The sequence below is a fragment of the Adiantum capillus-veneris genome, chromosome 15 (genome assembly GCF_014529385.1).
Source record: "Adiantum capillus-veneris isolate H3 chromosome 15, ASM1452938v2, whole genome shotgun sequence".
In the NCBI taxonomy this organism is placed as follows: Eukaryota; Viridiplantae; Streptophyta; class Polypodiopsida; order Polypodiales; family Pteridaceae; genus Adiantum; species Adiantum capillus-veneris.
Window position 1 is genome coordinate 111,895,842 of NC_140945.1, and position 72,089 is coordinate 111,967,930.

At 42.7% G+C, this 72,089-nt stretch overlaps 1 protein-coding gene across 1 annotated transcript; it reads right to left on the reverse strand.

Moving 5' to 3' along the window:
- Positions 1 to 9,106: 9,106 nt before the first annotated feature.
- On the reverse strand, positions 9,107 to 56,606 carry LOC147441288 (RNA cyclase family protein). The gene is made up of 6 exons (XM_086482968.1): positions 56,350 to 56,606; positions 55,772 to 55,921; positions 10,977 to 11,158; positions 10,450 to 10,625; positions 10,164 to 10,362; positions 9,107 to 9,795 (listed from the first exon to the last, which is right to left on the reverse strand). The coding sequence occupies exons 1-6, from the start codon at positions 56,546 to 56,548 to the stop codon at positions 9,586 to 9,588; spliced, it is 1,116 nt and encodes a 371-aa protein (XP_086339094.1). The 5' UTR covers positions 56,549 to 56,606; the 3' UTR covers positions 9,107 to 9,585.
- Between the last annotated feature and the right edge of the window lie 15,483 nt (positions 56,607 to 72,089).

Sequence of the window (72,089 nt, forward strand, 5' to 3'; positions counted from 1 at the left end):
CTATGTATGCCAGTCTCGATTCTTCCCCTAGTTTAGCTAGATCAATCCTCTTGGCATTCTCATGTCCATCATAAGATGTATCTAGTTTCTTGAGTTCCTTCATTAGCTGCTACATCATAATTTGTCTATATTGAATGGTGTACCTTGTTAGTGAGAGGGTACGTCAAATTTTTCTGTGTCGGAGTCCTCTCCACTTTCCATCTCTGTTCTCCAAACTTCTTTAGAGTCTATTTCACCTTTTGATATTCGTTTTTTCTTAATTTTGGACATTTTTGTTGATTTTTTTGTTGTGCCCTTGGGTTTCTTTTTCCTTTGCTTCTTTTGATTTGTTTTTAGAGAAATTGATTTCAATTGTCTTCTTGTGATTTTGTCTCTAGCATAGATATCTACTCCCACGAGCATAAGATACTGCATTTCACTCAATAAACAAGGCATTGGTTTCTCTTGTCTATTTCGTTATTTTCTCGCTCGTTTAGATTGATATCTTCATTGTCTTCTCGACTTCTAATTTGGAAAACATAGAACATTGCCTCGTTTTGTTTTGATTTACCTTTGCTTTTTGAGCTACTCGATTGCTCGTCCACCACATCATTCCCTAACTTGTCACTAAGCGAATCTTGGAACTTCTCATCGTCATCATCGCTAATGTCTCAAACAAAAACCTTGACCACTGTTTTCTTACAATCAATCGTTTCATGAGTTTTCATTGTCTATGTTTCCCACTTCTGGTTCCGAGATAACATTCATCATCTAGAAGGGCATTATGTCAAAATCGTCTTTATTGCAAAATTTTGTGGGTGTTAGTTCGTTCACACACACATCTAACGTTGCCAATATTTTCTCCCATCCAAAGGTCTCAAATAATTCCTTCAAAAATGGCTCTCGCATGCTTTTATCATCTACCAATTGCTCTAGGATACAGTCTTCCCTTTTTAGGCTTCCACATTCATATGCTCCACACATCCAAATATGTGTTTGTTTTGTCAACCAGGCATGTAGTTGTTGATTGGATTTTGTAGTTACATCAAAGTCTTCCACTGGGGCTTACATTAACATCTTTGTAACTATGGTCTTTTGTGTTGACCCTCGTTGTTACGCCTTTATGCCTCAAGTAGAGGTGTTCATAGCCCCAATTTTGAACCATGTTGAGTTGATGCATAAATGGTCACCCAAAATAACCTCAAAGTTGTTGCTTTTTCAAAGTCTACTATGGAAAAAGTATGATCATACTCAATTTCACAAGAGAAAATGATTATCTATTCAAGCATGCCCAAAGGTTTCTCTACAAACCCATATGCTAGTTGCAATTTTATATGCGTCTTCCTGAGAGTTGGTCTTTCCCACTTATCCCATATTTATTTTGTAGCCATGTCTACACCCGCCCCATTGTCAATTATGGCTATCGTTTTCACTCCTTTATATTTTAGTGGTAAGGTGGTGTTTCCTTCTTCCCCTTCACAATAATCACCCACCTTGTTCACAAGTATAGGTTTTGCTTTTGGTTTCTCAGGTTGAGTTTTATCCACATTTCATTTGCAAGAACATCACGAGGAGGGATTTTCAACCCTATCATTTCCAAGTTTTTGCTGTGGTATAATCTTCAGAAGTTATGCGAGAGTAATGGTGCATCTGATAAGAGATGACATCAATTCATGGAGGCTTTTTGTGTCCATCATCTGCTTTTTCAATGAGATTTATTAGATTGGCCATCTATAAGTGGGAGCTGGGATATTTCCAGAATCACAAAATAGAAGTTTGAAACTTCAATGGAAATTATTTTTACAATGATGCATGTTTCATGTAGCTATGTCAGACCAAAAATAGTAGAAAAAGTCTACAATGAAGCTCAAAACCAAGAAAGACCTAATTTTTTGCAAAAAGCTCTAAATCAGAAGCTCTCCAAAAAAAAAGCACTTGCTAGCTAGCATACACCCACTATGCTAGCTAGTATACATAGCATAATTGGCTATGCTAATTAGCATACAAAGTATGCTGACCACCATTGGCCTCTATGCTAATCACCATACACAATATGATAACTAGTATTCACAGTACGCTAACTAGCATACCAATATTTTCTTGTTATATTGGTTTACTAATTAGCATGTTTCCATTTATGATTATCTTACTAGAGATTGGTAATTAGCATAAAAAGTATGCTAACCACCATTGGCCACTATGCTAACCACCATACACAATATGCTAACTAGTATTCACAGTAAGCTAACTAACATACCAATATTTTCTTGCTATATTGGTTTACTAATTAGCATGTTTCCATTTATGATTATCTTACCAGAGATTGGTGTGATTGGATTTCCTTGCCCTATGATCTTGCAACACCATTCTGTTGGTATCCTCTGTTGGAAGGTGGAAGCTCTACATTATGTCACCAAGGAGCATGCAGCAGCAAAGCAGAGAAAGTGATAGCTCTGTGCTCACATGAAATCTTGACCATTGCAATGATTTCTTGTACTTCTAGTGGCAAACCACAGCTAGTAAAATATTTGATCACAGCCAGTACAATGGTTGATCATCATCCCATTGTGTACCCCTCCTATCCTTTTAGTAAAAGTGTCCATAGATAATTTACAGAGGGTAGTGGGGAAGAAGGAGCCTTGTAGCATTTTGCTTATATGCATGAGTAACTGAAATTGAGTTTCACAGGCATTCACAGCCAAATAAAATGGATGCATGGTAAGTACATAGGTAATTGTGCACATATTCCAAACATAAGGTGTAGCACAAAAATCATGGACACTTACACGATGACAAGTTATGTCAATTTCAACGTCAACGGGGTTGTCCACACTGTGAGGAAAGCCCAAACCATCCAGTGTCTCTATTTTCACTTTGAGCTCTATTTACCTCTTTAGTACATCCACATTGTGGCTCTGTAGGAAACGCTGCAATTCATTATCATCATCACAAAGCTTTTGTCTCATAGCGAGTACAACTAGTCTAACCATAGCATTGCTTGCTTTCAAAACCCTCGCATCTTCAAACTTCTACCTTGCATTCACGAGATGTTGTTGGAATCTTGCATTGGTTTTCTGAGATGATCATTGGAAACCTTTATGTGTTGCAAATCCTCAAGGTCAAAATATGACATGCTTTTTGCCCCTTGGTGAGTGTTGCAGTGAGAGAGGGGTGTCGCCTTGGTAGCTTTGCCAATATTTGTAGCTACTCGGCCCAAGTGTCCTTCCTCATTTCCACAAACCCCTCCTCGGTGTTTTGACATAAATGATGGGAACTACATATCCTCCACCTTTTGACATAGGACTCATAGTATTCTTTTTCTTGAAGGTCTTGCAAATGTTTGTGGATATTGAACTCAGCCCAATTGAGCTGCATGGCTGAAGAGTTTGCAATTTTCGCAGGATTGAATTATTTTACAAACCCCTTTGCAAATGAAAAGTTGATCTCCATGTTGGTTGGGGACTTTTGGTACACCCTATAGTGCAACTACATCGCTTGGTCATACATATCACTACATATGCAACTACATTTAATGCGATATTGGCCTGATATTGGTTGCGATCTTTTGACTCTCTGAATACACTGAACCACTCCACATTAATGATCTTGTCCCACTTCACTAGTTTGGGATCGGCATCATGGAGAGGACATGAACAACATTGAAATATTATGCTATAATACAAAAATTTTCCAGCATTGGGATGTTGAGCTTGGGAGCTTTTCATCGGCTTGCACACCCCCAATGTCACAAGATAATATGATGCAAGACTATCCATTGCAAAGGACAAATTTTCTATTTATTGTAAAATGATATGTATCTCACATTTCTTACATATAAGAGGATTGAAACACAGAGAAACGCTTAACACCTTACAAAGCTTCTTTAAGCAACCCCACTAGAAAAGAACTGTCAAGTAATTTTTGCATAGGCTTGAACTATATTTGCGATACAAGTCATGCAATTGCTTAGTTCACACACACACACACACAGGCCTAGTGTAATGTGAGAGGCGGTCGCTGTCATTCTGTGTGTGTGTGTGTGTGTGTGTGTGTGTGTGTGTCGGGGGGGGGGGGGGGGGGGGGGGGGGGAGAGAGAGAGAGAGAGAGAGAGAGAGAGAGAGAGAGAGAGAGAGAGAGAGAGAGTACCTTATTCATGCTTCCCCTTCCCTACATGCAAGCTTTTTAGCATTGGGAATCCATGGAAATCAAATAGTTTCACCTTTTTATGGGACAGAGGAGAAGTAGAAGAAGCTTTGGCCCTCGACTTCCTTTTTGGTGTAGTGTCAAGAGAGCCATCAAAGCTGGCTAGTTGGTGTGCCTATGCCGAGCTATTCTCCACCTAGGTAGATGCAACTAAGGGACTACTTGTAGCTTGTAGTCACCTTCCTCCCTCCCCCCCCACCCTATGGCCCCTGCATCCTGCTTCCCTATCAAAGTCGACGATGCGAAAGCATAGAGACCAACGCGCGAGAGAGAGAGAGAGAGAGAGAGAGAGAGAGAGAGAGAGAGAGAGAGATTCTCCTAAACCAATCAACCTTGGCAATGAGTAACTGAATTGTGTATACAATGGAGGCAAGGTGTTGCTTATACAGCAACCTCAGTAAATTGCCCTACCCAAAATTTGAAAAAAAGTAAAATAAATACCTAAAAGCCAAAACAAATAATGGAATCACATTGGGCAGTTCACTTGAGATACCAAAACGCTAACACCCTCTCCACAACTCATATTGGACATCAATAGTGAGACCAAGTCGATGAAGAAGCTACCATGGACACCCCAGAAGTGGCCACCGAGTGGATACACCTCAATTTTGTTACCCTCAACTTTGTTCGTGAGAATAATGCTATATTGAGCATCGGTTGCCTTTTATTAGAAAATTTGAACTATACGTCCCACATTATGTCCAAGAATTCCCATTCGTGAACTGTAAACATATCACGTCCAAAATATAATAATCCAAGATAATGAACTGTGGAACACATCCTGTCCATGATCCAACCCACAACAATGGATCGGTGCACTCATCCATAGTGAATTAGATACGTTTGATTGGTTCCCTACTAGATGCATATGCCTTGAACTTTAACCTATGAGTTCAAACATCGATAGCTTGAACTCCCACACAAGGGTCCATGTTGGGGGATACCATCATAGCATAGCTCCAATGACTAGCAACAATGATCAAAATGGAGTGATGATCTACTCGGCTAGGACATGGAAACACTCACACAATTAGTGAGCTGATCATGGCAACATGAATGGCAACTCTACGAGGTGAGCTTCTCGGCCTATGGAGGAGCTAAGCCACAAAGATTGACAATCTCTACAGCCACTTTTCTTCACCTCAAATCAATCTAATCACATACACTAACAATTGCAATGACACACACATCACTAATCCCATCATATAGTACACTATTCACAAGCGCACACACATAGATCTATTGAGCATTTTCCCTCCAATCAAACCTCCATGCACACACGAAGAATAGAGGGCAATCATACAAGATTAGAGCAATATTAACCTCTAATTAGTTACAATAAAGCTAATCAAGTATCATGAACAATCTCAAGAGAGTATGAGAGTGGCGTAGTGAAAGAGAATTAGGTATTGATTAGTGTTAATCAATTCACATGAGCAAAGAGTAGCTCAAGGGTTCTATAGCCACACACCTCATGAGCTCTCATTAAAGAGTGGTCTCAGCAAATGAGGCTGAGAACCCTAATTCCATTTACACACTACCTTATATACGTAGGGTAAAAATATGCGATGTCCGGGCGCCCAAGGTCTTTAGGGCTCCACAACTTACTGAATCTGCAACCTAGGCACACTAACTAGCGTATTCTTTATATCTTGGAACTCCCATTGTTCCCGTAACCCATTACAAATATTACAATGGCTTGAAATAAATTGGGAATTTACAATACGTGGCCATTTTGAAAAATGTGAAAAATGTGTAATTCCAATCGTCACTACTTCTTTATAGCTTTCTTTGATGTGCATTCATAAAGCTTGGACCTTTAGTAGCTTCTGTTAACTATCATCGGCTCAATTAACATTCCCCCTTTTCGATTTTAGTCCCCGACCTCGAGCACTATTGAGAAGTGTTTGTGGAGACTGGAACATTGTTAATTGGTTGTCGATGGGCTCTCTTCATATGTCACTGAATCTATTAATAAGTTTCATTTTGATATAGCTTCTTGATTGTTCAAGGTTATTTTTGGTGTGAGAGATGATATCGCATTTGTACATATTAGCAACATATGGTGAGGCTTCTGTTTATATAGTCACCTAAGAAAAATGTAACCTATCACATGAGTTCAATAGAAGGATATTTAAAGTGCTTGCTATATGATAGTATTTTCCAAAATGTGTATTTCTTCATTTAATAGAGTCCTCACTTTTCCAACATTGTGAGACCTATGCAACCCAAAATTTTAATCTTGTAATACTTAAGGACCTAAAATCAGGTTTTAGAGGTGGCTCTATAATCCCTTCTACTGACTCCCACTGTGTCACAAACTTCTTGTATTTGAAAAGGTTGGACCAATAAATCCATATCTTTCAAAAAAAATTAAAATGCTAATATTTTTTTTCAATTTTCAGGAAGTTTCAAAAATTTTAAAATGTCACTCTTGTTCATTACCTCATTCAAGAATCTCACCCTTTTCTGAGCATTAGACATATCAACTCCTAAGATGTTGGTCACATGTTCTTTAGTCATTTTTAACCTTTTTTTTTTTTCCAAATCCTTTTATCAAGTTTACTACATCTCTCATTCGTTTTACTCGTGCTCTTAATCCTATTGGAGTTTCTTTTAAGGTCTACAGCTGATGATTTTCTTGTTTTAGAGGCTTTTTTGTTTTCAAGCTCTAAAATTCTTGTTGCATTCAAAGACAAAGAAGTTTGGAGATACTACATATAATGTGTATGATTAATGTGTAACTGAGATAGCCTAGAACTATATCTTAGTAAGCCATCAACCCCATCTTCAACAAATCTCATCAAATCATGGGTGTGTGAAAAGATGGACACCTTCCAATGCGGTGGGTACAAGCTCCCATCTGTCCATAGGTCTCAATGTGCTTCTTCCCCTCATTGTTACGAAGTTGTTTGCATCATTTACATTTGTAACTAGTCTTTGATAGACACTTAACGTAGTTGCATATTCTTGATTGCGCTTAATGTTCAAGTGAAACTTGCGATTATCATTGATGGAAGATGTACTACTCATTGTAAGTAGTGAAGAGCACACAGAAGGTAAAATGGAGATAACGATAGTAGCAGAGTTGTTAGCATTAGAAGAGAAGAGAGAAATCTCGTGAAAGTGAGTAGAGCACTCTAGAAGGTCATATAAGAGAGTAAGAGAGAAAAACGAGGGATTGAGTCGTTCAAAAGTGGAAACTGCTACTTCCCGCCAAGTCAAGTGAATGAGAACAAAATTCGAGGTGAGCTGCAAAGGAATAGTTTGAAAATGATATCTTTTTTAATATTTAGAGATATGTACCTACATACGCTTTAAATAGCATAGATAAGCTTTAAATTACCAAAAACGGTCAAATTTGGGGCCGTTTTGATCGTCAAGGACTCTGCTAATTAGCAAGTTAACCAGTTTCTTACACAACCCTTTTTGAGTCGCTTTTAGCCCTAATGTTTCAATGGTTATATTTATAATGATGGTTGTCGATGTAGCTTCAACCATCTTGGCTCTTTGCTTCTTTGCAACTTCAATCCACTCTTCAACTTTAGCAACCTTCTTTCGTGTTTCGGTGAGGACATCCACCCATGAATTGGCTTTTCTCCAATTCTACACTTCCTCTTCTTGGAGAGTTTCACATGTTCTTTGATCCTCTTGATCTATTTACTCATTGAGGGCTGATTTTCTCCCTCCTTTCCAAGAATACTTTTACAAGTTTCCAGTTCTCTCTTAAGTTCTTCAATCATTATATCTTTTGCAGTTATGCCTTTTTCCATATCTGATTTCCACAACTTACTAGGAGAGATAGCATTATCTAACCTTTTTTACATCACAACTTCCATTACCTGCACCTTTGTCCTCACAATAGCTTGCATCTCCCCTTTCAGTGCCATGTACATCTCATCACGCTTACCAAGCATCTCTTTGTCCAACTCTTTCCTCATATATGCATACATAGCATTTCTATAATTCTCCACATTGGCACACATCTCTTTCTCAAAACCTCCTCTTCAACTCAACTATCTTAATAATTGGTTGTACCTTCTCAAATATTAGGTCAACCTTCGCCCTCGATAGTTTCACGACTATGAGAGAACCAAGCGATAATGTATTGTCCCAACTTTTCAACCTAAATGTAACCTTTGCTTTGGGCAGGTTTGAAACACATCTGGATCTTCGATATCGTCTGGTTGGTCCATCATTTGTGATATGCACCCATCATTTGGGGCTCGAGGTGGGGCGGAGGGAGGACATCCTTAGGCCTCTCTGGCGGTAACTGAGATGGTAATGAATCAAAAAAACAATCACTGACCTTTACCTAGATCGAGTATTACTCTTGCAAAAAAGCTGACCCTTACCCAGATTGAGTTTTACTCTCGCAAAAAAGCTGACCTTTACGTAGATTGAGTATTACTCTCTGAATCTTGATGATAACCTTATTTACCAGCCAATGTCAAAATTCCTCATAACAGGGATTATCTTTCAAAAAATAAAATTCTAATTTTTCTTGAGTGACAACAAGGGTACTCAACACTAAAGCCCATGCGCTTTGGGCAGGCCAAAAACGTATGTCAACCATCACTCAGTGGCCTACATAAGACAATGCTTAGTTAATGTCCCTCTTACAAGAAGTAGAAACAACGAAAGTTTGCTATCATTAAGTTGCCATGTGGTGCTAATCGACAAGCTTTATCTTTTCTTGAGTGGGTAGTCTCCCATGAGAGGTAAGCCTTGTATGCTGTCTTCAGAAAAATGCGGACGAAAGGGAAAACAGTCCATAACTGCTCCCAAAAATTCGATGCTTTACTATGGCCTGACGTAGGCCAAGAATGATTAAAAGGTCAGTTGAGTAGTCTAGAACAGCAACATACTTTAAAACCTTTTTTTTTGCATTTCACAACTTAAGTGTATTGCATTGAGCCAAGCATTTCAACCACTGGTTTGTTGAGCATAAATGTATCATGATCGACATTTTTTTGGACAACCCAGATGACATTCAAGTTCTCTAGGAAGACTACATAAAAATCATTACAGCCGAGCCACAGGGTTTCAGCATAACAATGAAACAAATTGTAGCCGAAAAGTTTTACAATTGTCTGTTTGTAGAGATTCTTCTGAAGAGAACAAACCTTCACATAAGCAAGAAAAGTACATTTCCCGACCAGTCGCTCCCCTTGGTAGCATGGTTACCAATCTTCCAAAAAAGCCTGTTGAAATACTCTCCTCTTGCGAGCACTTTCAAAGGATCATCCCACCGTGCCTAGCTTTGTAACTCTTCTCATAGCTGGTGGCATCTCATGAGACAAACTCTACTGTGAATGATTCTTGATTAGAAGTCCCTATATATCAGACTCTATATATGATCTTGATCCAAAATTGCCTGATAGCAGTTTAGTGCAAACAAAACTACGATATTTTTCTTGTTAAGTTACGATAGCCACTGCCCACACACACAAGTATAACAGTTTCCGTCGCTGGATCTGGCTTGATGCTGAACTGAACATTCAAAAACTCTTTAATTAACCTCAGCACTCGAATCGCACTGGGCGTAAGCTTCCCAACCCTGACTTTGCAAACATCCTCTGGACACAGGGCACAAAGCAGGAAAAGTAGGCCCTGCAAAAACAGCAGCGTGCAAAATTCCGCATAATTAGGCATAAAATTGCATCAAGAGATACCATCTAGCATATCACGGAGGCCCACTCAAACTCATCTCTAGAACAAGGTGAGCAAAATGTACAATATAAACTACCTCCCTGTCATCATCAGTGCTTGACACCGAGTATAGAACAAGGCTCAAAATATATGCTCACACATACATGCATGCACGCACTCCCACACATACAGGTTGTCATTCTGAGGTTCTGGCAGGGCTCCATGGATGCACCGAACTCAGTTTCACGCAAAAATGCACACTTAACAAATGTAGATGCCTAGGCACCACTCTCAAAAAGAAGAATAGCACATATGATTCTGCAAATTACCTGATGGGTCGAATCAACAACACCACCCTGCTTGATCTCTTCCAATAGCAGCCTTGATGCATGAGTTCCAAGGTCTTCGGGTAATAAGGGGCTTTGCTTTTCACTACCCACTTGCTTCACATCATAGGTAACTGCCTCAGCACTTATTAGGCATCCCGTCGTTGTCTCAGCAACCAATGTAATTCCATAACCTGGGGAACTAAGCCAAAAATGTAACAACTTTACCTTGTAAGCTGAAGTTACTTTTAAGCTCCATGTTACATGAAATTCCCATTTCTCAACTTACTTTCCAGATCCCTGGCCAGAGTAATGATCGGTAAATATGTAGACATCAGGTAGAAAATGATTCAACACTCCACGAGCCGAATCCACCATGCGATTAGACATTTGAGGTGAAACCCTCGTTGAATATGCAACTCCTCTAATTCTCTTCACCATTCCTTCATCAATCCAAGAGACTGCCTGCATTAACACCCAAAAATTGGAAACCAGGACCACAAGGTTCTATTGGTATACCGACAACTTAACATGTAAGCATTACACTAATTATAATCATCTCAGAAAAATGCACCACTGCAAAGGTCCATTGGTGTACAGACAGCCTTATGCATGAACAATAATGCACCATGACAATGTGCATGTGAATTATAGAACTCAAGTCAAATGCACCTTGCAAACCACAGGAACTGTCAATTTTCATGGATGTTGATGTTTAATATATAGAAGCGATCGACAAGTTTATGTCTATAATATGAACTGCATCAAAGAGCTCTGTTGAAATCAATCAGAACAGCAAAACCACAAAGATCTTACAGTTAAGCCATTCTGTACAATTGGGACTTTCAGATGCACTTCCCCACCAGCCTCAGGCGGGGCACCCCTAGTGGTTATCTTCAGCTCCACATCCTCAATTGAAATGCCGAAATGCTTGAGCATGGGCAAAGTTGTTATGCGAAATGTGTCTACAGAAGGATCCTTCGAGTCATTTGTTATGCCTGCTTTGGAAATATTGTTGAAAATATAAGAATATTAGCACAACTTGAATACATTGCTGGTTCAGTGGCATAAATTCTAAAGAACTTCAAATATTCTGTAGAAAAGTCAGAACTTTGAAAAATTGTGTGCACTCGTGGAAATTGACAAAGATCCCTGTTTTTTGCTTCAATTTAACCAACAGGCCTTACAACGCCTCCACTACATTTACACGAAGAGGAACTAGAACATCTAGTCAAACTGCACATCAAGAAGACACGGATTCCTGGGGGGACCTTACTAAACACCCGTTCCCAAATGGATAAAACTACAGCAGTGTATCAATCATTTTCCACAAGTAAACTTATTTCAATCTATAAACGGAGGCTTCCAATGACACTATCGCTAAAATGGTTATTTCTATACAATTCTAGTTAATGAATAAGCCTACATTGTTTTTTTTTTTTTTTCCGAAAAAGAAGATCTTTCTATTAAAATCACCTCAATGGCACAGACCCCAAGGTAGAATTACATCAGAATAATAAAGAGAACATAGATGGTATCACCAAAAGATAAAAATCCTAGGGCAATCTAAGATACAAAATTGCCTCAAATCAAGGCTAATTATGGGGATTAAGTCTAGAAGACCTCCTAGGCGTCTTCAGAGACTTCTCCTCAGCAGACTTCTTAGCAATTTCTACCAAAGAAGGGAAATGCCGCTCATAAGCTGAATTTATGCCTTCAGAACTGCTGCTGATATCCAAATCTGTGCCCTGAGAAATAGGTGGCGGATCATGAAGAGCTGGTGAAGAGGTATCCGAGGAGAGAGCCGAAGCATCTGCTCTGCGTCTATACACAAGCTTTGGAGCCTCTGTCCTCCTAGCTCGTCGTTTTCTTTTCTTCGCTTCCTTCCTTCTAGATTTCTCTGCTTCACTTCTTCTTCTTATCATATGAGCTTCCAATCCCCCATTCGCATGAAGTGCCTCTTGTTTTGAAGCTTGTTGCCTTTGATCAGGAGATATCCTGCGGCGGGTACAAGCTGCAGCAACATGGCCTTTTCTGCCACAAACAAAGCAGTGGCCAGGAAGACCAATGAAGAAAACCCTCTGTAGAATTTCGCCCCCATGGATGGTTGGGAGCGAAATAAATTGCGGAGGGTTCTTCGCCAAGGATGGGTAGAGCACCATCCTTACGGAGATTGTGCGATCCTTATCTTTAGGAATCACAGCATCTCCAACCACAAAGCCCAAACATCTCCCAATTTCATTAACATGCGGAGCAAATTCTGGAAGAAATCCTGGAAATCTAGCTGTAACTGTAGTTCCACCTTCAAGTCCATTTAAATCCCTTCCCTGTGTCCATCTGGCAAGAAAACCTATAGCAAAATGAAAGTCCACAAGGCTCTACACTAGGACCTCCATGGCTTGATTTGTAGACTTGAACTGCACCCTGAAGAAGCCTCTCCCGAGAGGGGAGACATTCACAATCTTAAAGTTGACGTGTAATAGCGAAGCTTGAAAGTAGTCCTTCAATAGCCTTGCTGAGCATAAACTTCCCACCACTTTACAGGCCAAGGAACAGGACTCCAAGCTCACAGTAGATTCGTGAATGGCGCATAAGGTGTCAAAAGAGAGATGAATACCTATTGCAGAAGCGGAAGGGGTGGGGGGGGGGGGGGGGGTCGGAGGGCCTACATTGTATTTAAATGTGTGCACATTTGAATAGTTAATTAGTAGTGGATCCACAAGAAGGGAATATTTTGGATGCGTCATTAGGGAAATGACATAGAGCATTACAAAGGAATATCCCTTAAGCCATCTTAGAACAAGGTAATTCTAGTGCATTATTCCAAGGAAATAACTAAAACATTGTGAAAGGAATATCTAATAGGCCACCTAGAACAAATACTTCAAATGCATCACAACCCACAACGGATGGGTGGCTATGAGCATCCACGAGTACCAGAATAGTCAGGGGAAGATGCGATGGCCTCCAATCCGGTAGACACCCCGACACAGATTGGATCCTCCGGCACACAAGGATACGTACAATGCAACATACGTATACAAGGTGTGGAGATGAAAGATCACTGAGGTAGAGAGAGAGAGAGAGAGAGAGAGGTCAAATATGACCTATGGGACCAAAGTTACATGTGATGTAGTATGTGTATGGCTGATGAGTGACTCTCGATGCTCCAAAATTGTGGTGATGAGAGTCGCAATGGAGAGCCCACACTATGGCTGGGAGAGGAAAATGTGTAGGTCTAAGTCATGGCTGAAAATGTGAGAGAAGCAAGTTCGGATGTGACCAAAAGCTGAGAACTCTAGTTGTGTGTGGTACTCGGACTCTTGAACTTGCAATGAGCATAATGTGCACAATCGATTTGACTCTTCTCCATTGCCCCCAACGCCCTGTCTCGCATTGAAGGGAATGGGAGCTAAGCCGAATGGCTACAATAGTGAGTATCGCCGACAAGGGGATATGCTCAAGCATGTAAGTGTGAATACGGTTTCCTCTTTTAGCGAAAAACACGGTTTTGTAGTTAGGGGCAATATGGGTGGTGTAATGTATGAAGCGTGACCATTGGATTTCTCCCAAGCTGTAATACATTGGCGTTGTAGAAAAGCTTCATTCACTTAGGAGTCAATTGAAGTATCATATAGCAAGTGTAATGCACCCCATCTCCCAAACCACTTATTTATGTCTTGCATACATTCCATGCTCAAGATATTGTTTTTATGCGTCTTTTGAACTTTTTTGCTTGCTTCCCATGCAATTGTAGGAAGTCGATGTGAGGGGTTTTGAAGCATCTTTATCATGTACTCCACAACCCTTTCAATGCCCATAACCTCAATTGAAAGAGATCCCGACTCAAGAAGTAGGAGCATATATGGTATTTGTGTCTTGACTTGGAGAAAGTTTGAAAGAAAACGCTTTTGGACATTTTCAAACTCTTTCCAAGTAGACTTTGAGATGCTCCCATCCCACACTTCAACTCCATAAAGAAGAACCGGTGTCACCAATGCATCAAAAAGGTACTTCTTGAGGACCAAACACTTGATTTTTCCCACATTACACATGTTTTCAAATGCATAATATGCTCTCTTTCCCGCTTCCAAACGACGCATATGCCACTTGTGATTGGATGGAACCTCAAGGCCAAGGTACTTAAAGCTCTCAAAAACTTGAAGTATCTCATTGTTGTACACAATGCATGGCTGCTCCTTATGATTGGTTTTCACAAGCATAACCTTTATTTTGGATTCATTCACAAATCAGTCCACTATGCATGCAAAAGAGGACAATCATAAGCTTTTGTGCATCTTCTAAAGTGTGTGCTAGAAGCACTACATCATCCGCATACAACAAAAGCATAATTACCGCATTGCAAATAGTGACCTCTTCAATGCCTTCTTCTTACATAAAGTCAAGTACCATTTGTTCCAATTGATCGATGCATAGACCAAAGAGAGTTGCAATGAAAAAAACCGCTTGTTCTTTTGCACGCTTGTCATTCTCTTCAGCCCAATCACTCAATTTCATCTCCATTATGCACCCAAACATCTTTGCCGTAAGAGACCCAATCATTATAGTCCGGTAGTTGTTTACATTCTTTACATCCCCTCCTTTATGCAAAGGTTTGACCCAATTAGTACTCCAATCATAAGGCATACCATTTTGAACCCGTCCATTTGATAATCTCCGGCTTGATACTTGTGAGTGGCCAACTTTTCAAGACCTCCTCATATATCCTCAATAGTAAAAGAAAAAGAGGGCATAAATGAGAGTGACCATAAAATGACATTTTTTCAACATTTGATTGCTCATATAACTGCCTACAACGTGTGTACATATCCACAAAACCCAAAATTCTCAACCTCCTTGCCTCTCAAGTTTCTCCAAAATCTTCAACATACACGTGTCTTTTCTTGGACTTGAAAAAGTTATTGCTTTACTTCCCATCTTCTTCTCTTCTTTTGAATCAATGCTTTCTATGTATACAAATGACTTTGATAGTTGTCTTTTGTCCATAGTTGCATCAAGCTTTATCAAGGACTTTCGAGCATCTTGACATTCTTTATCAAACCACCTTTTACGTGAATTATCTTTGTTGATACCATGGAGATGTTTTATGACAAAGCATTCTTCGGCACAAGAACAAATAACTTTCTTAAAAGCTTCCCATTTAGTTTCCAATGGTGCGTCATATTGAAGCTTTGTCATCCATAACTTTTGCTCAACCATTTCAATGTACATTAGTGCCCGTTTAAAATCCATACATAGTGATAACTTCTCTTCTCTTTGGCTCAAATTATCATGCTTAGTTGCTTCTCCACATGCAAGGTCAGTACATAAGTTCCAATGGTCTGATTCCGGGGTCCATTGGCTAAACATAAAACTCTTTATGCGATACATGATGGCTTCGGAAAGTAGCATATAGTCAATCACACTATCTCCATTATGTTTTCTACATGTAAATCCATTGGTTCCACTCCACAAAGATACACCATTGGCAATGAGCATACCCGTGCTATTACACATATATAAAAGTAACTTTCCATAGTTATCCGGCTCTTTTTCATCCACTGAAGTACGATTGTACAAGTCAACTTCCTCCAACTCCCTTGAAATATATGGCATATCAAATTGTTGAGTATCATGTTGCAATGTTTTTGTTCGAGCATTCATATCCCCAAATACAATAACATCACCTTCGTCTTTGGAATGAGCAATGTACTTTTCTAAATCAAAAAATGGCTGATCTCTATCCATGCAAGCATAAAGGAGAATCATGATGAAGAATGTAGCAACCGGCTACAAAAATGGGTGCTTTTTTTTAGTGTCATAATTTTCAGCCATACATAACGTTTGTACTTGTCATCTTTTACAATTGATACAAAATCTTCCAATCCTTTCTTAACCATGCATACTACCCCTCCTTGTCCTCTTTGTTGCTTGAGATTCTTTGACCACATCAATGAATGTACATTGTAATCCTCCAAGCCGTTAATCCTTTGTGTATCATGCTCCCAAGTTTCGACAAGAAGTACAACATCGGCTTTGCTTGTTAATTCATCAATGCCAACCCCCGCATTCCATGGGTATCCATTGCAATTCCAAAAGCATATTTTCAATTGTAGCTCGGCCTCATAGGTCATGCATTTCTATTTTCTCGAGGGACTTGCCTCCTCCTTAGGCACATTTTCTTTGTGAGAGATCTCCTTGTTTTTCTTATTCTTTTCCTTATATGCCTTGCAACGCATATTTTGTTGCTTAATAGTGCGATCTTCACATACAAACATTTGGTATCCCTCAAATAGATCCAACTATTATCAAAGATAATCTTTCGTTTGGTCTCATCTGGCATGGTGCATACAATTGGCCGTTCTCCCCAACGAGAAGCTCCTTGCTTACCCACTCTATGTGCTTCATAGACCGTAACTCCGGACATGTCAAAGAGGGTTTTGAAGAAATCTTCGATAACAATGGCAAGAGAAGGAGACGTCTCTAACTTCTCTTTGGGAATTTCACGAATAACAATGTTCTTGAAACGTCGCTCCGGTTCCTTCAACTCCTCCACATCAACATTCTTTGTTTGAGCCATAGCTTGCATGAGTGAGGAATTAGGAACCACATTGTTACCACATACATCAGCCTTAGACTTGTTTGTGTACGTTTTTCATGTCGCATACATCCCAGCTCATGGTGTCAAATTTCTCCTCGTTCAATACATGGTTATGCTCTACTTTGCTCATGTGCTCCTTCAAAGCATTCAAATCCACAAGAGAGTGTTTACATTCCTTGACTTCCTCTTCAAGTTGCATCAAACGTGTTGTTTGCATCTCAAGTGTCCTCTTGAAATCCTCATTCTCAACCACAAGTACCCTTAGCGTGCCATTCTCCATTGCAAGTGCCCGTAAGGCTTCGCCTTGTTTGTTTATGGTCTCTTGCAATGATACCAAGTATGCCATGATCATGGTTTCCGATGTCGTTGGTTGTGTTGTTATCTCCAGACTCAAGATTTTGGATCATTTTCCACGGTGGTCGTGGACCTTGTTGAAGAAGAAGAATCCTTGCGAGTGTTGGAAGACATTGTATGTAAAATAAGGAATGAGAGTCAACTTTCCTGAACCTCTTCACTTCAGAAATGCCTTCCATAACTCTGAAAATTTGTCTTTACATCAATGCGTAGAGGGCGTCGTGCTCTTCCATTGAGACTATAGATCACCCAAATTGGAGTTCAAATGAAGAAGTTATGATCAAAAGAGTGAACTGCTGTCTACTAGGTCAAAAAACGGCTGCACTAGAGAGAGAGAGAGAGAGAGGTCTACAAAAGGCTCTCCATGTTGATACAAAGCTGCATATACAAGTGATGTGGCATACCTTCCATGGATAGACCCCTAGTACATAGAATTGTTACTGCTATTGCCATCTGCTCCTGCACTAAAGACCCCAACTCAACCTCACCATAACTTAGAACAATTCTTCTTCTACGGAGGATCCGATCCTTTCAGCAGCACACATGGGTTCTCGTGGAGAATCCGACAAAGGACACCCCTTCAACTGTTGGTAGTCGGGGAGCTGAAGAAAAGCAGGGTCCCAACGTGGGAATAGAAGAAACCAATGGAGATTTTGGCAAATTTCCGACAGGGAATCTTGGCAGAGTGGAGTACAAATGTCAACTGCAGACGGTAAGGAAGCTGAAAGAAAAGATGAGTGCAGAAGAGCAGAAACTATACTCGCAAAAAAGAGTTTAACAAAGCTCTTAAACAGATTGATGAAAAGCTTGAAGCACTCTCGAAAGAAGAAGAAATCAACGGATTTCCCCAGTTATTGGGCCGGAAGTTGACTTTCAAGGTGGTAAGCAGATCCAAGAAGTGTGTTGGTTTCGAGGATGACCCAGATTTTTCTTCGTCTTCAGAGAGTTTCGATAGTTCGTCGTCGTCTTGTTCCAGAGAGGATGAGAAAAGGCGGAAGCAGAGAAAAAGCAAGAAAAATAATAAAAGCAAACTTTTGACAATTCTAGAAAGCACAGAGAGTCATCTAGCAGTTCAAAGGAGGAGACTTCACCCTCTACTGACAGTTCAGACAGTGAGTAAAAGGACAAGAAGCCCAAGGAGTTCAAGGATGGGAATCAAGCAATCAAATTTGACACGTTTTCAGGCTACCAAGACACCCATCAAGCACTTGAATTCATATAGCAGTTTGACGTAGTCTTCTCGGGAGGTCGTTTCTTGGCATGCTCCAAGGTGCAAAGGGCGACATCTTACTTGAAAGGAAATGCACAGACATGGTGGTCTACTCTGTTGTTGCGCAGAGAAGCACCTAAGAAGTGGGTAAACTTCAAGAGAGTTTTCACTTCTACTTGGATAGTAGAAGAATATGAAGATGTCATTATGGCTTGGCATCATTTGCGAATGACTAAGAAAGACACTTTGGATGCCTACTACCAAAGGTTTTGGGATACCTATTGGCCAGTGTCCTCATTTTAGAGGGTCACTTTGAAAGACCACATTGAGCGGTTTTGTTGTGGTTTCTCAAAAGATTTTCGACAGTATTGTTTGCAACTGAAGTGTGACCCTATTCAGAGACTTATGGAACATGCCAAGCAAGGTTTTGGTATGCATGACCACAAGGAAGTGGGAGTAGAGGAAGGCATGAGAGAAAAGCGCTCTGAGGAACTAGAGCCGAATCAACCCAAGGGTTTCGTACCAAGAAGTAAATCCATGGATCTCAGAGTGGTAGACTCTCGGTTTGGAATCAAGGACTAGAGATTTCCAAGGAAGGACTTCGTGTCCAAAAAAGCAAAGTTGTCACAAAGTGATGACGTGGCATGTTCGATCGGACCACCCCGGTGAAAATGATGGATTTAAAAGATAAAAGTTGTTCCAACTTATGGGGTCCCGTCCGATGGGACTGATGGGACACAAAGACATCTAAAAAAGGAGAAATCGCATGCCTTGCTGACGTCGCAGCTTTGTTCGGACAAGTCCACGATTTGTGTTGGCTGCTGATGTAGCACCTATATGGATTTCCGCAAATTAAGCTGGCAGCTTTTGGCGCTAGTTGAGGGACCAGATGCTTTTGGAACATGAAGCTTTTCATGGTACTTGTAACAAACTTGGACACTCCAAGTCAAGATTCTACCGCAACACAGCAGAGATTCACTTCAAAACAGTTCACAGTTTACAATTGATTCGACACCGACCCGGCGGAGTTCCGTGCCAAGAGATATTGGCCCCAAAGACTTGACGCCCCTTTCGGTATTTCTTTTTTTGTATTAAATCTATGCTCTGTCACTCTCAGACTTTGCGTCCAGATGCTCTGCAGAGTGGGAGCCCTGCCCACACTTATAAAGGTTACAAGGGATGCCAAAAGCAGAGCCTCAAAAGCTGCCATATTTTTAAAAGCTCTCAAATAAAGCAATTTTGACTCTCATAAGCTTCATAAAATAAAGCAACACTTCAAAAAGCTCTTCCCAACTTGGCATAGGCTTTTCAGCTAGCTTGTGTAGGAAAAAAAACAATGTCCGTACACTGTGGAATTCAGTACACCCAGCGCCACATCAACACTCTGTTTTCCACCGGGTTTTGTGGGCCTGTCACGTCAGCATTTCAACGTGACCTTTTTATTTTCCGGGACTGTCCACGCCAAGGGGAGGGTGTGTGTGTGTGTGTGTACGGCCTGCCACGTCACTGGTTTGTGACATATCCCCCTCTTGAAAGCATTGTAATCGCCCTCGATTACGCCTACAAAAGAGACAGAGGCCATAAACTGTCTTAGCAGACACTGAATGTTAGTACCGACACACTAGGAACAACACATCTAGCACATGGACCAATCGACAGTCACATCACACGACATCACATAACAAATCACCTTCAAAAATTCATTCGGATCTCAGAACATGATTAATCGGCAACGTATTTAGCAATCGCATCTAGATCCACTCAAGACCTCATAGATGTCCGATTGACTAATCCTTATTGCAACCATGTCTATCGAGATCTTTCAGACCGAAATGCCGCAGTCATTTTATCTATCAATTCCTGCACTTAAACAAGTCAAGAACAAGTCAGTAGCGGGAATCCCAGTTCATAAAGTCATACAACACAATACTGTCAGCTCATAGTATTCCTGAAACTCAAAAGAGACATCAATGACTTTAGTATCAAAATCGGGGCAATTTGTTGACAAAGGAGTGGAGCGACTCCCCTCTTGTGCATACCCACTGCACCAAATTCCGCCCAGCTGAGTTCGGGGTTCAATTTTGGAATAGACTATGCTATATACCTTCATAAGTTCAGAAAAGTCTGAACTCACGAGTTATAAGAGGGAATAAAGTACTCATAGAACTATAAAAGCAAAGAACACAAGAAAAGAAAAGAAAAACAAAAACAAACAAACAAACTAACTAAATCACTTTGTTTGCTACGAAACAAAACTAAATAAAACAAAACATTATTAACTTAAAAATGTTTTTAGAAAAGGTATGTGTAAAATAAGTTGACGCAACTTACTTGGCTTAAAACAAGTACTCAACTTTAAGTAAAAAAGAATAGGACATCTTAAAAACTTAATCCTAGAAATCAAACTTCACACAACAACTTCTAACGGGACACATTCTTAAGTTCTCAGGTAAGCTATATACGAAATCGAAAAATGAATACTACTACAAACCTACGAAGAGCAAAGAACCAAACTCGACAATATGTGATCTCAACTTCGCTGCTTGTCCAAACACGAAGAATAAGATTATCACCTTTATCGTGCATAGCTTGGACAACAACTATGACATCCCTACTCACGTCGTCAGTGCCCAAGAGTAGGTGCAGGTTTATATAGAGGTCATTCATGCTTTGAACGTACTCTACAAAACCAACGAGCTGAGTTTCTATCACCCTCCGGAGGTGATGGGCATACTCAGCCATGATAAAGGCTAGCATTTGTCAAGATATAGTAAAAATACTAGAAGTGCTAAAGATCAAAACATCAACATAAGGTGTTATCAAGTCAAACAATATGTGGGCTTTTTAGCTCCCCACTTCTATTGAATTTACTACTGATTATCTTGAACATTCCAAAGGAAGAAACATTAAAAATAAACTTACTACGATGCAAAAATGAACGAACGTTTTTCATGATTCTTTTCAATGAATATCCTTTTTCACAACTAGTAAGGAAATAAGATGGCAAGATTGAACAACAAAAGCAGATTTACTAGAACAAAGACGAGAAAATCTAAATAGTTGAGAGCACATGACACCATACTTAGCTAAAAGAGAAATGTTCGAAGAAATGTGAGGCATACGAATGATATTTAGATTGGCATATTCTGGTTCAAGGCGCTTATCATAGATATCTACTTCTAAACCTAAGGGAGTCTGAAAAATCTTAAGGTCTAAAAAGGCACAACAATCACTATTTGTGATACAGTTGAGTTCACAGAACTCCTTGGGATAAATTCCTCTGCCTACAGAACTCGAATTCAAGTACATAAAATCTTGAAAAGAAGGAACGTCAAGGACAAAAAGATCATCTACAAAGCATCTTACGTTGCATAACTTGTGCAAAAATATTGGGCAAGTGTTAGCAAGGACAAGACTATGCTAAACCAAATGCTTCAAGGTAAAGGTTCACAATCTGAGGAGTATCTGCCAGGTCCTCCTGCTCCATTCACTTCGTATCCAATGCGGAGTAGGTCTTGAATTTAACCAAGAACCGTCTTATCACTTTACATTCTATCTTTTTGTGCCAATATCTCTTTTGCAACAAGTATCTGCTCGTTTTTCTCCACTTCAGGTTGCTCATCTAACTCCCCATCATCGGGCACATCGCCTTTTAAAAGGCTTCAAGAGACTCGCATGAAAACATTGTGAAGTCTCCAAGTGTCAGGCAGCTTCAATCTAAAAGAGACATCATTTATCTTTTCGGAAATCTGGAAAGGTCCATAGTATCTCATGCTAAGCTTTTGAGAAAGCCGCTCCTTTCCCTTTTTCTTTCTCAGGCCTGCCTTCTCAAAATGTAAGAGCACCCAATCGTTCTCCTTCAATTTCAAACCGCGACGATGTCGATCTGCTGCCTTTTTCTGAGATTTCTACAAAGCCTTCCGGACCAAGTCCAAGTCCCTCGTGAACTCGTCGGCTTCAAAGAAAAATCTTATCTTTCGTGCAAGGAAGGGTGGAACCTTCGTAGCAAATTCATTAATCTCAAATGGCACCTTCCCCATCAAAGAGTTAATCGTGTTTCTGTACGCATATTCCACCAGAGAAAAAAACCCTTTTCCAATAAAGTCTTCAGAAGAAGACTTCAACAAATCTAGTACCACTGAATTAGCAATCTTTGATTGCCCGTCAATCTACGGGTGGAACCATGACGAGAATTGCAATGGCATGCCAATGTTCTCCCATCTCCGTAGGAAGTCCCAAGGTAAACCGCTCAATCTATTCTTTAAACGAGATCTTCTTAAATGAAGAAGCGGGTAGAAAAGAGCTCCAAAATCTCTCGCAATATGCGTCCAAGGTATCTTTCTTGGTCATCCGAAGATGGTTCCAAGCAGTTCGTATGTCGCGTTCGTGCTCCCGAGTCAACCAAGAAGAAATAAAAAGCCCCTTAAATTTCAGCCATTTAACTCGCGCTTTCTTGTTCAATAGAAGAGTGGACCACCATGTTCGAGCATTGCCCTTGAAGTAAGAGGTAGCCCTCCAAATCTTGGAGTACTATGAGTAATTGAAACCGGCCCATCGGGCGGTAGGCTTTGGCTTTCACTCGAAATTCTTTACTTTAGACATACACAGAGAGAACGTACAAAGGAAACCTGCGACAGGAATTAACACTTAAGCACACACGGCTCGGTAGCTAGAATGCTTCGAGCAGACACCGACAACCTGTAGGCCCCAAAATTGGCGCCCCTTTCGGTATTTCTTTATTCTTTGAGAGGGTAAATTTAAAATTACAAAGTAGAGTCCTCGGAATCCTTTACATGTATCCCTCTAGATCCTACCTGATTTGGCCAAATTTCGGCAACATAACAGCCCCAAAACTTGCACGAAATCAATTCCCCTGCTAGAACTCACTTCCACTGGCGTTTACCCTCTGATTCCAGCCCAAAAACAGTAAATTCAGCTCGATGTATTTACTGGTTTTTGCCTTGTTTTCAGCCCCAAACAGTCCCCTAGCTGTCCTCTACTAGCGGGGCACGATTCCCAAGGGTTCTGGTGTCCGTATGGCTGAAAAAACAGTCAATTTTCTGCATATACACAGCGCTGAATTTGCACCTGTACGGTGAGGTTATGACACTCACCGGTGCCTGCTTTGGAGTAGCAGCTAGCTACCCCTGTTCCTGCTCAAGGAGGCTCTTGCCTCAGCACAAAAGCATGAACCCACACAGCTGTACATCAGTCAAATGAAGAGCCCTCTTGTGGGGAATCACATAACTGCACGTAGGGGAGCGAGAGAGTAGTGTGTAGTGTGCAGGGCATCACTCCTAGCACCACCTTGTACATGAGAGGGAAAGAAAGCACTCCATAGCTCCTAACCTGTGACAAAAACCAAATTGAGGCTCCTCTCAGCTTAAAATTCAGCGCCTAACTTTTCTGTGAGAGACAAGTTCATGAAAATTTGCCACTTGGCGCATTTACAAGCATTTGCCTGTTTCGGGGTTGCCACCTAAAAATCTCCCGATTGGTTGCTCAGTTGACTTCGCGGCAGAGTTGTAAAATGTTCCCCTAGTCATACCGGAGGTAATGACGCGAACATATTTCACGGCCCAAAATAGCAGTTCCCTAAATTTTAGGAAATGATTTTGTTGGGCTCCCACTGGTCATTTGACCATCTATCCTCATTGGGATCGCATCCAAAAGTGCAATGTGGCCAACTGTCGGATACTTTCTGTTAGTAGTCCCACCTTGACTTTGTGCCTTTATTGAGTTCACTTCCTAGTATCCACCAACTTGCTAAGTGCAACGGGGGGACCTATATGATCTTGCTCTGAGCCTAGACATCCTCTTACTATACGAATTCCAATGCCAACCACTTCTCGTCTGCGGGTGAAACTACCGTTCACATTGGCCATACAATGTCCGATCGTTTGCTACTTCAAAAAGAGAGTCTCAAAAATAAAACAAAAATCATTAGAAAGAAACTGTTGCTAAATTTGCTTTATCTGACAGAAAAATAATTCTAAATGAATTATTGGATTTATAAGTGAGAGGGTTTTCTCGCTTGAATAATTCTAAATGAATTATTAAAATTTTAAGTGAGAGGGTTTTTCTCACTGGAGACATCCGAGTACAGAGTATTCCTAGTGCGCCATTCAGAGTAATGACGGGAGCACTGTGAACGGGAATATCTGTAAGGCCACCAAGAACGGGTACTTCTGATGCGTCACATCGAATGGGTGACAGGGAGCATCGGGAAGAAGTATCCGACCATCCGGGAACGGACATCTCTGATGTGTCATAGGATGGGTGACATAGAGCAACGTGAAGGAGATTGTACCGTAAGTTCGGTAGGAAAGGACTAGGTGATGGGTATTCTTGATGCGTCACAAGGTGGGTGACGGGTGCATCGGAAAGGGAATATCCATAGTCAGGAGGTCCGAACTGTGTTAGAATTGTGCACAAGGAAAAGCAAGCACTTAAATGATATGGGTTCAGAGGAAACTTTGAGGAAAAACAGATGCTTTCTGAGAAAGCGGGATTGCTTTTTGGGAAAGCGAGGAAGTCTATGTCTGCATTGCAACTGTGTACGTGATTGCATCCACGGACACCTGGGAAGTGCTGAGAAAGCATTGTTTTTAGCTTATAAGGTTTTGTTGAGTTTTTGGGCAAATTTAGATTATTTTTAAAAACGTCGGCCGCCCACTTAATAAGTAGGCAACCATCTAATAAATAAGGCAACAGATCAACCAGCGTTTTCTCTCTCTCTTTTTTTGGCAGAACAGCAACAAAAAAAAAAAAAACAGCCACAATCTCTACGCAAGCAGCTATTCGCGCCTGTGGCCAGGAGCTATAAAAGCATCACATGCCCTCACTCAGAGGGGAGGATCAGTTTTTGCAAGAAGGAGATGCTGCTGCAGAGTTCACCCGCAAAGAAGACGTTTGCCGGTGATGCCCATGACTGTCCCAAGTGTACCTGATGTCGCCAAGACCAAGTGCGCGAGTTCCCTCGCGAAGAAGCGCCTACGGAGCGTGTTTCCATCGCGACAAGTTACTGTTTTTCTCTATTTTCAGCCCATAAACATCGTAGACGGGGCTGATTTACGAGAAGGAACCCGAGAACACACCTCTTTTGTGTGTAAGATTGGAAGAGAGGATTTTCTATGTAGAGATCTCTTCCGGGGAATTGCTTTTTGAGAACCGAGTTGCGTTTTGAGCGTCGAGACTTTGAAGGTAACGATTTTCATGTTATGATCTCTAAGTATTTGTTTGTAGGTGTACTTCCTCTTAGTGAGGGAGTAGGAGCAAAGGAAAGGAGAAAGCGCTCTGAGGAACTAGAGCCAGATCAGCCCAAGGGTTTCGCACCCGAGTTTGGGAAGTAGATCCACGGATCCGAGAGTGATACTCTCTCGAGTTGTGATCCGGAAGTTGGGATTCCCAAGTAAGGACTTCGTGTCCGAGAAAGCAGAGTTGTTATGCGGGAAGAGGACTCTGGAAACAGAGTTGGAAAAGAGAGTTGCAGGGATGTCATGCCCTGAGTCTGGAAGGTGAGATCCAGAGGCGAGAACCTGGGTTCTCGAGGATTTGGAATAAGGAACGGAAGTTCCTTGGAATAGGGTTTTGCCCTAGGAATCGGAAGCTGAGACTTGCGGGAACCATCAAGTCTTATTCTAGAACAAACGTGGTAATACGTTCGGTTCAAGTGCTTGTATAGACTTCTCCTCAGTAATAAAGATACTATTACGGGGGGGGGGGACCAGCCCATCTTCTGGTCCTCAGTACTGTGTCGATCTTCTCACTCTCTCTCTCTCTCTCTCTCTCTATCTATTTCTCTCTATATCCTCTGGTTTCAGTAATAAGTGATAAATCCTATTTATCCGAATGTAGTTTATATTGTTATGCGCTCCCGTTTGTGACAGAAACCAACAACTAAAGTTAGCAGTTCCCACGTCCTCGTGACATAGTTAACAGCTGCCACATCCCCGTGACATACCCCCCTCTTGAATTTGCAAATGTCCTCGATTGCATACCATAAATACACGCCACCGATGATCTTGTGCCGTTAACACTCTTTTATCATCGCATGTATCTGCAAGAAAGGTCGTAACGCATAGATACAAATGACTTAATGAGACCTTGATACTTTTGTCATTGCCATCTATTACACTGAATTCATATGTACATTTGATGTACTAGCTCTATCATTACCCCTCCTTTGCACACGTTGGGTTGGGGCATAGGTAGGTTGTAACCCAAGGGCTTCAAGGTAAAGCTGCAATACATTTGGTGACTCTGACAATTCATGCTCTTCCATCCACTTTGCATCCATAGGCGGATAGTTCTTGAACTTCACCAAATGACGTCTTGCAACCTGTCCTTTAACTTTTCTGTCCTTATGTGCCAAAACTTGCTCACGTACTAGGATCTCATCAAGTTCCTCAACTTCTGGTTGATCCTCATCCGGCATATCTTCTTGCACATCACCCACGAAGGGTCATAGAAGACTCACGTGAAACGCATTATGAATCTTCAATTTCAGCCTGTAAGCCACATCGTTGATCTTGTCAAGCACTTGAAAAGGCCCATAGTAACGCATACTGAGCTTAGGAAACAACCGTTCCTTGCCCTTCATCTTCTTTAACCTTGCCTTTTTGAACCTTAACAAGACCCAATCACCAGGTGATAACAACAATTCACGACCGTGACGATCAGCAGCCTTTTTCTGTTTTGTCTGAGTCTTCTCCAAGGCAACTTTGATTTTCTTGTACATTTCATCCATGTTCTCAACATATCGATCTGCCTCAAAGATCTTGTCCTTTGTATGCAAAATGGGAGGAACCTTTTTGCCGCCTTCAACAATTTCAAAAGGTGCTTTGCCAGTAGATGAATGCACCGTATTATTGTACGCATACTCAAGCATAGGCAAATACTGTTCCCACTTGCCTTTATTATCTGACAAATAGCATTTCAACAGATCTAAGATAGTAGAATTAGCCTCTTCTAACTGTCCATCAGTTTGTGGATGAAACGAAGACGATAACTTGAGCGTAGTGCCCATGTTCTCAAACAATCCTCTCCACAACAAACTGGTCATGCGAGGATCACGATCACTGATAATCGATTGTGGCATACCATGGTACTTAAACACATTGTACATAAACAAGCGTGCCATCTCATCAAATTTTATCTTCTTCCTGACACGGATAAAATGGGCCTGCTTGCTGAACCTGCAAATAATGGTCCATATATTATCATTCCCTGTTGGCGTTCTTGGAAGATCAAAGATAAAGTCTATAGCAATGCTTTCCCATGGCTTATCCGGAATCGGCAGTGGTTGTAACAACCCTGGTGGCTTTTGTCTGTCAAACTTGACCTTTTGGCAAACTATGTATCCTCGCACAAAGGCATCCACATCTCTCCTCAAGGTAGGCCAATAGAAGAATGTCTCTACCGATTTAACTGTCGCATCAATGCCACGATGCCCTGCATACGGTGGGACATGACTCTCTTCCATGACCTTATGTCGCAGTGGCCTAGTGACACAAAGTCTACCATGCATCATCATAAAACCATCTCTGAGGAGGTAGTGCTCGTGATGTTGCCCCTCTTGTAACTGTTCAAAGATCCTTGCAAAATCTTCATCAACAGTATATTGCTCCTTCATGTCATCTAGCTCATGATGATAAGGAATTGACACAGCTGAAATTTGTGGCTTTCTTGATAGCGCATCAGCTACAACATTCTTCTTGCCTCCCTCATGCATAATCTGAAAGTGGAACATGGAAAGAATGTTTGCCCATTGCATATGCTTTTCGGATAACTTTGACTGTGTCAAGAAGTATCGCAAGGTCTGAAAATCTGTTTGGACAACAAAATCAGCACCTAAGAGGTAGTGCTTCCAGCTAGAAAGAGCATGAATCACGGCCAAGAGCTCTTTCTCATAGACTTGCATAGTCTTCTCTGGACCTTCAAAATTCGGCTTTCATAAGCTACTACCCGTCCATCTTGCATTAGCACTGCTCCGATGCTACTACCATGATTCTTTATTACAGAAGTGATAGCAGAAGCAGATACAATAGGGACTGACTCTCCTTTTAGCTTTACATCCAAGAAGTGAGTTTTGCCCCTATGCTTGTTAGGTGCAGCGGAATGATTGTTTGCGCTTTGCTCAAGATGAGTGCTCCGAACGGTGCTCAAGGTTCCTTTTAGTTCTTATGGAAGGGAGAGCCTTCCGTTCTTGATGGAAAGTGCTATGATCACAAACAAAGTGAATGGACACTGTGCGTGCAAGTGTATGAGACTGAGAGATAGAGAGAGAAGAGAGATCCGACACCAGAGACGACGTAAAACCCTCCTCCGAAGGCCCCACTCTCGGTCGGCGAGAGTGGTCTACTTATTGATTGCACAAAGTGGTACAATGACGATGCAATGGACTGATGCAACCTGGGACTATGCCGATGACGACGACGGTGATGACGATGACAACTTTAGGGCTGAAATCTATGGTCTTCTATCTGCTGAATTTCAGGACTGTTTTGGTGGCTGAAAATGACTGTTTTGGCTGCGTTTTTATGACTGAAAATGGGGGTCCTTCTTCAACCAATTAGGGCTGAATTGTCTGCTGTCCATGAAGGCTGAAAACGCTGTTGTTCTGGTGCGGAATGGGCTGAAAACCTAAAACGCTGGTCTGCCTACTGAGCGTTAGTAAAAACGTTGGCTATCTGGGGAAAGCTGGCGATCATGGGAGAAAACGCCAGGATCTGGAGTCGCTGAAGGTGTGCAAAAATGCCAGGGTTGATGGGAAACCCAAAGCGCTAGGGCTGGTATCTGCTGAGGATGCGGGAACTGCTAGGAACAAAAAACGCTAGGGTGCTTGAGGGTGTGGCAAGCATGGGGGAATCAAAAACGCCAATGGTTCCTACTGGGGTCCTGCTAAGAAGGTGCCTGTTGAGCATGTGCTCCTGCTGCCTCTTCTCCCAGAAAGTGCTAACTTGGGTTTGCTTATATACTAACTTAGCAAAATTGCCCTACCTACTTTTGTTGGGAAGTCACTTAAAAATAATAAGTGAAAAATACCAAAAATAGGAAAAATAGGCTAAATGCACTGGAAAATTCCCTTGACTGAATCTGATGGATTCTGAAGGGAATACTGATGATCATGCTATGTGCAACCAGAGGATATGCATCTATGCTAAGTGACTGGGCATGCACGGTCTACGATAGACTCACAAAAGTGCCAGATCACTGCTAATCTAGACTTGACTGGACTGACTGAACCCTGATCATGTTGTAGCTTGTCCACGGAGACATAGGATTGGATGTGTCACGTGACATCCCCTCTTTTTCAAAGTGAGGTATTGGTACCAAACTATATGGCGTCGAGGGAGATCGCCAATAGCATCCGGAATCCTGGAAGGGACTCTTCGCCGGCCCACTCTGATGTGTGGGTCGTGCGTACTTGAACTTTAGAAAGGAGGTCTGCAACACTTGCTTCTTTGGGCCGCGCCGAAAGCGACACAAAGGCTTCTGTGGCTCCTTCAATGCTTCAACTTCGTCTAGAGTCATGCTTCTTTCTTCTTCAAGAATCTCCATGGCTGAAAATTCCTGAAACCATTTCCAACACAAAACCATGAACATACCCATTCCATGTAAAGTGAAGGGAAAAAATCTTGTCTTCTCTAAAGACTGTGTATGCAATGTAGATGAACATAGAGACGGAGTGACAACCCGTTCATCAAACACATGCAAACAATGAGATCGAATCTTTCTCTGTTGATCTAGAGCAATCAACTTTGGCAATTCACAACGGAAATGCCCATGCTTGGTGCTCATACTTTCATGTGCTCGTTCGAAAACTGTGTCATGCCAAGGAAGAGACATGGAATGTGACTTCCTTACATACATACTTTTCAGCTTTTCATGAAAAATCCGCATACATTCGTGCTCATCCATGAGAGAAACGTGCTCAACATACAATATGTCATGCCTAGGAAAAGGGATCACATAAAGATGCGGACTAAAATACAGGAAACGATCACGAATGAAACATTCGAACAATGCGTGCGTATCAATCATGCGAACCAGAGTTACCCGGAACGCGGAACGGGAACGGCGACGAGGACCGTCGCGGAACGGGGGAACGGCCAGGGGTCCAGAACGGGAACGGCGCGGAACGGGAGGCATAAAAAACACCCAAATAATGCTTGAGAAGGGAATGGGTGTGAAGGGGTGCATTTTAATTTTTGAGTCCTTGCACACTAAAAAAACACCTAATGTTCATTGCAAATTTGCAAAGAACAGCCTATTTCTTCCCATTTTTGAGAGTTGGCCGTTCCGAGGCCGTTCCGGAGCCGTTCCGGCCGGCCGTTCCGGTATCAGGTGGTCACCCAGAACGGCAAAACGTTCCGGGGCGTTCCAGCTTGGCAGAGGGGGAGGGAACGGCGTTCCGGCCTTCTAGGGCCTGCAGAACGCGTTCCCCGGTAACTATGATGCGAACACATAATACTTCCTGTGAGGGTTCTTTGGACCTAAGCTCGAGAGCCAAGATCGGTGCTTCCTGAATGATTGAATCGTCCTGCGGGGATTCTTTGGACCTCGACTCGAAAGCCAAGATCGGTTCTTCGTGATTGATCGAATCTGCAACGAGGTTAGCTTCGCTAGAAAAAGCATCAACTAACACATCATCCTTGTGAACAATCACATCTTCTTCATGCAACTCATCATGCTTGTGAGAAATCACATCTTGATAATGCAAATCATCATGCTTGTCTTCATCATCCAAATCATCATGCTGATCATTATCAATCAAATCATCATCATGCTTCTCATAATCATGCAAATCCTGTGTGTCATGCTTGGGAGAAGAAGAGACTGAGAGAGTCTCCTTTTCCCGAATCCTTTCAATCTTGTCTTGCATATTAGCAATGAGAGATGGAGAATGAACAATGTCCTCTCCATGAATGACAATGGGAGAATCACTTTTGGCATTGAGAGTTAAAGTGTTAGCCTCAAAATCAATGAGAACGTTATTATCACGAAACCATCGAATGCCCAAAATTATATCACATCCTGAGAGAGGAGAAACAACAAATCTTCTAGTGAAGGCAGTCTGTTGAATTGCAAACAACACATCAAGGCACTCCTCCGTGATGAGATGTATCCTTCTACAATTCCTTGTGCTACCTTTTCATCTGGAGTAAGCTTAGGTTTAGCAATTGTGTTAGCCTTACCCTTAGATTCATTAGAAGAATTCTTTGCTGAGAGACTGTTGGAAGATTGGTTAGAAGAGTTATCATTCTTACCATTCTTACCGTACTGAGGGTTTTGAGACGTCTGCGAGGTACTTGTGGAAATCTTGTTCTCCTTAGGCTTTCCCTTGTTGTGCTTCATCTCCTTTGCGAGAGCAATCGCTACTGCCTTGTTGAGATCGATTGGATCAAGAACCTCGACATCGTACTTGATATACTCGTCCAAACCAAAGAGAAAAGCCTCTTTGCGCTCATCATCCGATTTTGAGTTCCTAGCTACAAAACACGATTAGAAAAAGACATGACTGGCATACCATTTTGCTTGAGAGAGCGTCAATCGTCCTTCAATCGTGCGAGGTACTGAGGTGGCATAAACCGCGCCTTGAGCTTGTCTTGGAAATCAGCCCAATCGAAGGAAAGGGGAGTGAGTCCGTCGGCTTCCTCTAGGTGCGCGGCTAGCTGTGCCTCTTGCCATGCGTGGTACCAATTGATGGCATCATCGGCAAGGTACATAGCTGCTGTCAAAACTTTGCTATTTCCTGTCTTCTTAGTTGTCGCAAAATAAGCATTAAATTGATGCAACCAAGAATGAATAACCGTAGCATCCATCTTACCGTCATACTTACTAAAAGTCAACTTCTCTGTGACTGGATGATTGGAATCCGAATCGTGGCTTGCGCCACTTGATGAACTCCCACGATCTTTGGGTGGTTCGGTCTTCAAGGCAAGTACCTGTCGAACCAATTCTTGAGTTCGTAGTTCTCTTTGAGCATCACGCTCGGTCTCCAAGGCCGCGCTTCGTGCTGCCGCTTCCTCCTTTCTTAGTTCTTTTCTTTCTTTTCGAGCGTCGCGTTCGCGTTCTAAAGCAATGCGATTTTCTTCTTGTTGTGCGGCAAATCTTGCGTTTCTTTCGTCGCGCTCGCAGTCCTTAGCTACTTGCTCACGGTCCTTAGTTGCTTGTTCTTCGGCAAGTCTTGAAATTCTTTCGTCGCGTTCACGGTCCCTAGCTTCTTGTTGTTCTGTTTTGGTTGCGAGTTGTGCCAATGCAAATCGATTCGTTTCTTGTTGTTGTGCCATCATGTCCAACATCGACTTGACCATCATCTCCAAAGGAGTGAGTACAACTCGTGGCGTAGATGGCGAAGGGGGAGGGTCGAAAAAGTCTCCTGGTGGGGAAAAATCTTCGCCGCCTCTCTCATGCTCATCACCTGTATGCGAAGTATCCATTCCGCTTCGGGTGATGACCATGCACTATGATCTTTGGTTCTTAAGTTCACTAGGAACTTGGGTTCTTGAGGGTCTTGGGTTCTTGGGTTCTTGGGTTCTTGAGGATCTCGAGGTTCTTGAGGTTTTCTTTCGCTTGCAAATCGCGTTTGAGAAGGATCTTCTCTTCACCCGAGTTCTACTCCTTTTTGCGGGCGCACCCCTTGGCGGCCTTGCGCTCACAAAAAGGTTGCTTTTTCCCACCTTACGTCGATTGGCCGGCCACTAAGTGCACGGTCCGCTCTCGATGAGTGAAAAGAGGCACAAGGGGAGGCTGGACAAGCCCTTCTTTCTTGGGATTCCTGTCACTCTTCAACAAACACGATTAGGAATCGACACACCCAAGCGAACTTGGGTTCGTGCGACCTCAACAAGTAAAAAAAATTCTTGTGGTTCTTGTGGTTCTTTCCTTGAGTGATACAGAACACTGCCAAAGCTCTGATACCAATGTTAGGTGCAGCGGAATGATTGTTTGCGCTTTGCTCAAGATGAGTGCTCCGAACTGTGCTCAAGGTTCCTTTTAGTTCTTATGGAAGAAGGAGCCTTCCGTTCTTAATGGAAAGTGCTATGATCACAAACAACGTGAATGGACACTGTGCGTGCGAGTGTATGAGACTGAGAGGTAGAGAGATAAGAGAGATACGACACCAGAGACGTTGTAAAACCCTCCTCCGAAGGCCCCGCTATGGTCGGCAAGAGTGGTCTACTTATTGATTGCACAAAGTGGTACAATGACGATGCAATGGACTGATGCAACCTGGGACTATGCCGATGACGACGACAACTTTAGGGCTGAAATCTGTGGTCTTCTATCTGCTGAATTTCGGGACTGTTTCGGTGGCTGAAAATGACTGTTTTGGCTGCGTTTTTATGACTGAAAATGGGGGTTCTTCTGCAACCAACTAGGGTTGAATTGTCTGCTGTCCACGAAGGCTGAAAACGCTGCTGTTCTGCTGCGGAATGGGCTGAAAACCTAAAATGCTGATCTGCCTGCTGAGAGTTAGTAAAAACGCTGGCTATCTGGGGAAAGCTGGCGATCATGGGAAAAAACGCCAGGATCTGGAGTCGCTGAAGGTGTGCAAAAACGCCAGGGTTGATGGGAAACCCAAAGCGCTAGGGCTGGTATCTGCTGAGGATGCGAGAACTGCTAGGAACAAAAAACGCTAGGGTGCTTGAGGGTGTGGCAAGGATGGGGGAATCAAAAACGCCAATGGTTCCTACTGGGGTTCTGCTGAGAAGGTGCCTGTTGAGCATGTGCTCCTGCTGCCTCTTCTCCCAGAAAGTGCTAACTTGGGTTTGCTTATATATTAACTTAGCAAAATTGCCCTACCTACTTTTGTTGGGAAGTCACTTAAAAATAATAAGTGAAAAATACCAAAAATAGGGAAAATAGGCTAAATGCACTGGAAAATTCGCCTGACTGAATCAAATGGATTCTAAAGGGAATACTGATGATCATGTTGTGTGCAACCAGAGGATATGCATCTATGCTAAGTGACGGTCTACGAATAGACTCACAAAAGTGCCAGATCACTGCTAATCTAGACTTGACTAGACTGACTGAACCCTGATCATGCTGTAGCTTGTCCACGGACACATAGGGTTGGATGTGTCACGTGACAATGCTGTACAGTGATCTTTTTGTTGTAGGCATCCAAGACTCCATGCACTCGGAACATCCATGGGATCCCCAACAAGGCGTCACATCCTTCCAGCGGCATGATGTAGAACTCTTCTGTGTCCACATACGACTGAATATGCAGACGCAACTTTCCAATAATGGGAGTAACACAGTCTGAGTGGCCAGGACATGCCAACCCTGCCTTTGCTGTGTACCCCATCTCTTCAGCTCTGATGCCCAACTTCATAGCTAGCTCTGGTGAGATAAAGTTTGCTTTGGCACCTGGATCAAAGAAGATGAGTGCCGTCTGATCCCTAACTTTACCCCATGCCTTGCATAACTCACTGGCATCTGTACTGGGCCTATCACCCACCATGTCTGGCACCAAACCTGCCGTGGGTTTAGGCTTCTTGCCTTTCCGGTCTTCTTTATCATTTGAGTCAGCAGGTCTTTTCCTTTGTGGACAATTGGTAGCAAAGTGACCAAGCTGCTCGCATATAAAGCATTTATTTTCAGCCATTAGGTGTCACAAAGTGATGACGTGTCTACTCGAGAGCATGCGAGAAACCCTAACCCTAACTGCTGTTGAAAACCCTAATTCTGGAAACCCTAACCCTAAAACCTGCAAACCCCAAAATCTGTCAGAAACCCTAAAAACAGCAGAAATCCTAACCCTAACTCTAACCCTAAAAGGACAGCAAGCTGAATCACGGAAAAAGCGCTCACATGATGACGCGGCACCGTACGGAAGCTTTCCGGATTTTGCGCTTGGAAAAGCATGTTTTTGCTCTACGCAAATGGAGATAGAAAGAGAGAGAATCCCTTGCTTTATTTTCTAAAGCTCAAGAGAGCTTGAGAGAGGAAAGAGCCTTTGCTTTTATTTTTAGGCTTTTGGGGCTCTGCTGTTGGCATCCCTTGTAAAACATTAAATATGTGGATTGGGCTCCCACTCTGCAGAGTATCTGGACGCAGAGTCTGAGAGTGAGACCCGATCCCCTCTTATCCCCTCTTGTACTTTGAACACTGATTAATACAAAAAGAAATACCGAAAGGGGCGCCAGTCTTTGGAGCCAATATCTCTAGGCATGAAACTCCGTCGAGCCAATGCAAATCTATTGTGAACTGTGAACTGTTTTAAAGTGGTTACTTGGTGCTGTCGTGATTGATTCTTGACCTTGGGAGTGTCCAAGTCTGTTACAGTGGTATTAGAGCACGACCGATTTCTCTTCTACAGGAAATCCGATCCCAATATTTTTTTTTCCGCAACACCTATGGCTTCACGCAAGGATCAGTCAATTCCCTCTGCATCCGAAGATGCTGGCAGGGATCACAACGAAGATTCCGACAGAGAGTATGGCCCGCCTCGGCCTACTCAGGCGGACAACGAGAGATGAAGCGTCGTCAATTGATCGGCGATGCAACAAAGATGATGCTTAGTTTTACAAAGGACCCAAAATTGGCAAAATATTTGAGCGATACTTCTTTTCAGGAAGTGCACGAACAGTGGCAAAAAACCACACCACCACCCCCGAAACCCGCTCTCAAGAAACCTTCTGCTCACAAGACATATTCAGAGAAGGAATTAGAAAAGGTGGTTGATGCACGGATTGCTCAGCTTTTTGACGCGCAAAACAAAGCTAAAAAGCATGGCAAAAAGCAGAAGAAAGGCACTGACTTCCCGGGCTATTTGGGCCGTCAGTCGACATTTGATAAGGCAAAGAAACAAAAGAAGCGTGTTCGATTTGAAGGAGTACCCAATTCTTCTTCTTCTTCTTCTTACAGTTCTTCTAGCTCTTCAGATTCGAGTGAAGAAGACAGAAAAGGCAAAAAGAGAAGCAAGAAACAACGCTTCGGAAAGGGCAAGAAAAAGGCAAAGAAGTCTAAATCTCGCCCAGTGAGTGACAATTCTACAGAGGACTCGTCTATAGACAGTTCAGACTCTGATGACAGCAACTTCTATGCGAACAAGAAGAATTTTTATAAAGCCAACCAGTATGACTTTCTGGAAGATAAAAGCAAGAAAGTCCGAAAGTTTAAGGAAGGTGGACAGTCGATCAAATTTGACACTTTTTTAGGATATAAAGATGCTTTGAAGGCTTTGTTTTTTATAGAGCAGTTTGACATCACTTTCGCAAGAGGACGCTACTCAAAGCACTCCAAGATTCGGAGAGCTGCCTCTCATTTTAAGGGGAATGCTCGAACTTGGTGGTCCACGCTTCTTTTAAACAAGACTGCGCCAGTTAAATGGCTAAAATTTAAGAAGCTTTTTATTTCTTCTTGGTTGACTCAAGAGTATGAACGCGATATACGAGCTGCTTGGAACCATCTTCGGATGACCAAGAGAGATACAGTGGATGCTTATTGCGAGAGATTCTAGAGCTCTTTTCTACCCGCCTCTTCATTCAAGAAGATCTCGTTCAGAGAACAGATTAAGCGGTTTACCTTGGGTCTACCTACAGAGATACGAGATCACTGCTTGGAATAGAAGTCAGCTTCTATTCAGGAGTTGATGAGTCATGCGAAGCGGGGTTTTGCCATTCACTCTGGCAGACTGACCTACCCCACCGATGAGGTCATCACACAACAAGCCGAACAGACTTCAGCGAATGAACGTAGAAAGAGAAAGAGCAACCCAAAAAAGAAGGATGCACGACCCAAGCTTACTCCTGAGGAGAGAGCTCGCTTCATCAGGATGGGGAAGTGCTTTGGATGCGGGGAACATGGACATATCTCCGCGAAGTGCCCTAACAAGGCACCGAATGAACAAGATAAAGAAAGGCCAGAAAGTTCTAAAGCAGCTGAGAGATGCGGCAGAAAAGGCAAATAACAAACAGAACTGGTACCACATGGCGTGGGACCTGAACCGAATCAGATGAATGAAAGTACAAACTTTGCCACTTTTGGGGCAAAGTGAAGGATCAGGAAGCTCTTTTGAAGGAGCCAAGGTCAACTTCTTTTCACTTGGAAATTGGCGGCTCGATTTGGAACTACGTCCGATAGGCTGAGACCACAAGCGGAGGTAGTTCGAGTGGCACCCAGACGGGATGTTGCCATTACACCGAGCATTGGCAAACTTCGTTTGCAATGACAGGGGTGTTTAGGGCACCCGAGTGACGTTCTACTCGAAATCCCTTGGTACCACAAGAACTACGCCGTGGTTGACTACCGAGCCGAGAAAGCGACTCTGACAAGTGAAGGGCTCAGAGATTGTACTTGATGAACTTCAATTTCTTTACTCATTCTTTTGGGAGAGAACTGAACCATGGATAAAGGTTGAATATGTTTTGACCTGAACAAAAGAACGCCAAGATTTTTCTCCACACTCATGCCGATTGCTTTTTAGAGGGCCTGAAGATCATACCATTGATCTGATACCTGGAAGCACACCACCGAACCGGACACCTTACCGTGTGAGCCGAGCACAGAATGAAGAGATTATGAACCAAGTGAAAGACCTCTTGGAAAAGGGTCTTGTCCAGCCTAGTACTTCACCATATTGCTCTCTAGTGTTGTTGGTTTTGAAGAAAGACGGATCTTGGAGAATGTGCATCGATTATAGAGCTCTCAACAAAATCACCATCAAGAACGGATTTCCGATTCCTAGGATTGATGATATACTCGACAGATTCCAGGGATCCTCATGCTTTAGCAGGATTGATTTGAAGAGTGGGTATCATTAGATCAGAATCGCGCAGGAAACGTCTACAAGACAGCTTTTCGGATGACTTTTGGATTATTTGAGTTTTTGGTGATGCCTTTTGGCTTAACCAATGCTCCTGCGACATTTAATCGGATGATGGACAGGATTGTTCGAGAGTACAGGCTATTTGTTGGCACTTTCTTTGACGATATCATTGTTTTCTCCAAGAATGAGACAGAACACAGAGATCATTTGCTTCAGGTCTTTCAGGCATTACGAGATCACAAGTTAGTGATTAATGCAAAGAAAAGCGAATTTTTCCTACCAGAGATACACTTTTTGGGACACATTGTCTCAGCAACAGGAGTGAAAATGGATACGGCCAAGATCGAGACTATCCGTGATTGGCCCGATTTGAAGAATGTCCATGAAGTTAGAAGCTGCTTGGGACTGTGTTCGTACTACATGCGGTTCATTCAAAAGTTTTGCAGAGGTAGCTTCCCCTTTGCATATCTTGACACAAAAAGGAGTCCCTTTCTCGTGGGGACCCACAGAGGTGACTGCCTTTCAGACATTGAAAGAGAAATTGACTACGGGATCAGTTTTGACTTTGCCGGACTTGCAAAAGTCATTTGAAGTATATTGTGATGCTTGTGGTTGTAGTCTGGGTGCGGTCTTAATGCAAGAAGGCCATGTCATTGCTTACGAGAGCCGATTGTTCTCAAGGCCGGAAATGACAGCACAGATTTATGAGAAAGAGCTTTTGGCGGTTATCCATGCTCTTACTCAGTGGCGGCATTACCTACTCGGGGCGGATTTTACTGTCTTTACAGACCATCAGAGTTTGCGCTACTTCTTGTCACAGAAGCAGCTTTCGGAAAAGCAGATGCGGTGGGCGAACATCTTGTCACAGTTTCACTTCCAGATTGTCCATGTGCAGGGATAGAAGAATGTGGTGGCAGATGCTTTGTCTCGGAAGCCATTGGTTCTGGCTATTTCCGTGATACATCATAGGAGCTTCGAGGATATGGTCAACCAATATGCCACAGATACAAATTTTGCAGACGTTTTCACGCGGATACGGGATAGGGAGACAGTAGCGGGATATTCCATTCGAGATGGCTACTTGATGAGAAAAACCATGTTGTGAGTTACACAGCCGTTGAGGGAAAAGGTTATGACTGAATGCCACTGTCCACCTCTTATCGGTCACCGCGGCATTGCTACCACCATGAAAGGGGTAGAGAGATACTTCTTATGGCCGAGACTCAAGAAGGATGTGGAAGAGTTTGTGCGCAGTTGCTTAGTATGCCAGAAGGTCAAGTTTGACAGGCATAAAGCACAAGGATTGTTACAGCCTTTACCCATATCCACCCGCCCCTGGGAAAGTATTGCAATGGATTTCATTTTTGATCTCCCGAGAACACAGAGTGGTCACGACAGTATCTGGACTGTTATTCACAGATTTAGCAAACAGGCTCATTTCATTCCAGTGAAGAAAACAGTCAAGCTGGATCACTTAGCGAGACTGTTTGTGGCCCAGATCTTCAGATTACATGGCATGCCTGAGACGATTGTCTCCGACAGGGACCCCAGATTTACGAGTTTGTTTTGGAAGGCAATTTGGGAGAACATTGGCACGCGGTTGCAGTTATCGTCATCGTTCCACCCGCAGACTGACGAGCAATCTAAGATTGCCAATTCAGTGGTTCTAGATTTATTGAAGTCTTATATCTCGAATCAGAAGACTCAATGGGAAAAGTACCTACCTTTGGTGGAATTTGCCTACAATAACACGATACACTCTTCGACGGGGAAGGCGCCATTTGAGATTGTTAAAGGTGCTATGAAGGTTCCACCCTTCCTAAGCACGAAAGATAAGATTTTTGAAGCGGATGACGCGAGACTTAGATACGGCTTTTGCCAAGGTTCGCGAGACTTTGCAGAAATCTCAAGAACGACAGAAAAAGGCAGCGGATGGCCATCATCGCGACTTGAAATTGAAGGAGGATGATTGGGTACTCTTACATTTTGAGAAGGCATGCCTAAGAAAGAAAAAGGGAAAGGAGAGGCTTTTTCCAAAGCTTAGTATGCGATACTACGGACCTTTCCAGATATCTGAAAAGATAAATGATGTCTCCTTCCGACTGAAACTGCCTGATACTTGGAGGATTCACAATGCATTTCATGTGAGTCTCTTGAAACCTTTTAAAGGTGATGTGCCTGATGATGGGCAGCCTGATGAGCAACCCGAAGTAGAAGAGAACGAGGAGATCCTTGTTCCTGAACAGATTTTGGCACATAAGGATACGAAAAATAAAGGTAAATTCCGAAGGCAGTTCTTGGTTAAGTTCAAGAACTATCCTACATTAAATGCGAAGTGGATGGAGGAGGAGGACCTGGCAGATACTCCTCAGATTGTGAAACTTTACCTAGAGGGTTTTGGTTTAGCATAGTCTACTCCAAATGGAACCCTGAATTCAGCTTGGCCGGAAATCTAGTGCAGTGGGATGCACAAGAGGCGAGTTACTTCGCTCCTTTGTCAACAGATACCTTGATTTTGATACTAGAGTCACTAATGTCTCTTTGAGCTTCAGGGATACTAAAAGCTGAGAGTATTCTGCTGTATGACTTTATGAAATGGAATTCCTAATGATGATACTGATTTGTTCTTGACTTCTTTTTAAGTGAAGGAACTGATAGACGAAATGACTGCAGCATTTTGGTCTGATTGATCTCGAATAGAGGGGTTAGTCAATTGGACATCGATGAGGTCCCGATTGGATCTAGATGCGATTGCTAGCTACATTGCTTATATATCATGGTCTAAGATCCAAATGAATGTTGAATGTCATGCGATGTCCTGTGATTTCTAGTGATGTCCTGTGATGTCGTGTGATGTGACTGTCGATTGGTACATGTGCTAGATGTATGTTCCTAGTATGTAGGGACTAACAGTCAGTGTCTGCTAAGACAGTTTATGGCCTCTGTCTATTTTGCAGGCGTAATCGAGGGCGATTACAATACTTTCAAAAGGGGGGTATGTCACAAAGTGATGACGTGTCTGCCGGAGAGCATGTGGGAAACCCTAACCCAGACTGTTGTTGAAAACCCTAATTTTGGAAACCCTAACCCTAAAACGTGCAAACCCTAAATCTGTCAAAAACCCTAACCCTAACCCTAAAAGGGTAGCTGGCTGAATCTCGGAAAAAGCACTGACATGATGACGTGGCACCATACGGAAGCTTTCCGGATTTTGCGCTCGGAAAAGCATCTTTTTGCTCTACGCAAATTGAGATAGAAAGAGAGAGAATCCCTTGCTTTTCTAAAGCTCAAGAGAGCTTGAGAGAGGAAAGAGCCTTTGCTTTTACTTTTAGGCTTTTTGATTGGAAGCTTTTGGGGCTCTGCTTTTGGCATCCCTTGTAAAACATTGAATATGTGGATTGGGCTCCCACTCTACAGAGCATCTAGACGCAGAGTCTGAGAGTGAGACCCGATCCACTCTTGTACTTTGAACACTCATTAATACAAAAAGAAATACCGAAAGGGGCACCACTCTTTGGGGCCAATATCTCTAGGCACGGAACTCCGCCGAGCAAGTGCAAATCTATTGTGAACTGTGAACTGTTTTGAAGTGGTTATTTGGTGCTGTCGTGATAGATTCTTGACTTGGTGTGTCCAAGTCTGTTACATTAGGACCTTTTCCTCGAGCGACTTGCGCACAAATGGCTTCCTTTTCTATTCTTTGCCTGCGCTCCAAAAGTCCTGGCTGAATCCTTGTCTTTGGTGGCCTTTTCTGACCCCTGTGACGCATCAGGAGCCGTTTTCACAAAGGGCTTCTTCGCTGAATTTTTCTTTTGCTGCCCTCCTTTGTCGTTGCTCGGAAACCCACTGTCCTCTCCTTTCAACAAGGCAAGACCAGTGTTAGCAACTTCCATTAGTTGAGTGAGCGTAGCCACTCTATCCTTGGTACAGTAATCCCGAAGCCCTTTAGGCAGCCCACAGCAATACTTCTCTATCTGCTCTGTCAATGGCACAAATCTGTAGGTCACTGAGAGTAACGCTTTACAAAACCTCCCATTGTACTCCAGCAAGCTCTTGCATGTAGCCGAAGTAAGCTGGTGCCAATCTGTCATGACATCGGCTTCAAATTCATTTGACAGCCAAGCAGATGCAAACATTTGCTTGAAGTAAACCCAAGTGGCGGGTGCCTGGCCTTGCATTAACAATGTCGTCCACCATGTAAGCGCATTGTCCTTTAAGAAAGTGGCAGCTTTCCTGACTTTCGAGGTCTCTGTAAAATTCTCTCCTGCATAAGCTGTATCAAACTGCTGGAGGAAAGTGAGAGCCTTTGCTTTATCCTCAAAGCCACTGAAAGTACTGAACTTTACAGCTGCACCACCTTCTTTGTAAGCTTTTGGCTTCTCTAGTGCCCCCAAGTTGTCATAAGGAATGGTTTGCAACATGGGCACTATAGTAGGCATGATCGGCACATCTTGGCCATTAACATTTTGCGTCACAGGTGCGATATCTGGCTGTTGTCCAGAAAAACCAGCCATGCCAAAATGACCCTGTGGCACCCCAAACTGACCCTGGTTGCACTGAAAACCTTGCTGCATGCCGATACTACCATACATGGGGTTTGGCATCATGCCTTGCATACCCCCAAACACTGTTCCTGGCATGTACATCTGACTTCCAGGCGCATAACCAACCATACTTTGGAACATTGATCCACCCCTGAAATACCCAGGATGTACCGTGGGTGGTGGAAAAACTGGGTGCATTGCCTGGTATCCAGTTCCCTGTCCATTCAAGGCAGCATGCGGGCTCTGAAAGGTGGCGGGCTGAACTGGCATAACATGTGGAATAGGCGCTCTAGCCACCTGTTCAAGCAAAGGAGGAACCTGTTTTGGAGCCCCTGACTTTGCAACATGCGAGTGTTCCGTTTCCTGCTGAGTCGCATTAAGTACTTGGGCTTGAGCCTCAACAAGCTCCGTACGCCCTGTAGGTTGCCTATTTTGGTGTTGCATTGGTGGCGCTTGCAAGAACTCCATAAACCTTGGATTCTCCACCAGCTGCGAAAAGACATTCACCGCGACAACTAACTGAGTCCTGAACGCATCATCCTCAAGTTGCCCAGTCATAAAGCCCTGTACTATTGGAGGGACATTCACATTGACAAGAGGTACATACTGACGTGGCCGTGAGCTCTCGCCAATCTCAAAAACCATAGGGATTTCCTGTTTGTCCTTTGAAGAGGAATCCTCTTCCAAATGCCCTTCCCTTTGTCGTCCATAGTGTAATCCCGCGTTCATGTACTCTGTGTCTTTACCCAAAACCACCGAGGCTCACTTCTTGAGGAAAAAGTGATTGATGATCCCGGGAATAGAACCTTGAAACTGGCCCATGGGGCGGTAGGCTTTGGCTTTCACCCGAAATTCTTTACTTTAGACACACAGAGAGAACGTGCAAAGGAAACCTGCGACGAAAATTAACACTTAAGCACACACACGGCTCGGTAGCTAGAATGCTCCGAGCAGATGCCGACAACCTGTAGGCCCTAAAATTGGTGCCCCTTTCGGTATTTCTTTATTCTTTGAGAGGGTAAATTACAAAGTAGAGTCCTCGAATCCTTTACCTGTATCCCTCTAGATACTACCTGATTTGGCCAAATTTCGGCAGTATAACAACCCCAAAACTTGCGCGAAACCAATTCCTCTGCTAGAACTCACTTCCACTGGCGTATACCCTCTGATTCCAGCCCAAAATCACTAAATTCAGCTCGCAGTATTTACTGGTTTTTGCCCTGTTTTCAGCCCCAAATAGTCCCCTAGCTGTCCTCTGCCAATGGGGCACGGTTCCCAAGGGTTCTGGCGTCCGTATGGCTGAAAAACAGTCAATTTTCTGCATATACACAGCGCTGAATTTACACCTGTACGGTGAGGTTATGACCCTCACCGGTGCCTGCTTTGGAGTAGCAGCTAGCTACCCCTGTTCCTGCTCAAAGAGGCTCTTGCCTCAGCACAAAAGCATGAACCCACACAGCTGTACATCAGTCAAATGAAGAGCCCTCTCGTGGGGCATCACATAACTGCACGTAGGGGAGAGAGTAGTGTGTAGCATGCAGGGCATCACTCCTAGCACCACACTGTACATGAGAAGGAAAGAAAGCACTCCACAGCTCTTAACCTGTGACAAAAACCAAAATGAGGCTCCTCTCAGCTTAAAATTCAGCGCCAACATTTTGTGTGAGAGGCAAGTTCATGAAAATCTGCCACTTGGCGCATTTACAAGCATTTGCCCGTTTCGAGGTTGCCACCTAAAAATCTCCCGACAGGTTGCTCAGTTGACTTCGCGGCAGAGTTGTAAAATGTTCCCCTAGTCACACCGGAGGTAATGACGCGAACACATTTCACGGCCCAAAATAGCAGTCCCCTAAATTTTAGGAAATGATTCCGTTGGGCTCCCACTGGTCATCTGACCATCTATCCTCATTGGGACCGCATCCAAAAGTGCAATGTGGCCCAACTGACGGATACTTTCTGTTGGTAGTCCCACCTTGACTTTGTGCCTTTATTGAGTTCACTTCCTAGTATCCACCAACTTGCTAAGTGCGACGGGGGGACCTATATGATCTTGCTCTGAGCCTAGACATCCTCTTACTATACGAATTCCAGTGCCGACCACTTCTCGTCTGCGGGTGAAACTACCGTTCACATTGGCCATACAATGTCCACCGTTTGCTACTTCAAAAAGAGGGTCTCAAAAATAAAACAAAAATCATTGGAAAGAAACCAACAACTAAAGTTAGCAGTTGCCACTCCTCGTGACATAGTTAATAGCTGCCACGTCCCCGTGATAGTAATGCCCTCTAGAGAAAGCTATGTCAAACTGTTGTATGAAGGCCAAAGCCCTCGAAGCGTCTCGGAATCCAGAAAAGGTGTCAAATTTAATTGGCTGTCCACCTTCTTTAAATTCTCGAACTTTCTTGCTTTTATCCTCCAGAAAGTCATACTGGTTGGCTTTAAAGAAATTCTGCTTCTTTGCATAAAATATGTGATCATCGGAGTCCGAACTATCTGAAGACGAGTCCTCTGTAGAACTGTCAGAAACTGGGCAATATCTAGGCTTCTTTGCTTTTTTCTTGCCTTATTTGAAGTTTTGCTTTTTGCTTCTCTTTTTCCCTTTTCTGTCTTCTCCGCTTGAGTCAGAAGAGCTAGAAGAACTGTCAGAAGAAGAAAAAGAAGAACCGGATACTCCTTCAAATCTGCAAAAGCAGATTGACGACCCAAAGAACCCGGGAAGTCGGTTCCTTTCTTCTACTTTTTGTCATGCTTTTTGGCTTTGTTGGTTGCGTCAAAAAGCTAAGTAAATTGTGTATCAACCACCTCTTCTAATTCTTGCTTTGTAAACATCCTTGGAGCAGGAGGTTTCTTGAGTGCCGGTTTGAGGGGTGGCTCCGTGGTTTGCCGCCATTGTGAGTGCACCTCGTCTAAGGAGGTCTGGGTCAAAAATTTTACAAATTTCGGATCCTTCGCAAAATTTATCATCATCTTTGTTGCATCGTCAACCAATTGTCGATGCTCCATCTCTTCAATCTCCGCCTAAGTAGGCCAATGCGGGCCGTACTCCTCGTAAGAATCTTCTTCGTAATTTCTTTCCGCATCCCCAGATGCAGAGGAAGTCAACTGATCTCTGTTTGAATCCATAAGTGTCGCGAGAAAAGGATCGAATTTCCCGGTAGAAGAGAAATCGGCCACGCTCTGATACCACTATAACAAACTTGGACTCTCTAAGTCAAGATTCTACCGCAACACAGCAGAGATTCACTTCAAAACAGTTCACAGTTCACAATTGATTCAACACCGGCCCGGCGGAGTTCCGTGCCAAGAGATATTGGCCCCAAAGACAGGCGCCCCTTTCGGTATTTCTTTGTTGTATTAAATATGTGCTCAAAGTACAAGGGAGTGGGAGGGTCTCACTCTCAGACTCTGCGTCCAGATGCTCTGCACAGTGGGAGCCCTGCCCACACTTATAAAGGTTACAAGGGATGCCAAAAGCAAAGCCCCAAAAGCTGCCATATTTTTAAAAGCTCTCAAATAAAGCAATTTTGACTCTCATAAGCTTCATAAAATAAAGCAACACTTCAAAAAGCTCTTCCCAACTTTGCGTAGGCTTTTAGCATCCATACACTGCCGTAAACGCGGAATTCTGTAAAGCCAGTGCCATGTCCGCACTCCGTGTTTTCCGTCGAGTTTTGTGGGCCTGCTACGACACTATTTCAGCGTGCCCTTTTTATTTTTTGGGACTGTCCACGCCAAGGGGAGGGTGTGTTTGTGTATACGACCTGCCACGTCACTGGTTTGTGACACCAAGATAAGCCCAAACTCGCCTTTAGAGAAAAGTGCAAGGTATAGACCCATGGTACTTCGCGGAGATGTGTCCTGTTTCCCGCATCCAAAACACTTCCCCTCTTTGATGTAGCTGGCTCTTTCTCAAGGAGTGAGCCGGGGTCGTGCATCCTTATCTTTCTGATCTTGGGGGCTCTTCTTCTTTCTACTGTCATGATCTCATCTGTGGGGTAAGTCAAACTGCCTGAGTGTATGGCAAAGCCCTGTTTCGCATGACTCATCAGTTCTTGAATAGAATCTGACTTTTGCTCTAAGCAATGATCACGGATCTCCGTAGGAAGTCCCAAGGTAAACCGCTCAATCTTTCTTTAAACGAGATCTTCTTGAATGAAGAAGCGGGTAGAAAAGAGCTCCAAAATCTCTCGCAATATGCGTCCAAGGTATCTTTCTTGGTCATCCGAAGATGGTTCCAAGCAGTTCGTATGTCGCGTTCGTACTCTCGAGTCAACCAAGAAGAAATAAAAAGCCTCTTAAATTTCAGCCATTTAATTGGCAATATTAGAGTGGACCACCATGTTCGAGCATTGCCCTTGAAGTAAGAGGTAGCCCTCCGAATCTTGGAGTGCTCTAAGTAATGCCCTCCAGAGAAAGCTATGTCAAACTGTTGTATGAAGGCCAAAGCCCTCGAAGCGTCTCGGAATCCAAAAAAAAGTGTCAAATTTAATTGACTGTCCACCTTCTTTAAATTCTTGAACTTTCTTGCTTTTATCCTCCAGAAAGTCATATTGGTTGGCTTTATAGAAATTCTTCTTCTTTGCATAAAATCTGTGATCATCGGAGTCCGAACTATCTGAAGACGAGTCATGTGTAGAATTGTCAGAAACTGGGCAAAATCTAGGCTTCTTTGCTTTTTTCTTGCCTTTTCCGAAGCTTTGCTTTTTGCTTCGCTTTTTCCCTTTTCTGTCTTCTTTGCTCGAGTCAGAAGAGCTAGAAGAATTGTCAAAAGAAGAAGAAGAAGAAGAAGAACTGGACACTCCTTCAAATCTGACATGCTTTTTCTACTTTCTTGCCGAGGCAAAAGCAGATTGATGACCCAAATAACCCGGGAAGTTGGTTCCTTTCTTTTGCGTCAAAAAGCTGAGTAATCCGTGTATCAACCACCTCTTCTAATTCTTGCTCTGTAAACATCCTTGGAGTAGGAGGTTTCTTGAGTGCAAGTTTGAGGGGTGGCTCCGTGGTTTTCCGCCACTGTGAGTGCACCTCGTCTAAGGAGGTCTGGGTCAAATTTTGCAAATTTCGAATCCTTCACAAAATTTATCATCATCTTTGTTGCATTGTCAATCAATTGTCGATGCTCCATCTCTTCAACCTCCGCCTGAGTAGGCTGATGCGAGCCGTACTCCTCATGAGAATCTTCTTCGTGATTTCTTCTCGCAACCCCAAATGCAGAGGAAGTCGATTGATCTCTGTTTGAATCCATAAAGTGTCGCGAAAAAAGGATCGGATTTCCTGGTAGTAGAGACATCAGCCACGCTCTGATACCACTGTAACAAACTTGGACACTCTAAGTCAAGATTCTACCACAACCCAGCAGAGATTCAATTCAAAACAGTTCACAGTTCACAATTGATTCGACACCGGCCCGGCGGAGTTCCGTGCCAAGGGATATTGGCCCCAAAGACTGGTGCCCCTTTCGGTATTGCTTTTTTGTATTATATATGTGCTCAAAGTACAAGAGAGTGGGAGGGTCTCACTCTCAAACTCTGCGTCTAGATGCTCTGCAGAGTGGGAGCCCTGCCCACACTTATAAAGGTTACAAGGGATGCCAAAAGCAGCAAAGCCCCAAAAGCTGCCATATTTTTAAAAGCTCTCAAATAAAGCAATTATGACTCTCATAAGCTTCATAAAATAAAGCAACACTTCAAAAAGCTCTTCCCAACTTTGCGTAGGCTTTTCAGCTAGAGTGCGTAGGGGAAAAAAAAAAGCATTCGTACACTGCCGTAAAACGCGGAATTCCGTACAGCCAATGCCACGTCAGCACTCCGTGTTTTCTTGCCACAACAACATTTCAGCGTGCCCTTTTTATTTTCCGGGGCTGTCCACGCCAAGGGGAGGGTGTGTGTATACGGCCTGCCACGTCACTGGTTTGTGAAACCAGGATAAGCCCACATTCACCTTTAAAGGAAAGTGCAAGGTATAGACCCATGGTAGTCACCCACAAGACAATATAACCATCAGTTCCATCATGCATAGTATTGACTAAATACCACGACATCCCGCCTAACGTCGTCACTGCCCCATAGTGGGTGTAGAACTAGGTACTAACATATGCTCCCAAACACCACACCCCACACGCACACACACGAGCATACATCAACACAAAGTTCAGCGTACTAAGTTTCTGTCATGACTCCGGAGATCAAGGGCAGACTCAACCATAATGAAGCCTAGCACTAAAAGAAGCATTAAATCAAAAAAATTAGCACAAAAATGAGGTAGTTGATAGGGCATACGCACCACAAAGACAGAAAGAATTAGCACAATATCAACTGGTCGTATCCATTCATGGCATTGTTGCCTATTCCACAGGGGAGATGTATTTTGCCCAATCCCATGACGCCACAGAAACAGGAAAATCAGTAGATGTCCTTGCAGGAGAGTGGGCCTCCGCCATAGAGACCATTGGGGCAGATCTTGTGATAGGGCTGGTCACTGACGGGGAGGCATCAAATAGGGCAACCGGAGCTATTTTGGAAGGCGCTTATCCTCACATCACGGTGTCCTTTTGCATGGCACGTTGCCTTAACAACCTCTTGAAGGATTTCGGCAAACTACCTTGGATAGAGCCTCTCATTGCATCCACGTCCAAGGTGGTTGCTTTCATCAACAACCACAACATACGGGGGGCAAAGTGCTTCTAAAGTATTGTGAGACCCGCTTTGCCTACAACTATTGTAAGGTGCAGCGGAATGAATGTTTGAACTTTGCTAAAGATGAGTGCTCCGAACACTGCTCAAGGTTCCTTTTTCTTATGGAAGGAAGAGCCTTTCGTTCTTAATGAGAGTGCAGTGAACACGAACAAAGTGAATGGACATTGTGCGTGAAAGTGCATGAGACTGAGAGATAGAGAGAGAATAGAATACGACACCAAAGATGTTGTAAAACCCTCCTCCGAAGGCCCCACTCTCTATGGCGAGAGCGGTCTACTTACGATTGCACAAATCTCTACAATGCTTCGACTTGCCGACGATGTCGACGACGATGGGCTGAAATCTAAAAACTCTAAGGGCTGAAATCTGCAAATCTTTATCTGCTGAATTCTGACTCTATATCAGGGACGATGTCGATGGCGACGATGCGACGACGACGCGCTGAAAACGCAGATGCCGAAATCTGCGTTTTCTGGGCTGAAACTGCAAGCTTCGATGGATCCCACCGTACAGCGAGGAACTGCTGCAGTAAAGTGAGATCTGCGAGGTTCAGGACTTGTTCTGCGAGTGCTAAAGGCTGAAAACTGAAAACGCTTGTCCTATGGCTGATTCTGTCGCAATGATCTACAAAAATATTGAGGTTGATCTGCAAACCAAAAACGCTAGGGCTGAAATTGGTCCTGCTGCTGCCGGTTGTCCTGCAAATGCAAAACGCTAGGCTTCTTGATGGGTCTTGATGCTGCCAGGGCTGATCTGCTGTGCAACAATCACCAGGCTGCCTGTAGAAGAAAACGCTAGGTCCTTGCAGATGCAAAAACGCTAGCCTTGCTGATGGGGGGGGGGGGGGGGGGGGGGGGGGGGTCTTCTGAGAAGTTGCCTGTTGAGCAGTGCTCCTGCTGCCTCTCCTGCCAGAAAGTGCTAGTGCTAGGTTTTTATTTATACAAACTTAGCAAAATTGCCCTACCTACTTTCCAACAAAAGTCACTTAAAATAATAAGTGAAAAATGTCAAAAATAGGAAAAATAAGTCTATGCACTGTAAAAATGCTAATGATGGGATCTGACTCGAATCTTATGGTCATGCTGTGTGCAACCAGAGGATATGCATCTAATCTAAGTGTCTGGACATTGCACGGTCTGCGAACAGACTCACAAAAGTGTCCGATCACTTCCTATTCTAGACTGACTTGACTGAACTGAACCCTGTTCAGATCACTTCCTATTCTAGACTGACTTGACTGAACTGAACCCTGTTCATGCTGTAGCTTGTCCACGGACACATAGGGTTCGATGTGTCACGTGGCATCCCCTCCCTCCTGAGGTACTGGTACCGAACTATATGGCGTCGAGGGAGATCGCCAATAACATACGGAATCCTGGAAGGGACTCTTCGCCGGCCCACTCTGATGTGTGGGTCGTGCGGTACTTGAACTTCATAAAGGTCTGCAACGCTTGCTTCTTTGGGCCGCGCCGAAAGCGGCACAAAGTCTTCTGTGGCTCCTTCGATGCTTCAACTTTGTCGAGAGTCATGCTTCGTTCTTCTTCAAGAATCTCCATGGCTCAAAATTCCTGAAACCGTTTCCAACACAAAACCATGAACATACCTATTCCATGTAAAGTGAGTGGAAAAAATCATGTCGTCCTAATAGACTATGCATGCAATGTAGATGAACAAAGAGACGGAGTGTCAAACCGTTCACCACACACAAGCAAACAATGAGATCGAATCTTTCTCTTTTGATCTAAAGCAATCAACAGTGGCAATTCACAACGGGAATGCCCATGCTTGGTGTTCATACTTTCATGTGCTCTTTCTACAACTGTGTTGTGCCAAGGAAGAGACATGGAATGTGGCTTCCTTGAATGCATACTTTTCAGCTTTTCATGAACAATCCGCATACATTCGTGCTCATTCATGAGTGAAACGTGCTCAACATACAATATGTCATGCCTAGTAAAAGGGATCACATAAAGACACTTACGAAAATACAGGAAACGACCCCCGAATGAAACACTCGAACAATGCGTGCGTACTAATCATGCGAACACATAATACTTCCTGTAAAGATTCTTTGGACCTAGGCTCGAGAGCCAAGATCTGTCCTTCGTGATTGATCGAATCTGCAACGAGGTTAGCTTTGCTAGAAAAAGCATCAACTAACACATCATCCTTGTGAACAATCACATCATCTTCATGCAAATCATCATGCTTGTGAGAAATCACATCTTGATCATCATGCTTGTCATTGTCATCGAAATCAGCATGCTCATCATTATCATTCAAATCATCATGTTTATCATCATACAAATCCTGTGTATCATGCTTTGGAGAAGAAGAAACTGAGATAGTCTCCTTTTCCTGATTCTGTTCAAATTGCGTCTGCACAATTGAAAAGAGTCGCAAGCACTCTTTCATGTGTTGGTCGCTCTTCTCTTTTCTTGCTTTGTCTTCCAAGCGGGATTGCTCGTACTTACGCTCGATGGCTGCCAATCTTTCTTCGCGTTCACGTGCTATGCTTGCCATTCGTTCTTCGTATTTCCGTTCTATGACTGCCATTTTTTCGTCGCTTCCTAGCTTGCTGTCCATAAGAGTTAGTGCAACCCTTGGCGTAGTGGGGAAGGGGGAGGGTCGGAAAACCCTCTTGGTGGGGAAAATTCTTCTTCACCTCTCTCATGCTCATCACCTCCAGCGAAGTATCCATTCCGCTTCGAGTGATGACCATTCTGAAGTCGTGGGTTCTTGTGGGTTCTTGTGGTCTTGGGTTCTTAAGTTCACGAGGAACTTGGGTTCTTGGGGGTCTTGGTTCTTGAGGTTCTTGAGGTTCTTGCGGGTCTTGAGGTTCTTCTTTTGCTTGCAATCTGTGTTAGAGAAGGATCTTCTCTTCACCCGAGTTCTGCTCTTTTCCGCGGGCGCACCCCTTGGCGGCCTTGCGCTCACACCAAGGTTGATTTTTCCCACCTCACGTCGATTGGCCGGCCGCTAAGTGCACGGTCCGCTCTCAATGAGTGAAAAGAGGCACAAGGGGAGGCTGGACAAGCCCTTCTTTCCTGGGATTCCTGTCAATCTTCAAAAACACGATTAGGAATCGACATGCCCAAGTGAACTTGGGTTCGTGCAACCTCAACAAGCAAAAAATTCTTGTGATTCTTGTGGTTCTTTCCTTGAGTGATGCAAAACGCTGCCAAAGCGCTAATACCAACGTCAGGTGCAGCGGAACAAATGTTTGAACTTTGCTCAAGATGAGTGCTCCGAACTGTGCTCAAGGTTCCTTTTTCTTATGGAAGGGAGAGCCTTTCGTTCTTAATGAGAGAGTGCAGTGAACACGAACAAAGTGAATGGACACTGTGCGTGAAAGTGCATGAGACTGAGAGATAGAGAGAGAAGAGAATACGACACCAGAGACATTGCAAAACCCTCCTCCGAAGGCCCCACTCTCTATCGCGAGAGCGGTCTACTTATGATTGCACAAATCTCTACAATGCTTGGAGTTGTCGACGACGATGAGGACGACGACGAGACGGACTGAAATCCAAAAACTCTAAGGGCTGAAATCTGCAAATCTTTATCTACTGAATTCTGACTCTATGTCGGGGACGATGTCGATGGCGACGATGCGACGACGACGCGCTGAAAACACAAATGCTGAAATCTGCATTTTCCGGGCTGAAACTGCAAACTTCGATGGATCCCACAGTGCAGCGAGGAACTGCTGCGGGAAGGTGAGATCTACGAGGTTCGGGATTTGTTCTGCGAGTGCTAAAGGCTGAAAACTGAAAATGCTTGCCTATGGCTGATTCTGTCGCGATGATCTGCAAAAACGCTGAGGTTGATCTGCAAACCAAAAACGCTAGGGCTGAAATTGGTCCTGCTGCTGCTGGTTGTCTTGCAAATGCAAAACGCTAGGCTTCTTGATGGGTCTTGCTGCTGCCAGGGCTGATCTGCTCTGCAACAATCGCCAGGCTGCCTGTAGAAGAAAATGCTAGGTCCTTGCAGATGCAAAAACGCTAGCCTTGCTGATGGGAGGAGGGTCTTGCTGAGAAGTTGCCTGTTGAGCAGTGCTCCTGCTGCCTCTCCTGCCAGAAAGATCTAGCGCTAGGTTTTTATTTATACAAACTTAGCAAAATTGCCCTACCTACTCTCCAACAAAAGTCACTTAAAAACTATAAGTGAAAAATGTCAAAAACAGGGAAAATAAGTCTATGCACTGTAAAAATGCTACTGACGGGATCTGACTAGAACCTGATGGTCATGTTGTGTGCAACCAGAGGATATGCATCTAATCTAAGTGTGTGGACATTGCACGGTCTGCGAACAGACTCACAAAAGTGCCAGTTCACTTCCTATTCTAGACTGATTTGACTGAACTGAACCCTGTTCATGCTGTAGCTTGTCCACGGACACATAGGGTTGGATGTGTCACGTGACAACTATCTTATGGTAAGCCACTTTGTAGAGTGTCAAAGTGTAGTGCGGCATCAGTACAGAGTTTGTTGAGACTTCCCATGCAATGCGGCATAAGTACAGAGTTTGTTAAGACTTCCCATGCAAGTACAGTCGTAGGGATCATTTGTACAAGGTAGAGGATCCTCAGTTCTGGGAGTCTCTAAAGACTATTGACAAAATGGTGAAACCAGTGATCCACTTGCTTAGAGTGATGGATGGTATGCAACCTTGCATTGGCAAGGTCGATGCAGCGATGGATCGCATGGTCGAGGCGCTTGAAGATCTTGAGAAGCACCCCGATAGGCTCGAAGAAATCAAAGACCTTTGCAGTAGCAGGTGGAATGCCTATAGTTCACCTCTTCATGGTGCAGCTTTCTGTTGGACCTAGAGTTCCAAGGTGCAGGACAAGAGCATGATTAGGAGGTGAACACATTGGAACACCATCTTGAAGAAGCTTCACCCTGATCGTGACATGCAGTGCAAAATCAAGGATCAGCTTGCATTTTACAAGGATATGCGAGGATCATGTGGGACAGCCGATGCCCAAATTGATCGCACCAAGATTTCCTCCGTCTTGTGGTGGCAAGAAAATGGTTCAGATGGTCCCGATCTTCAGTGACTTGTCGTCCGCATTCTCAGCCAAGCGGTTAGCTCCTCTTGCTTGAGCAATTGTGGAGTGTATATAGCCACATTGCATCTAGAAAGAGAAAGCGACTTAGAGTAGAGAAAGTAAATGACCTTGTTTTTGTCAGTGCAAACTTCAGACTACTTTGCAAGTCAGCATCCAAAGTGACAGATCCTTTTCTACAGTGGGAGATGGAGGCAAAGGTAGAGGTCCTTGGAGAGGTGGGAGGATCTACGCATGAGGATGAGCCTATGCAAGAGGATTGGGATGATATTCATAACGTCGAGGACACCACTACAGATTGGGAGATGGGATGCTCTTCTGCCCTACCCAGAGGTGAGCATCAGGCATGAGTCATGACTCATTGCTCATTGGTTTTTGATATTTGTTTCCTTTGTGGCCACCGGCTTTGTCCCCTTTTTGTATTGCACTACCACACGAGTGATTGAGTCATGTACTGAGGATCCTCTACATGTCTTTGTGTAGCGCCTTGGCTGGCCTTGTAAGCCATCTTTATATTTTATCATCTTTTTGCTCCAAGCTTTTGTGTGGAGTCTGGACTATATTCAACTTTGAGTTAATGTTCTTTCTATGAAGAATCAAGATGCTTTTGTAAAGGATGTATGTAGTGCGCAATCGCGTGTAAGCCTTAAAACTGAAGAATCGTTGCAAAGCATGCCTAAATAGGATTCTACTTGGACTAATGGGTGTGTATGGCTCTCTACTAACATATAGGTTAAATCCAACCTAATTTGAGCATATTTCAAGCTTACCGTCTGGCCCCCGTTCCCTTTCCGCTTTTCTAGGGGGCACCGCTCCAGAAACGTTACAAAGGCCCTCATTCTGTGTAACTCTAGTCTAGACAATGCGTCTGCAGCCACATTCTTACTCCCAGCCGTATGAAGGATCTGGAAGTGAAACATGTCCAAAAGCTCTGCTCCCCAAAAGCGTCACAAATGAAAAGCATGGGCTGATCCGTGATTTGCACCACGTCAACAGGGCTACGTTGCATATAAGACAAATAACTGGTGCAGGTGGCAGCCTGTCCGTATAGGCTGCGACATCAGCAGGGCTATGTTGCATATAAGACAAATAGGTGGTGCACGTGGAACCATGCATGAGGCATAGCTATTTCAAAAAAAACCAATAACTATGCATCGCATGACCACTGCCTTGCATGCTCATGTGAACAAGAACATAAATCAACAAACATGCCCATAAAAAATCTCCTTCACCAATGTTCCTAACTATTCGTTCATTTCAGCAAAAAGCTATTCGACAATTTTATGTACCTGAACACAACGAATTTGCATACCAAACATGACAAAAAGAAAGCAGGCCCCTTACACTGACCTTGCAAAGTAATAGAGAGTGGTGACTTTCCAAAGAGGCCCAAGATGATAAGAGGTTCTAAAAAATAACCAATGGAACGACTCGTTCCACAATTGTGAACAAGGCCTCGTCCTCCAGCCAACAAGCCAGGTTTGTAACGCAATTTGGTACCTGCACAAACATTAAGAAATGATGGAAAGCCCAAAAATCCACAAGTGCTGTAAAACATTCATACTTGAATTCTATTCTGATTAGCCTTATTCAATCCCAACAAGATGTTATATGCATGCAAATAAAAAAGGTACATTATAAGACGTATAATCCAAGTTCAAGTTAATAGATTCACTATCAAAATGGACAATAACCCCTACTGGGGGCAGCATTGATGTATTTATCATAACAACCCTGGGTGCTTCAACCCAGTCAGGACCGCTATGAAGCTTTACTCAAATCAAACCATGACACTAAAAGTTCCAAAAATGAGTAAATCTAGCGTGGCAAATTAACCTAACCAAATTCTTAATGGGGCGTTTCGCAAGGCATGACAAAGATTACGATTGGTTGCCAAGAAATTTCAGCACAGGAGCTAAATCAATGACCTGTTTCGTTGATCTCGACAACGGAGCCATTGCTGATCTTCTCCAAAAGGCGGAGGAAGGAGGCTTCATAATCGCGCAAACCAGGAGCGGCGTCATCTGTACGAATTTCTGTGATGCGTACGGGGCTTCCCGTCAGCGTGGATAGCACCAGGCGGTGCCTAAACTGTTGCGCACCTCGCAGGTGCACTCCCACTGCCATCGCTGCGAAGTTCTAGTGGACTAGGAGCTTGCCTGATGTTTTGGTGTGCACATTCAAAGGCTGCGTTCAGACTTGCCCGGAACAAGAAGTGAGTGGGTGTGATCGATCTAGGGTGGGATGAACGAGAGCCGTAGATCTTGAGCAAAGTAATCTCTCACGTGACAAGGCTAAAATAATCTATATTTATATTTATATATATAAATCCATGCAGGTCTTCGTTGCTGATAGCAACGACAACGCTGTCTTGTATCAATTCTCTCTCTAGATGCTCCACCTTTCTATACGTGTTGAATGTATTGTCTAGTACCTTCGTGCAAAGTTTGATGATTGGCCCACATCGAGAAGCATTGGAGCAATGTTGACGGGGATAACAAAGAGCCTAAGCACGATGATGATGAAGATGATGAGGATAGGGATGTTCACATGCAGTTGAAGGAGGAATTGTAGGTTTTGATAAAGCAGCTCGAGCTTTGTCATGACCTACTTAAGACTCGTAGACATGAATATGTGGTATGGATGATGTAGAGCTTAAGTGTGGAGGCGGCAACACCTCTCTTTCTCTCTCTTTCGCTGTCTCACTATTGTCCCCTGATCAGAGAGCACTGCCTCGAAGGCATCGACGAACAGAAGAGCGATGGACATGTGTGTGTGTGTGTGTGTGTGTGTGTGTGTGTGTGTGTGTGTGTGGGGGGAAGGGCTTCCTCCCCCCATTATATATAGTATAGACTATATTTATATCTATAGATATACTATATAAAAAGGACAAGGATGGAGCTCCATGTGGCGGTAAATGCTTGCACCCAGGAGCTTCCCTATGCCAACATGTCTCTCTCTCTCTCTCTCTCTCTCTCTCTCTCTCTATATATATATATATATATATATATATATATATATATATATATATATATATATATATATATATATATATATATATTATATATATATATATATATATATATCTATTTTCCTCTCTCCCCCTCTTTTATCTCCCTCTCCATGTCCCTCTCTATCTATCTCCCTCTCTCCCCCTCTTTCCCTCTCCCTCCCTATCTCTACCTCTCCCTCTCTATCTCTCTCCCTCTTTCTCTTTCCCTCTCTATATGTCTCTTCCTCTCCCTCTCCATCTCTATCGCTCCCTCTCTATCTCTATTCCCCCCCCCCCCCCCCCCCCCTCTCTCTCTCTCTCTCTCTCTCTCTTTCTATCTCTATCTCTACCTCTCTACACCTCTCCCTATTTCTCTCTCTCTCTCTCTCTCTCTCTCTCTCTCTCTCTCTCTCTCTCTATCTATTTCTAAATGTTCTTTTTTTTAAGGTCTTTTGTTTAATGTTTACCTTTTTTGGCCCTTCTTTCATTTTCTCTTTTCTTTTTTTAAACTACACATCTTTTAAATAGGGCATTTTTTACTCTAATTTAACACTAACTTAATATGGAACATAAAAAAAAACCCGCTCATTTCTTTTCTCTATCTACTTCAACACTAACTTAACATTAATTTTTAAATCTACACTAATCTCTCTTTTTCCCTCTCTTTTCCTCTCTCTCTCTCTCTTTTTACTCTTTTCTTAATGACAAACCAAAAAAGCAAACAGGAAAACACCTACAAGCTAATCACCTCACAACAAACAATCAAAGTGAGGGCAACCAAGAACTCAATCGAGCAAGTAAAGTGAGGGCAAGGAAGCAAACACCAACTACAAATATGCAAGAGGTATGAGAGCTTTAAATCTATCTAACCTCCTCAAGTCATTGATCAACTAAGTCTGCTTTAACTTCTAACCCCCTTTTGTGCTTTGTTTCGTAGGCTATATTTTATTGTGTGTTTGTTTAAGACAATAGGGTGGGGGGGCGGAGGGGTGTATAGAAGATTATCTTTTGCATTATGTTCGTGGTTGGGTCATCATGCAATCCTCTTGTGTAGAGCCCTCACCTGATCGATTGTGTGTGTGTGTGTGTGTGTGTGTGTGTGTGTGAGAGAGAGAGAGAGAGAGAGATGGAGAGGAAAGGCCCATCAAGTGCGATGGCAAAAATGTTTAAAGAGCAAGGTATGCCCAAAAAGCACAGCATGCCTTTTGCTCTGTTTCATTTTTATGACTGTCAGTTATTACCACGGATATTATTGCAGGTATAAGCACAGATATCACAGTGTAAGTGGAAATCCAATGTTCAAAAAAGTATCCGATGTTGCAGAATTTTGCAACCCCCTCTCTAATTTTCCACCACCTCTAGTACCTTTTTAGATTATTTTTTAGCTTCTCTTTCTTTTCTTACTCATTGCATTTTAAAAATTATATTTTTAGTACTATTTTTAATTTTTTAAAGATTTGCTCTCTTTTCCTACTCATTGTACTTTATTTAAGTTATTTAGTCATTTCTCTCACTTTCCTATTGAAAATTTAGCCAATACCTAATCTACTAATTGTTCATTTTTTAGAGCACATGTGATCTTTAATAGATTCTTGAATTAACATGTCTCTCTTTCACGGGTATGTAGGATGATTGGGATGATCGTGGTCCCCCGAGCACGATCAATGGTTGAAGGACAAACTACCTTGTCCTTGCGCCAAGTGCAAAAGGGAAATCCTTCGCTTGAGGCGCATAGCCTTGGATCATGTGGATAATGAAGGGATTTGGATCTCTCAAAAAAGCGCTCGAGTAGATGGGAGCGCCGGCCATGGCAAGAGCTATCGAGGGAAGGCATGGCAAGAGGTGATTGTGGCACTAGCTCTACTTCGACAACACCTCCATACACGTCTCAGGGGCACTTCAAATTTGAGGATGAGCATATGTTCAACATGGTGGATGATGAGCACATGCAACAGAGGACATATTGCTATTGAGTGCCCAAACACCTCTTTACGATGGTGCCCATTGCTCGATGCTCCGAGCATCGTTGGAGGTCCTTAACTTGCAGGAAAAATTCAGTTGGAGCAATGAAATTGTAGATGCACTTCTCAGGTAAGTTCTATTCAAACAATTTTGAAAATTACACTCTCTTGTTGGTCCCCCTTGCATTTGTTCCGATTTTTTGTTTTGTGGTAGTTTGATGGGCACAATGGTTCCTAAAGATCACCACATGCCTCTGGATCATCGACGAGCAAGGTCGCATGTTATCGCACTTGGCATGGAGTATGAGCGCATCCATGCATGCATCAACGGTTGTGTACTATACTATAAGAAATGCGGGATACAATAAATATCTAGTAGCAATGAGAAAGAGATACGATGCAAAGTAGATTAGTGGAAAATCAAAAACTTTAGATTAACACACTATTACAAAGGGATAGCGTCATCCACCCATGCACTCTCAAGGTAGAGCTTAGAGGGCAATTTAGACAACTAGTGCAAGTAGGAATACCAGGGACTAACAATCCTTCAACAAGGATGTGCGTGTGTGCGTCAAGTGCGCATAACATTCACCAAAGTACTCATGAGAAGGCCTCCTTATATGGATGTAAGGGAGCCTCTAAACGCCCATTTCTCCCATGTGCCCACATATGAGCTGCTTTTGGGTAGACAAGTTCGCCTAGAACTTGGCCACCGGTCGAGGAAATCCAAGCACCGGCGAAAGACCACGACGAGCAATCGGCCACCGACCATTGAATGGTCATTTTTTGACTATCTTTTGACCACCGTCCGGCCAAGATATTACGACAAAAGGAATATTTCAACGAATTTGCTCCGTACCATCCACGATCACAAATCAAGATCTAATCAGCGTGCAAAGCTGGAATCCACCAAATATATGTGCACCATTGGCTTCTCCTCATATGGGGGCCTTACAAATTGTGTCGCATATATTGTGGTGGCAAAAATGAGAGAGGTGGGCATTGCAAGTATACTAGCATATACTGCAATCAACATGCACATGCTATATCATGTCCCGTGTGCGAGTAAGCGCGCTACAAGACCGGTATGAGCGGGGCTCACCTACCCCGCAATATATTGAGGCATTTTTTACTTATCCCTCGGATTCAGCACATGTTTAAAAGTAGATTTACATTGGAGCTTCTCACATGGCACACCAACCACTGCTCAAATGATGGGATGATGAACGTCCCCTACCGATTAACCTGCACGCTGGCACATCGAGACTCATTGGCCCATGTTCAGGCTAGAGCCTCGACACTTGAGGCTTGGGTTGGCAAGTGATGGTGTCAATTCCTTTGGTACCAAGTCATGGAGCACTTGGCCCACGGTGATCATCAACTACAATATTCCACCATGGGAGACTACCAAAAAGGGCAATATAATTCTCTCTTTGCTTGTGCAAGGGAAGTACAAAGTGGAAAATATTGATGTCTACCCCAAGCCCCTCATCGAGGAGTGGGAGGAGTTGTGGAAGGGCATCGATGTTTCACTTCCAAAGGAGAGGACTGAGAGGCCATTGTAAGGGGTATCCTTATGTGGACCATGCACAACTATCTTGGTCTTACAGAGATTTCTGGTATGTTATGTGCATTCTGAGAGAGAGAGAGAGAGAGAGAGAGAGAGAGAGAGAGAGAGAGAGAGAGAGATAGAGAGAGAGAGAGAGAGTACCACACACTACTTGAGTGCTCAGCTTTTGACCACATTAGGTCCTCTTTTCCCCATATATTCAGCCATGAGCTCTCCCTACATACCTTCCTCTCCCAACCACGATGTGGACTCTCTATTGCGACGCTCATTTCAGCCATTTTTGAGCATCGAGAGTCACTTATGACCTCCACTCACACCATGTGACATGTTCATTTGGTCCCATAGGTCATATTTGAACTCTGAGGATGATAATAGAACTATCTCTCTCTCTCTCTCTCTCTCTCTCTCTCTCTCTCTCTCTCTCTCTCTCATTTGAAGCTTGAAGCTCCCTCTCTAACGATATGATATGAGTGCAGGGTTGTCCACATCAGGTCACAAATGTCTGTCCTACATGTGGGCCATCATTGGTGATGGAGCAGCCATATGCCTTACACTAGGTAATCTATCCAAACAACCATTGTTTCTTGCCCCAAAGTCATAGCAAATACAAAGCTCCACAAATGGAAAGATACCTCTAAAGCTTACAATGGCAGATTGGGCAACCACGTGGGAAGAGCACTACAATAGTGGTCCACCCCCGTGTACTCCACCAAAGGTATGTCAAGGTACTCCATATTTTTAAGGCTTTCATATTGAAAGGACTTAAAAATACAACATCTCTTGGATCCCATGCATATATTCAAGAACGTTTATCACACCCTATGGGACCACATAATGGGCAAAAAAGACTCTTTGGGGGCTAGGGAGGATTTGAGGACCTTGAAACTTCTCCCCGCCTCCGATGCTCCACGTCGAGTCCCAAATGGGAAGATTGTGCTTCCTAAAGCCCCATGGAATCTAACCAAAGATAAGCTAGATCGAATGAATGGTTCCATTGCATCTATTTGCACACCCACGGGGTTACATGAGGTCACTAAAAGGAGATTTCACAAAGGCAAAGAAAGATGAAAGCATTCAATTGTATGGGTTGAAGACCCATGATTGGCACAAGATATTACAAGTAATTCTTTCTTTCCTCTCTATCATCTCCCCTGTTTGAAAGAAGTTTGGAGAACAGAGATAGAAAGTTGAGAGGACTCTGACACAAAAAAATTTGACGTACCCTCTCACTATACAAAGTACACCATTCAATATAGACAAATTGTGATGTAGCAGCCAATGAAGGAACTCGAGAAACTAGATATATCTTATGATGGACCTGAGAATGCCAAGAGGATTGATCTAGCTAAACCAGGGGAAGAATCGAGATTGGCATACATAGCGACCAACCTCACTATTAAGAGCAGCTCTTAATAGCTACTCTTAAGCAGTATAGAGATGTGTTTTCTTGTTCATATAAGGACCTTAAGAGAGAGGATCCGAGTATGTGGCAGCATATTGTACCCCTTAAGAGTGATTCCAAACCGCACAGACAACTTCCTTACACTTATAATGAGACATTCACAAAGAAAATCAAAGAGGAGACATATAATATTAAAGAGGTGGAGTTTATCTATGACAATTGAATGTCGTCAATTGTGGTAGTGCCCAAAAAGAATGGCAAATTGTGAGTGTGCATGAATCTCAAGCAGGTAAATACTACCACCATAAGAGACAACTATCCCTTACCTATCACAGATCATAAGATTGAGAGAGTTGCAAGCAAGGAAGCTTACAACTTTCTTGATGGATTTTTGGACTATAATTAGCTTACTATAAAGCTAAAGGATCAACACAAGACAACCTTTGTAACAGAATAGGACATATTTGCTTATAGAGTGATGCCATTTGGCTTGACCAATGCACCTGCCACATTCTAGAGGCTAATGAGTCATGTATTCAAAGAATATTTAAAACAATTCTTAGACATTCACATGGATGACTTTTGTGTGCATTCTTTATCGAGAAACAAACACGTTGAGCACCTGAAAAAGATATTTGAGAAGTGCAAAGCTTATCATATTGTTTGAACCCGAAAAAAATGTATCTTCATGGTAAGATAGGGAAAGATTTTAGGGCATATCATGTCCAAAAACGGCATTTTCACAAATCTTGAGAAGATTAATGTCATTGTTTCTCTTCCAAGACCCACAAAATTTAGGGAGGTAAATGCCTTTATGGGTCATTGTGGCTACTACCAAAGGTTTATCTATATGTATATAGTCATTGTAGAAACTCTCTATGATCTCATCACAATGTTCAGTGGACTGAAGAGTGTGAAAAAGAATTTCAACAATTGAAGCAAATATTAGTTTTTGATCCAACTTTGAAGGCTCCTAATTGGGAGAAGGTCTTTCATGTCCACGCAGATACATCACCATATGCAATCAAATGCATCCTAGCACAAAACAGAGAGACCAATATGGATTTCTCCATCTAATTACTCCAATAGATAACTCAACAGTGCATAACAAAATTACACAACCACGTAAGGATTGGGAATGGTCTATGTCGTCAAAAATTTTAGACTCTATTTTCTTGCAAACAAATTTGCATTTTTTGTTGACCATCAAGCACTATTGTACTTGGTGACAAACCATGCAATACATAACAAATTATTGGATGGTTTATTATATTGTTAAGAGCTTGATCTCACATTATTAGTGAAGAAGGGGACTAAGCATCAGAGGGAAGACCATTTGTCTTGATTGAATCATGGAGAAGCACTTCTCAGAGTTGACAATGATCTGCCAAACTCATATCTTTTCAATATTGAGATGGTATCAAGGTGGAGAAAACATGTAATACCATTTCTCACCATTGGTTCTCTCTAGATTGAGAGGTAGCCATTAGTCATTGAGCAAACACGCTCACTTGTGCTAATAGCAAGACAGTTGTATAAGCAGGAAAATGATAGAATCCTTAGGCTATGTATAGAGATAGAGGAGAACAATGTGTCCTTGAGGGAGACTCATGTACAAACGACAGATATTCACAATGCAAAAATGCAAATGTTTCAAAGATTGATGAGAGATAGGGTGTACTGGCCTCACATGCAACAAAGTGGTGATGACTATGTTAGTTCATGTGGGGATTGTGCAATCTAGGCATTGATTGAACATGCTACATTGTTCAAATTAGCAACCACATCCAAGTGGGGTAAATACATTGTGGATTACCTAGAAAAGGGAGTCTTGCCGAAAAACATGAGTAGATCTAATCAAAAATCAATTCAGAGGGAGGCGGAAACTACATAATTAGTGAAGATCACCTTTATCAGAGAGAAAATGATAATCATTTGAGAATTTGTGCCGCAAAAAGCCAGAACCTGCAGATTCTTGAGCAAGCACATGTTGGACCAGAACGAGGTCACTTTTCTATAGACAAAATTGCAAAAGCAATCCTTCTTGAAGGAATCTGGTGGCCAACCCAGGAACGAGCACTTGTGGATATTGGTGCAAGAGTCAATGCCATGAAACATTCGACGTGCCTAAAGTTGTCACATGAGATAGTGATGCCAAACAAAATTGAGTTCATAGTAACCAACAAAGGGACAATGGTCATCTTAGGACAAGCTAGTGAATCAATCAACATTGATGGCAATCAATGTCACATGAGATAGTGACGCCAAACAAAATTGAGTTCAGAGTAGCCAACAAAGGAACAATGGTCATCTTAGGACAAGCTAATGTATCAATCAACATTGATGGCAATCAATGTCCACATCAATTTCACGTAGTGGAAGACACATATCTTAATGAGGCAATCATATTAGGAGTTTCATGGATGCAAATGTATAGAGCAGTTCTCGATTTGCAAAAGAAAAATCTGCAATACAACATTAAGGGCACCTCATATGTCACTCCCTTGGCACAAATAGATCACATTTGGAATGTATAGCCAGAACAACAAGAGCCACAACTTACAATCAAGCCCCAACCATCTACAAAAATCCATGGTAAACAAGTCAGACAAGTTCAAGTCAAGGAAGCAATAATCGCAACAAAACCAAAGAAGATATGGTTACCCAAAGCAACCACTTAAAGCAGTCTCCCAACTTAGCCTAGCCAAACTTAAGAAGCACTACAAACCCTCAGAACAGTTATACTTGACAGAAGAAGTCCACACACCGGATTAACTCTTCATCAAACCCACCCAAGTATAAATGGATTCCCCAATATAAATCATAGAAGACAACAACCTGGCAATGGAGACCAAAACAACCACCACAACCATAGCCGTCATAGTCTCCACAATCAACACACATGTGGGTACCCAAAGCTAGGCCAATCCAAATCAACAACCAACCAAAAGCACTCACAAAATCAACCATCAAACATACCATCTTCAACAACTTTTGTTTGGAAAACATAGTTAAGATAGAACCTTGCCAACAAAAACCACTAAACCATCAGTTCAATACTTGCATCTTGCACAGCATATTGTAACTCATTGTGTTAACCCTCACGGCTCACGGACACCCTATCACCTACGACGGACGTTGTAACATACGGCGGACATTGTATTATTTATTTGGTAGAGTCAGGTACCGGGCTTGTCGGTCCAATAGGAAAAGGGTAAGAGTGATCGCCGATGAGAGGCGCACTCTAACTGGAACATTCAAGGGATTAGTTGGATAAGCATGGGCGCCCAAGTGTGAATGGGGCGAGCTCATATAAAAGGCAACTAAACCTAAAATTCACTCATTCTCTCATTTGTGCAATAGAAGAGTGCTCTTGCTCCATCTCCATCTCCATCTTCTTCTTCTTCACCTCCTTGTGTGTGTGTATGTGAGAGAGAGAGAGAGAGAGAGAGAGAGAGAGAGAGAGAGAGAGAGAGAGAGAGAGAGAGGGCAATCGAGCATTACGAAGGCACGACGGTGGTGAAACGGTTGAGCGCGGCGTAGCGGCGTCTCCTTCTTCTTCGCGGCGAGGAATCCTCCACGAAGCAAGCGTAGAGCGGTGAGTGACACACCATCGCTTTCTTTGAGCTTACTAGTTTAGGCTTGTTGTGTGCTTGGAGCCATTTGTGGCTAGCACACGGTGTATCAGCAAGTTCCTTGCATTGATACGTGCGACATACGCGCACACATTACATCTCATTTGTAAGCATAATAGGGCCACATTCCACGGCCTTGCATAGACACATTGTTCACGCCCATTCACATTGCACAAACCTTCATCTGGGATGACTCAAAAATGGGAAGGAGGGAGTAATAGTAGTTTGAATAGCTTATTGCAAATCTAAAGTTGGAAGATGTTGAAAGATCATGTGTATAGTATACAAAGTGTGCTTTGTCGCTTAATTTTTTGCTTTTTAGTAGAATTTAACACTTATTAGGCATAATAATGAGCCATAATGACAAATTTCAACGATAAGATGCCTACAGTGAAGAATCCAGTTCTGAAAGCAAACGCCAAATCTACAAAGCAAGAGCTTTGAACATGTCAAGTTTGGAAGGATTTGGCAAATGTCAAAATTTGGGCCAACTAAGAGAATTGCAAAATCGGGTGCAATTAACAATGGAGCATACAAATGATGAGCCGTCTGAGCCAAACATGGTATGCCATGGAAAATGTGAGCAAATAAGGTAATTATATACTTGGCACTCGTGGTAGGTTGGACACATGCAAAAATGGGCGACTTAGGACCCATTTGCATTCATCAGTCCACAATCGGGGGGGGGGGGGGGGAGAGAGAGAGATCTTGTGTGACCTGGAGCCACTTGCTAGATTTTTGCCTGCTACTACTACGGACACTCATGACACTCTTACCCTACCAGATTTCATAGGTATGATCCTTATCATTATAAGATCAATTGTGTATGGTCAAATTTGCACAAGAACCATCAAATCAGTTGTACCAAACAAATCAAATGCGGGAAATTTCCAAAGTATCAGAGGCCCGTTGGGGCATCAAATGGAGTCCAAATTCAAACATTTTTCACCAATAGACTCCTCATACAAAGCAAATTATAGTCATATGGTCACATATGCAAAAGGTGGTGGAACATGGATTGTGATCCATGTCCTCCCACCTCCAAAGACAAAGAATTATGGTGCAAAATCATCCCCTTGAAAGTGCCTAAACACCGATCTAATCACAGTCAACAAAATTTGTTGAACATGGATCGCAATCCATGTCCCCCAACATGCCAGATAAGATAAAAAGTGCACATGTAGTTGGATATAGCCTTAGGGAATGCGCCTTGTAAATTTTAGACAAAAGGGACCTTGGATAACCCAAAAACCAAGGGAAAACAAAAAATCAGTCTCCAAATGTTCATTTTGATCCATGAGGTGAAAAAATGATGCAAATAAAAAATTTGTTGACCAATAGGTTAGAGAACATGCTCAGATCCTTCCCTTGAAGTTTGGTCAAAATTGGTCACCAAACATGGATCGCAATCCATGTGCACTCTGAGGTGATTTGCCGAAAATTGAGTGCAAACTAGTGGTACAAAGTCAAGTGTGGGAATGTATGTCAAAATTTCAATGTTTGGATGCATAAAGTGGTTCATATATCAAAGTTAAGCAATTTCATAGTGCACATGCAAAAGTCTATGATTCAGGTCAAGTTATTGCTTTGAAAGAATGGTAAGCTCACAATATCATAAATGGTGCAAAAGATGCTTGCAAAATGGTTCAAACTTGCCAGCATGCCTAGAAGGTCCAAACAAACCCCAATAGTGGTGAAACTAGACAAATAGATAGAGTGGAGATTGAACTCCAACTTCAAGTCATTACATTTGCAAATCTCAAACAGTACAACCACAAGGAAAGATCAAAGATGGGATCAAAAGCTCAATATGGCAAAGTCGGACCCAATTGGGCTATAAACTAGGAAATTGGGTAAACTTAGACAAAATTTGTCCAAATCTAAAAAGATTTTGTCAGTGTACTAGGATATACTATGTAACATTTAATGGCCTAGTAACTTCTCTGTAGCGGAAAATAGGATAAACATAGTGAGCATTTCATTAGAATAGATTCCTAATGAGCATAACAAGAGTGCTTGGATGGAGAGAGCAACAAAAAGCATAACACCTAGTTCGATAGGCATGAACAATACTTCAAAAGAGAGAGGAATTAAGCTATTGACAACAATTGAGGACCGGATTTACATGGAGCTGGTCCCCCCTCCAAAAGGTTTTGTATTATAGGTTTCCCCCATCAAGGGAGACATTTTACAATACAATACTTTGTGCTCCTTCAATGACTTGCTGGTGCAATGAAGATGGAAGCTTCAAGCACCATGCACACACTTATCAAATAAAACATCAATTCCCTCACGCTCTCAGACCCAAGACCTCACACACCTTCGAAGATGGTGAGAACTAGCGGGGTATGAGAGTAGATTGAGAGGAAGAAGGAGTAGTCTTACGAGAAAGAAGTATATCTCCTCACATAATCACTCCATAAAAGCTTAGCATAGCTTAGTAATTAGCATGGTAGAGGAGATGAGCATGCATTGGAGCTTGGCTCTTGGTTGGATTTGCATCACAAAGCTAAGAGTTGTTGGTGTAGGCCTCCCTTCTCACAAGCTTGGAGTAGATGATGAGCTTTCCTTTAAAGCTTGAGAAGGAGATAAACTTTCTTGAATTCACACATGAGCTAGTGTGAGTGTGTGTGGAATAATGCCTTAGAAAATTAGCCCCCTCTCTCATCTTGGTCAACCCCTCTTGCTAATTCCTCTTGCTGGATTCCCATTGGATGTCTCCAAGCTTAGCCATATAGGGTTTAAGTGGTCAAATGAAGAGCCTTGTGACGTGTCCCCCTTTCCCCTTTTGTGAGAGCTTTAGGTAATTAATTAATGCAAGCAAAACTCTCATTGGACCCCTTTGTCTTCTAGCCAATAGGAATCAGGCAAGCCATTGGCCTGTTGAATGCTCATTGGACCCCTTGGGAGACTGTCTAATAGTCTTCTAGAGAGCTTAATTTCTATTAATTCTTTTATCAAGTGTTTTAAAAGGAATTAAACTAGATGTACTCTAGCCTAATTCTCGTTGGTCCACCTCTATGGACATCCAATAGGATTTGAATGCACCTTGGGGGCAACTGGGCTAGGGAGCTGACATGTGTCCCCTATTCCCTTTATGTAAGAGGAGCTTGCTAGAGTGTGTGTGTGTTTCTCTCTCATCCCCTACTAAAAGGCTAGGGAGCTAACATGTGTCCCCTATTCCCTTTGTGTAAGAGGAGCTTGGTAGAGTGTGTGTGTGTTTCTCTCTAGCCCCCTCCCATCTAGGGATTTGCCAAGACTTTTTGGTCTTCTCAATGGCATCCAATTTCCCTAAGGTTTGACCATTGGATTTTGCATTGAATTTTGGAACCTTAGCATTTTGGAAGTCTTAATGGGCTGAACCTTAGGGTCTTTGAAGCCCATTGTTGCACATTGCTCTTTTGCAGATGGCTTTCCCCATTTGGATCCCTATTTTCCCTCCTTTGGATCCCTACTATGGCCAGTCTGCCAGCTTAACCAATATTCTAGCTTTTTCTTCCCTGGTACTTCCCCATATTAAATGATCAGTTTAACATGAGAAAATCATTTAGGAGAATTAGATATTAGCTTTTTCTTCCCTGGTACTTCCCCATATTAAATGATCAGTTTAACATGAGAAAATCATTTAGGATAATTAGATATTAGCTATTATGATATTACCTCTCTCTTGAAATCATAGTCATTGTCGACTATGGGGTAGAGAAGATAATGCCTATTCATTAGTCCTTGTTCTAGTGGGTAGAGGATCCCTATCTTACCCTACGACATTGTTCCAGATGGATGACTAATTTATTTGGCGATTGAGAGCCAAGCTGCCGCAAGCATGTCTGCACATTAGTCCTATCAATCTTCCATAGTAGAGTGACAAGCTTTACTTGGTGTTTTGGGAGTCGTTCTCTCCCCAAACTTGATTCTAAGCATGCATACTACTTATCATTTGTGCACAATAAATAAAAAAAAGGTCTTATAAGACAAAAACTTTGTTCATTTTAAACATTTGTACATTTGCTTGCTCTAGGGAATCATTGTAAGCATTCAAAAGGTTTAGGTTATCCTTTAATTGTATGCCTTGCATCCATCTAGCATCTTCAAAAGGATAGTTCTTAAACTTATCACGATACCGTTGGATAATCTTACCGCCTCTCAATACCTTGTCTTCATGTCGTAGAATGGACTCGGGCTGCAACACCTCTTCTTGGTCCTCGATCTACGGTGGGTGTTCAATAGCTGGTTCTTGAGGTGGCTCTCCTTTGTAAGGCTTTAGTAGGCTCACATGAAAAGCATTGTGTATGAGCCAATGACTGGGAAACTTGAGTTGATAGGCCATCTCATTGATTGGTCTAAGAATCTGGAAGGGACCATAGTACCTTTTTGCTAACTTATCATAGTACTTTTGGTGTCCCGTAGGATTCTTGCCCGTTGTGTGCCTTAATCTAGCGTTGGGAAATTTAAGCAAGACCCAATAATTTTCTTTAAAGGCTTGGGCTCTTTTGTGCTTATCAGCAGCTACCTTTTGCCTTTGTTGTGAGATATAGATAACATCCTTAATCTTTTGGAAAGATTCTTGTAGGTCTCAGCTATACTTATCTGTAGCAAAGATCTTCCCATGTACCTTAAGTAGCAGGGGACTTTTAGATCTTCCCTCAATTACCTCGAAAGGTGCTTTTCCCATGGAGGTATGTACAATATCATTGTAGGAATACTCCATTAAGGCTAAGTACTTCTCCCATTGGGACCTTTGATCTACTTCCATTACATAGGCTTTTATTAGATCAAGAATTGTTAGGTTAACTATTTCACGTTGGCCATCAGTTTGCGGTTGATAGGCCGAAGAGAAGTTTAGCCTTGTCCCTAAATTCTCAAAGAGACCCTTCCAAAAATTACTGGTCATTCTAGGATCTCTATCCGACACTATGGACATTGGTAAGCCATGGTACTTGAAGATTTGTGATATAAAGAGGGTTGCCATTTGATGGGCTTTGATAGTATTTTTGATAGGTATAAAATGAGCTTGTTTGTTGAACTTGTCTACTATAGTCCATATTCCCGTATTCCCATGGATAGACTTGGGCAATCCAAAGATAAAATCCATGGATATGCTCTCTCATGGTGAATTAGGAATTGGCAAAGGTTGAAACAATCCAAGGTGCTTCCCTCTATCAAACTTCGTCTTTTGACTTACCACACATTTAGAAACATACTCTTGTATGTTTGCTTTCATGGCAAGCCAAAAGAAATATGTTTCAATCCCTTTTAGGGTAGACTGAATCCCTCTGTGCTCTAATACCTACGTAACATTTAATGGCCCAGTAACTTGTGTGTAGTGGAAAATAGCATAAACATAGTGAACATTTCATTAGAATAGATTCCTAATGAGCATAGCAAGAATGTTGGATGGAGAGAGCAACAAAAAGCATAACACCTAGTTAGATAGGCATGAATAATACTTCAAAAGAGAGAGAAATTAAGCTATCATTAGGAGAAACTTGGACTCAATTTTGGGCCCTGTAAGAAACGCCAACTCAGCAAAGAGAGAGGTAATTATGAAAAATGCAAAAGTTTCTTTTTGGAATTCTATTTCTCGTAGTACATACGTAAAATTTTGCTCAATCACTTAAATGCATGCTCGTACAAAATGCTTTTCGAGAGCCCAACTTAAGTGTACACAAAATTCCATGTCTGTGAATCTTAATGAGTGATGTGATGAGCGATGAGAGAAAACACATAAGAGTTGTTTTCAAAATACAAAAATAATGCCACGAAATAAAGGCACAAGTATCAATCACCTTTTTATGAAGTACTCGCAATTTAAATTCGAACAGATTGTACTTGATAGTGATTGATAGGTACTATTTAAGACTATGAAGGAGTCAGAACCAAGCGAATAGGGGCGCTTGAGGGGTCTTTGGGACCTCTATTCGCTTGGTTCTGACCTTATGAGGCCCTAGGATTAAGACATAGTACTTTTTAAGCCCACGAATGTATCCGGAACGTCCAAAAACCATAGGATAGCTCTTTAAAACACTGAAATCTGACGTCTCTAGCTCAAGATATAGCATTTTTAAGCCGAGGGCCTCATGAGGTGAGTACCAAGCGAATAGAGGCCCT

Coding starts and splice junctions, on each gene's coding strand:
- LOC147441288 (XM_086482968.1), bottom strand. CDS start 56,548: ATGGCAGTGGGAGTGCACCTGCGAGGTGCGCAACAGTTTAGGCACCGC. Junction 10,363..10,449: donor TCTGGCCAGGGATCTGGAAA/GTAAGTTGAGAA, acceptor TTTTTGGCTTAG/TTCCCCAGGTTATGGAATTA. Junction 9,796..10,163: donor TTGTTGATTCGACCCATCAG/GTAATTTGCAGA, acceptor CTGTTTTTGCAG/GGCCTACTTTTCCTGCTTTG.